Consider the following 72,089-nt stretch of genomic DNA (forward strand, 5'->3'; position numbering starts at 1 on the left):
TCTCATCATATAGACCACATTAGACCTGGTCCAGGTCAAAAACCACTATGCCTAGACTTCTCAAATCTGGCCTAGAATATCCTACCAAGTAGTGTTGTGTAGTTCGCGAGTGATTCGTTCGAAGGAACGAATTATTTAAGTGAACGTACTGACTAGAATCACTTCCTGACCTGATTCGTTCCTTTCTCAGTTCAGTAGTTGAGCTCAGCAGCGAGCGTGCAGGCCGACAGTGGAACTGCTGTGGTCTGTGAATCACTGAATGACCTGCGAATCTGGTGGCGGAGACTCTCGTTGCGAGAGAACGGTGCGTGTTCAGTGATGCGTTCACTGACAGTCGGGGCTGAGAGCTCCAGTTCACTCACTGTGCGTGTGGTTCACTGTACTGGGGACTGAGCTCCAGTTCAGTCTCTGTGCGCGTCGTTCACTGACAGTCGGGGCTGAGGGCTCCAGTTCACTCCGTGTCGTTCGCGAACGTACTGACAGGGTGATTCACGTCCGCGCTGCCACTCACTCACTCATTACCTGCGAACCTACTGCGCACACAGAGAACTGCTGCTGAGGACGTGATTCAGGTTTGCGCTGCCACTCGCTCACTCATGATTCACGAACCTACTGCACACACAGAGAACTGCCGCTGGGGAAGCTGTTACTCAGTCACTCACTGGTGATTCGCGAACCTGCACCAGAGAACTGCTGCTGCAGACGTGATTCAGGTTCACGTACTGTGCTGAATGTGGCGCTGTGTCACTCACTGCCTGGTGTACTGCATGCACAGAGCTGTGTAGCGTCATGTTAAGTGAATGTACTGTGCACAGAGGACTCGCGTTCACTGTGTAGTAATATAAAAATAAATATTAAAAAATATTAAAAAAAAAAAAAAAAAAAGGAAAGGGGACGTAGAGTGTACAGTAGATATTCGCAGGAGATTTTTTTTTTTTCACTGTCCCTTACAGAGAGGGGGGGGGGGGGGGGGGGGACGACTGTAACGCCTGACGGGGGGGGGGGGGGGGGGGGGGGGGGGGGAGTGATTCGGTGAACAAATTTTTTGAACGACTCATTTTAAGGAACTGATTCTAGTGATTCAGTACAGTCAAAAGAACTGCCGATCCCATCACTACAAAGGCTAAACATTCATTATAACACAGTTTCTGATCTGTGAAACTTTTATTCTATTTGTGAAAATGCTATAAAGGCACATTTCACCGTTTTCTCAGCATATAGACCACCTTAGACCTGGTCCTGGTCAAAAACCACTATGCCTAGACTTCTCAAATCTGGCCTAGAATATCCTACAAAGGCTAAACATTCATTATAACACAGTTTATGATCTGTGAAACCTTTATTCTATTTGTGAAAATGCTATAAAGGCAGATTTCACCATTTTTCATCATATAGACCAAATTAGACCAGGTCCAGGTCTAATGTGGTCTATATGATGAGAAAACGGTGAAATTTTCACAAATAGAATAAAGGTTTCACCGATCAGAAACTGTGTTATAATGAATCACCACTGAGTGTGTGTGTGTGTGTGTGCGTGCGCCAGCCACTGTTCACTGCTGAGTGTGTGTGTGTCTGTGTGTGTGTGTGCGTGCGCCAGCCGCTGTTCAGGATCATGGAAATTGTCCGTCTTCTGTTTAATATGTGAGCTAATAATCAATATATATCAAACTGGACCACTGACATCCTAAAATAAACAGTTGAAGTGATCATGATAGTTCCGCTGCTCATTAACAAGCAGTAGATCCCCTCTACTGGCTTTTAATGTTTCTCTTTCATTTCTCTACAAGTGAGAGAACCACAAAGTGCATCACTGCGTGACGATTTTGTCTCCCTCTCCGAAATTTGGAACACAAAATAAAAACGCATGCGAATAAAACGCAACGGACTCAGTGTGCAAGGAGCCTGCGCGTAATGTTTTTTGTCGGATGACGGATACGAAAAACGCATGCGAAAAAAACGGACTCAGTGTGCAAAGACCTTTAGTTATATGACGGGAAAACGGTGAAATCTGCCTTTATTGCATTTTCACAAATAAAATAAACCTTTCACAAATACAATAGCGGGTGTCAGGCAAAGTTAATGTCTTACCTAAAATGTCTAAAATGTTTTTACGTCAAGAAGTGTCACAAAAACCAGACAATCACTGTACAAACAGTCGCACTGCACGTTACGTTAATTTCCTCTTAATTTGCCGAATCGGAGGCTAACGTGTAACCCTAGCCATGTTGTAAACAGAAATAAAAGAAAAACACCGTCAACTCTTTATGAAAAAGGACGTGCTTGACTGTTCGGGAGCTATATGCTTAAGAAATACAACTTAAACCACCCCTTAGCATTGAAATTAAAGTAATTAACATGAAACAATAGCGTAGCTCGTAGCTTGTGCACCTACCAGGGAAATAGCATACGGTAGTCCGGTCTGCGGCTGCCCCCCGGGGTGCACGACCCTAATCGGCAGGGGTGATGCATTTAATTACCATAGGAAAAACAAGTTTTTGTGTTGTGTGGTGAGTTTTTATGGCAAGTGGAATCAAATTATCTTTTAACTCCGTTACACCTAGTTAGAAATTAAGTAGTAGGCTAAATTAAAATGATAAGCCATGGCAATATATTTAATTCCCATTGTAACAAAAATGTTATTAACAAACCAGTAGTTGATGTAGATTGAAACAAAAACAAATATGACTGGCTTTCCTCCGGCTGTCGGTAAGAACTGTGTGAACCCACCACCATCCAACTCAAACTAATCACCCTTCATTTCAGGCAGCTGGGCAGCTGCTGGGTGGTAAGCAAACAAAATTAAAAGGTAGTCTACTGCCCCCTTGTGGTCAAAGTAAAGTACTTGCACAAAACACAAACTAAAGAATGGCTCCCAGATTTCATGGCTGCAGATGGAGGCAATGGGTCTGTCATCATTGAGGCAAGAGATGTTCTTGGTCTTAGGAACCAGGATGATAATGGTCTCTTTGAATCACCTGGGTACTGAGCTTTGACAGAGGGAGATGTTGAAATGTGGGTGAAAACCCCGGCCAGTTCCACAGCACAGTGATGGAGAACAGAGGCCAGCGGCTCCTCCAGCCAGGATGTAGATAGACTCAGATCAGTGTGGGAGGTGGAGGAGGTTTAAAGCTCTGACCGGCTGTAGGCTACTGGATGAAGCACCACACCTTGCTAACAAACAACAAAGACACTGTTGTTGTTGTTGTTGTTGTTGTTGTTGTTGTTGTTGTTGTTGTTGTTGTTGTTGTTGTTGTTGTTGTTGTTGTTGTAAATAATGAGTGTGATTGTTGTTTGTGTTTCATTCATTTTCCTTTTGAAAGGGACAGTGCAAGGTAGGCTAATGCAGTGTTTCTCAACCTTGGGGTCGGGACCCCATGTGGGGTCGCCTGGAATTCAAATGGGGTCGCCATAATCTAGTCTAGTCTAGTAATTGAAAAAAAAAAATATATTTTTTAACTGATTATTATTCTTTTTTAAATAATGATTAAAAACACCACACACAATCTTAAACAACTGTATTCTATACTTTCACTTTCTCGAATATAAATCGAGTTCAAATAAATAGAAAATATCTGAGCGGGCGGTTGGATCGTGGGGTCACCAGATATTTGTGATGTCAAAATGGGGTCACGAGCCAAAAAAGGTTGGGAACCACCGGGCTAATGGACATCACCGTGGACGATGATGTAAACATGCCAGATTGTAGCCATGGGCTAATTTCCATCTGCTGTCCCTAGCTGATTTGGATTCATCATATTTTGTGTATTTCATTTATTTGCAAATATTTTCAATCAGGAACATTGAAAGAAAAAAGATGGAGTATTGTGATATTTTTGCTGAAAGATATACTGTATATGCCACTTTATTTATCTTTTAAGTATCCTACATTAGCCTATACCTTAGTTGTTAATCTGGGCACAATTCAGGTGAATTTCCTTGCCAAAAGATTGTGGCCATTTTGAATTTGAGAGCCTTTTTTTAATCAAAAGATAGCCCAATAGCCTACCAAAGAAGGGATTTATAACATTTAACAGTTTTTCTTTTTACTGACAATATAATCAAATGTTTGGAGTAGGCTATAGTGTGTTGCCCTGATGTTGGGGTAATATTAGATAATTAGAGATAATTTATTGTCTCGGGGACAATAAATTATGAATCTGATCCAGTTCTTGCTGTGCCTTGCTCAGACTCTGGATTTGACTTGGTCAGATCCATACCGTGGTCTGGATAGGCTACACATTTAGATGGGGATGATGAGTTATTTTGTTGTTGTTGATGTTGCTGTTAGTCTATAATTTAATCACAGTAGGTCTATTCATTTAACATAGGCTATTTCAATGATAGCCTAAGAATGAATAGGCCTATAGGCTGCTACATGAACTACCACAACTGCCCTTTTTCTGTTCACCTTCAAGGGTGTGTAAGGCCGATGTGGACAATAAACAACTAAACTCCTCTGGAAGTGGTTCTCTTCCTCTTTCTGTTGGCACGGGCCATTCGGCTGTCATCTTCATGCTGACATGTCAGACATGAATGAATGTCTTCAACTGAGCACTAATTGCTTCTGAATTTACAATTTTAAATGGAAAAAACCCACAAGATAATGTCCCTGCCTCTATATAGGCTATAAATGGAGTAAATGTGAAAGCTGTGCTGCATGCCTAGCCTATCAGCCACTGTTTTTTATTTGATTGTATTTTTATTTTAACGTTCTGATCTTATTGCTTGTGGGTTAGAGCTGGTGTTGGTGTGGGGAGGCTCTCTCACGAAACTCTGCATTAAAGATATGTAGCCTAGGCAAATCACACAGATATTATTTTATTTTATTTATTATCACGCAGACCTTAATATTAAATATATGTATCTCTGTAAAATCTATGCGTATGCTTGACTATGTGGATGTAGGTTACTATGTGTAGCGAGCACGCTTGTGTATGTTTGTGCAGGTAAGCACATATAGGCTATGTGCAAATACCCACTAATGTCAGTGAAGACAGATTGCTGCTTTTCCACTTATTTTTTATTGATTTAGATTTTTTTTTGTTTTGTTTGTATTTTGTTTCCTTGTTTGTCTGGGTTAAACAAAAAAAAGAAGAAAGAAAGAAACTGTATGAGTCACCCCATCATCGATATTGTTTCAGGATGGATATTTTTGTTGTTGTATCCTTTTTGTTAAAATTTATTGGAAATAAAAACATATATTAAAAAAAAAGAAAAAAAAAAGTTATTTTGATCCACACTCCAGTCCAATCGGTGGCGATACTGCACATAAAGCTTTGTTTACCAACTGCCATTCAGAAGAAGTGAAGACTGTGGTAGTGACTGACGGTGGTCGCCCAGACACACAGCTGACAGGACACACACACACATACACACTCTGTAGAGGGGACAGGGTGGTTCAGCAGCAGTTCTTCACTTCCACAGGTTAGTGTTGTGTGTCGCAGATGGAGCTACGCTGTCCCGTTAGTGGCTGTTAGCTGTTAGCTAACAGCTGGGTGGATACATAGCTGCCGTGGTGCAGCTAACAGGCTAACGAGCTAACATGCTAACAACATTGTACCAGTGTCGCTCCTTCAGCAGCTTTATCATGTTTATCAGTCTACATTTCAAACGAGTCAGTGTGACGTTAAACGACAGGCTTAAAGGAGACTCGGACAGTCCATTATTTGAAAAAAATATTGTTTTATATTATGTAACTAAGAGAGTCTTTGTTTGTTGTTGTCTGTAAACCCACCACACATGTATCAATATGACTGTGTCGTAAATCTTCCAGTGTCCCAGACAGTCGCAGCCCTGCATTCCAAAGAGGAAGACGAGTATTTCACCATGAGCTCAGACGATGGTGAGTCAACACACAAACACACACACACACACACACACACACACACACACACACACACACACACACACACATGCAGGTGCATTCTTCATGGCAAATGAAGCAAATGTGCAGGGCGTTGTTGTTTTAACTTTTTATCTACACAGTGTGAGAACTGGGACAATGAACTTTGGGCTCACTGACCCTGAGCTGAGCTGAGCTGTCACACTCTGATAATGGCTTTCAGAACAGGATAATGTTGGCTCAATCGACTCTTAATTTAAGATAAAAAAAAAAGCCCTCATCAATGAAACACAGATAACAAGATTCACCAAGGCAACAAATGAAAAAGCCTCAATCCTCCTGCTGCTGCCCAGTGGAGTTAGATATAAATCATGATGCAGAACATGTATGAGCACTATGCAGGTGCAACTAACAGTTGAAACAACTGGGTGTGGTATAATGTCATTACCAGCAGTAACAATGTTGTTGAACCTGCCCCAGGGCCTGCATTCACCATGAGATGTCAGAATCAGAATTACATATGGATCCCCACAGGCCAGGGAATTCTTTTGTTACAAAGCTCCTGAACAGAAAAGGCAAAGCAATTGTATTTTTATAGCCCCAACAGTTTGTCTTAAAGACGAGGGTTAGGGTGAAGTGGTAGGGCTAGATTTTTCAGGGGCACACTATAAACCGAGGGGTATGACATGTTTCCCAGAATGCATCTTGCAGCAACCGGCAGCTGTTTTATTTCTCACTGTAGCGCTGTTATTACGTCATTTTGTTAAAGGGACAATGAGGAGATTCTCCATTGGCAGAATGAAAAATTCTGCGACAATAAAAAAAGTCTCATATTAATGTGGATGAATCTACGTTAATGATAAAAAAGGGAAAAATCCGCACACCAACAAAAAGCTCCAGAGCAATAGATAATTTATTATCACCCAAAGGGAGTAACGTTTCGGGCTCGCAGACCCTTCCTCAGACTAACACAGGTGAAAGCAGTGAGCCTCTAATATAGTCTAGGTCACATGGTCAATCAAGTAATAGGTAGCACGTCTTGAGTGCACCATATTCCAGAAAACATAATAATACATTCAACAACAAATAAATATGAAAAAAATATATAAATGTGCACAAGCATGCTATGGCAAAAACATCATGACACTATCATCAAGTATAAAGCACCATCATACAGTCATGTGATCAGTACCAGAGGCATCTTAGTTTGTTCATATCAGGTGATACAGAAAAATAGAAAGTTAGAAAAAAGTTAGAAAACTAACTTATCTGATGTCCTTAGGTTTGTGGAGGCGTATGTGGGGCGATACTACCCTCATATGGTTTTTATTTTTCAGTGTTACATATGTATATGTGACTGTAATGGGATGTTTTAGTGGTACATGGTAACATTTTTCTCCAAGCTTATGGTTTTATAACATATGTACCATTACTTCGAGATCTCTGTTTCCTGTTACTTTGGTGACATCGGATGGATTTTTTCTAACTTTTTTCTAACTTTCTATTTTTCTGTATCACCTGATATGAACGAACTAAGATGCCTCTGGTACTGATCACATGACTGTATGATGGTGCTTTATACTTGATGATAGTGTCATGATGTTTTTGCCATAGCATGCTTGTGCACATTTATATATTTTTTTCATATTTATTTGTTGTTGAATGTATTATTATGTTTTCTGGAATATGGTGCACTCAAGACGTGCTACCTATTACTTGATTGATCATGTGACCTAGACTATATTAGAGGCTCACTGCTTTCACCTGTGTTAGTCTGAGGAAGGGTCTGCGAGCCCGAAACGTTACTCCCTTAGGGTGATAATAAATTATCTATTGCTCTGGAGCTTTTTGTTGGTGTGCGGATTTTTCCCTTTTTTATCATTGACCTTTTTTGTCCAGCACCCAGCGTCAGTTTTTTGGGATGTGCGTGCTTTGTTTATACTTCCGATGAATCTACGTTACCCACACTTGGCCCATTTTCGATAAATATATAGTTTTGTCTCTATCGTTATTTTGTTATTATTAGTGGTGGTGGAAATGCTGGGCGAGCCGACCAGCGTTTCTTTACTCGGTTTCGTGGCGAGTCATGAGAATAACACCGCCGAATCTCCGTTTATGGTCGTAACTACGACGGTATGTGATCGTCTTCCAACCTCTGACTTTAATTCTTGATGAATGAAAACATGAGTCTGTCTTGCGCTGGTCAAAGAATTTCACGGTGCGCGGAGGCTCATAAATGTAGTGTGAAAACGCTTCGCTTTTCCAAAACTCCTCATTATCCCTTTAAGTTTTAATATTTTTTTCATGCGAGAAAGAAACTGTTTAGATCCCCAATGTGCGGTCGGTTTATCCAAATGACGGCTGTTTAGACGTTTGCTCCGATGTTTTTCGGAGCAGTGAAGCTCCACGGTGGAGCCTCAACGGCTCGTCACAGAGACACCACCTGTCCGGAGAGCTTGTCAGCCGGCCGACGTCATCCCGGAAGAAAAGACGATCGCTAATTAACTTACCTGCAGGTTTTTAAAGGTTTACCGCCGGGTAGTTACATTCTTTTTAGGAGATAAATGCTGGTCTCATTGATGAAATGTAACAATTGTGGCAGTCGCATTAAAGCAGAAGTAAGCGATCCAGTGGTTTTGGCTAACTTCCTGTCAGCCGATGGAGTTAGCAGTCCCCGCCCTCGTCCCTACGTCACCACATTCACACGCATCCCTTGGCTGCACACACAGAGAGGACCGCCCCTTTATGCCGTTCTCTCTCCTCATTGGATAAAGGTTGTAGGATACAAGGAAAGTTTTCTCCTCGGCTTACAGCAGAGCAGAGTGACTGACAGACCCGTGTTTCAGACCAAACAGGGATGAAAAATAGAATTGGAATTGGGCATAAGTCTATAGCAGCGTAGCTATAATAAAATGGTTCAGAGCTACCTGAACCAGCCCTAACTAAAAGCCCTGTCATAAAGGAAGGTCTTAAGTCTAGACTTAAATGTAGCTAGATTGTCTGCCTCTCTGACCCATGGAGAGAGCTGGTTCCACAGTAAAGGAGCCCGGTAACTGAAGGCTCTACCTCCCAGTCTGTCTTTAGAGATACTGGGAGTCACTAACAGACCTGCGTTCTGGGAGCGTTCAAAAATAAATGGAAGTAGTAAGTCTTCTCAGCTGTCTCAATGACAGGATTTAATATTTTCTATTTAAAACTAAAGTAACACCTAAATGTTTTAATATAAATCTCCAAATCTGTGTTTACTGGATATGTTCAAGTATGTCTCTATTGTAACATGATGGGGATGTGCATCAATCACACCTGGAAATAAATTGACAAGTGCATTGAAACTACTTGATATTTGATATACTGATACCTGTTTTTCTGTCAAAGTAGTGTCTGATGAATTCCTGAACCCACGGTGGCCCTGGCCCTGGCCAACTCTGAGTTTCCACTAAAGCTGCTTTCTGAAACGGGCCCTGCACATGTGTTGTGTTTGTGTTTGATGGCTGCAGGTGACTTGGAGAACCAGGCTGAGCTGGAGGAGAAGACCAGGCTCATCAACCAGGTGCTGGAGCTTCAGCACACTCTAGAGGGTACACACACACACACACACACACACACACACACACACACACACACACACACATACACATACACATACACTCACACTCACTGTATAGCTTTGAGTTTGTCAGTAAAACTGTCCAATTCGTGAGGTGACCTGAGGAGCAGTAATCCAGGACCGTGGGGTTTGAATTGATGAGCTCAAATCTTTTGCAGTTCAGAGTCTTAAAGGACAATTCCAGGCGAATTCAACTCGGGGCTGTATGTTCCTATCATTTTAGGTCTAAAAGAAGGAATCTGAAGATTTTCAGTTTAATTGCTCCTGTTTTGCGGTAGTTGTGTCTGTCCCCGCATCGCCACGGCAGTGATGAATGGGAGCGGATGCAAGTTCTGCTGCTTAGGCTGTTTCCATCCCTCAAAGCCACAGACAGCGTCAGATGGCGACTCAAACATGCACCCACAAGTTTATTTACTTCAAGCAAGCCGACATGTTTGTAAAACTAGATCTAATTCAAAGTCTCCCGGAGTCTCGTGCGAGACCCAAGTTGCCGCTCGGTGTGTTCAGGTGCAGTTGGAAAGCTCCCGTTTGTGTCATACACACAGGAATATCAACTCTCGACTTGCTTCAAGTAAAAAAACCTCTCGGCGCATGTTTGAGTAGCTGTCTGACGCTGTCTGTGGAAAAAAATGTACACTTGAAGCAAGTCAAGAGTCAAGAGAGAGACACAACTACCGCAAAACGGGAGCAATTAAACTGAAAATCTTCAGATTCCTTCTTCTCCCATCCATGTACAGTAGCATGCAACAGTTTGGGTCCAAATGTCTGTTAATGTGAACAGTTCAGCAAGTGGAAGATGAAAAGACATAACGTTATAGATGACACATTCCCTTTACATTTTAAACAATACTTTTATTATTACTACACTCAAAATGACAGAAAAGGAAAAGGTCCCACAGCAAAGGTCTGGGCTTCCTGCATAGTTATTACCTAGTAACCCCCCCTTTGGAAACTATCACAGAGTGTAAATAGTAAATATCTTGTCTGATACCTTGGTCACAGTTATCTGAGAGCTCCTATTCTTTTGCAGGCTGCTGCTCTGTTTCCCCTTTTCACTCTGAAACTGTAGAAAACTAAAATAAAACACTGAGATTGATTAAAATATTGAAATTAAGTGTTTCATGTTTAACTTTCTGCCTTTTGGAGATCATTTAATCTTCCACTTGCTGAACTGTTCACATTAAAGGGATAGTTCACCCAAACACCCACTGTCTTCGTAACAAAAAGACACACCAAAAAACATCCAAATACCTCCATGCTGCTCGTATGTAATGTCCCTCTTGTATTGAAGCCCCTAAATGCGAAATTGGTCTCGGTGTAGCAGTGCATGTCCATATAACGGTTGCAAATGGATACCAACTGTCTTCGTAACAAAAAGACACACCAAAAAACATCCAAATACCTCCATGCTGCGAAATTGTCCTGAAAAAAATTAAATAAGTCTATATTTCAAGCTTGTTTGTAGCGGAAGCTTCTCGAAGCTCCTCCTCGTCCAAATTTGACGGACCAGGAAGAGGAGCTTCCGCTACAAAGAAGCTTGAAAAATAGACTTATTTAATTTTTTTCGGGACAATTTCGCATTTCGGGGCTTCGATACAAGACGGACATTACATACGAGCAGCATGGAGGTATTTGGATGTTTTTTGGTGTGTCTTTTTGTTACGAAGACAGTTGGTATCCATTTGCAACCGTTATATGGACATGCACTGCTACGCCGAGACCCCCTGTAACTCAGAGAAGCCACGGAGGACTCTGAAACTTCTCCCAGCCCTTAGTCCACATGAGGGGGAGTAGGTAATGAGTGAAATTTCAATTTTGGGTGAACTATCCCTTTAACAGAAATGTTGACCAACTTTTGCATGCCACTGTACATGGATTATACTGTCCAGCCTCAGTGCACTAACATAAAGAGAAATAAACTGTTATGCAACAAGTTGTGTGTGTTTAGACTGCAGCTCCGTATCAGCTACAGACTGAGGTCACATCCACACTGCTGTGTTTTCAATATGGAGCTCATCTTTCTCTCACCGTAACTAGAAAGATGAGTAACATCTACACAATGAGCTGTCAAACACTGAGAATAGGGAGAGAAAAACTTGCTTGACAGGGTTTGGTTGGCTGCTCCAGTGTTTTTCTCTTTGCTAAAATACCTGTTTATTTTGTGTATGTGGTTGTGTGCTCAGACCTGTCTGCCCGGGTGGACGCTGTCAAAGAGGAGAACCTCAAACTGAAGTCAGAGAACCAGGTTCTGGGTCAGTACATTGAGAACCTCATGTCTGCCTCCAGTGTGTTCCAAACCACCGACACCAAGAGCAAACGAAAGTAAGACGAAAGTGGACTCTGAACTCCTGCTGAAGCCTGAGACACGTCTGTGGCTCTGCCTGTGTGGATGTTTGTCCTGGTCTTCGTTTGACGTGTTGCAATCATCAGACATGTACAGGAAACAAAAGAAATCCCCACCTGAGGCCAGTTCCTCTCAGTCCAGGAACATCGGTCTTCAAGCTGAGACGGAGCGATCAGCACAGAGGCTCCACGGCTTCTTACTGTGTGAGCTGTGAATGTTGTAAAACTCTTATCTTTGCATTTGTATGCAAACATTTAGAAAGACCCACATGAAACCCAGTCCCAGGTAGCCTCGTAAACCAGCCTCTCCCGGAAATGCATTATTTCATTTCTGAGGGAGAGTCTGGCCTCGTTCCCCTTGTGAGCATCTTGGGTGGGCGGGAGCTGGGCGGGAGTAGTAGCGTTGACAGACAACCCCATTCAGCCAATCAGCAAGCTGGTATATCAAACTTTTGCCGAATCCAGTTGGAAGAACAGCGAAAACGTCGTCCTCGTCTTCCTTCAAGAAACTCAACAAGCGCCGACTCTTGCTCTTGTTTGATTGCTGTAATGGATGGTATTTCAGTAAGAACTTCCCTTGTTGCTGTTTTTAGGCTGCTACTGTTAGATAGCTCTGCTGTGGTAAGAGTCGCGCAGTGTAGTAGCCTCGCAGCGAAGAGCCTGGTGTCTATTTACTCCAAATTCCGTTTGCATTCTGGTTCCCGTCTGTAGCGGATACCGAAATCACCAAATTCACCAAAATACAAGTGTTCACCAACATAAACTTATAAAATAGACATTAACTTGTAATACAATAAGAGCAAAATGTAAAATTAATGGCTCGGGGACTTTCTTGTAAATTATATTCCTTACATTAAAGGGTTTCACCGCATTTTATTAGCTTGGTGCTTTTATTTTGACGGAAAGGCCTGTGTCTTTCGCCCTGGATCTGTTTCCTGCCAAAACAGCGAGTCAACGTAGCCAGGCTAGCGCCGCCTACTGGTTCCGGCAAATTTCATTTGCCTCAAACATGTAGTCAGGACACTAGCAATGCGTTTCGGTTTGCTCCGTCCGCCAGAGCGGACGGACCAATCAGCGAACAGACGGGTAAGTGAAGGCGATGACGTTGAACTCAAGCGCTCAAGATTAACCTATGAGCTTAACCGGTGTATAGCACACGTGACCACCAAGCAGCAGCGATTAGTTGAAGCAAATGTAAGCAACCGCCTCCCGGAAGCAAACGAATCCCTATGGCTCGTGTTCAGACGCTATATGAAATGTAATGAAGTAAGCGGCTGATGCATCAGGCTAGAGTCAACGGCCCCAGACTAGCAGTGTAGTGACGGGGCTTTGCACCAGTCGGTCCCTGATTGGCCAACGTGCTGTGTCAATCACAGATATCTGAGCGGCGACCATAGGGCGGCGACGCTGATTGGCTCGGCCTTCTGAGGGTTTCAGGCCAAACGTTTACAAGGGAAATGAGGCCAGACTCTCCCGCAGAAATGAAATGATGCATTTCCGGGAGAGGCTGGTTTACGAGGCTAAGTCCCAGGACCCTGAGGACCCCTACTTGAACTATAGTCTGAACTCACTTGTACCAGTTCCAAACATCTCCTTTCTCTTTGTGCTGTCGGTAAACCACATCATCACATTCCTGTTGTTTGGTGCTGCTAGTTAACAGAGGTTTCACTGATTACCATGGAAACAGTTGGTTGCACTAGCCCAGGGATAAGGTGTTTCTGCTTTGAGCTTTGTCATGTGACAGCAGCACACATTCAATACAATAATACAATGATCTTATGATTGTCATACTAAAGTTTAATGACTTTACTCTTCTACATTGTCTCCACGTAGCTGCCCAGATTTGTATAGTGCTGTTATTTAGGCTAAACGTTAACCAATATATGACCAGGGCTGTAGTCACATCACAACTTAAAGGTCCAGTCTGTAAAATAGGGGGAAAACCGTGACATCCAGCGTTCAGATTCTAGATTGCAGCGCTGACTCACTCCCATCGGCAAAGTGACGGTGGCCTCTGAGGACAAAACGACTTTTGGTTTACCACGACTGTGACGACTGGGAGTATTTCAGGAGCATGGAGCGATGAGGTGAAGATCTAAACTGTTTTACAATATGTCTGCTGTTTTCTACTCCTTCTTCGTCGGTGGTCTATTTAAGAACGCAAAACTCTTGAAACCTGCTCTCTGGCTGGATTTTCCGTTCAAACTGCCGTACAAACATGGCGGCGCAAGATGGCGATGCTCTTTAGAGCAGTGGTTCTAAACCTTTTTTTGCTCGTGACCCCATTTTGACATCACAAATTATCGCAGCTGTCAATCAAGATGAGCCGGCTCAAATCTTTTTATATGCTGCATTTTATTTGAATTCAACGTATATTCAAGAAAGTAAAAGTATAGAATACAGTTGTTTAAGATTGTAGTGTTTTTAATCATAATTTTAAAAGAATAATAATTGGTTACAAAAATATTTTTACCCGTAATTTTTTAGTATCAATTACTAGACATTTCAGGCGACCCCATTTGAATTCCAGGCGACCCCCCGTGGGGTCCCGACCCCAAGGTTGAAAAACACTGCTCTAAACAAGACCCTTGCTACATGTGTATATAAAAGAATAATTATAAGGCTATGAAAACCAAACAAATGTTATTTTAAAGCGATTATATACTTATACAAATATATTCATGGGTAGTAGATTCAGATTTTGCCAATAAACCTTGTCAGTTATTACACACTGGACCTTTAAGATGTGTCAGAACAGACCATGAATGGAGATCCCCCAGTCTGTACATGATGTTCTCCACATGTATCACACGTCACTGACTTTTTTTTTTGTTAAAAGATAGTTTTTTGCATATTGTTGAGCTTTAGTTAAACTAGTCAGTTGGGCGGTGGGGGGCTGCTGAGGGATCATGTCTGTTACTTCTTGTCCCCGCTGTGAAACAAAAAGGCTTTTAGTTTGTCGTTAGTCAGTGTTGCTGCGACTGTGGCCCATGAACTGTGTTTTTGTTGTGACCTCATTAGGAAGCTGCTCAGTCTTGCCATTTTTGCACAAACTCACTTTTTTGTTGTCGCCACTCTGTCGCTGGTCCCTGAACAGTTCAAGTGACCGACGTGTCAGAGCCGAGACCATGATGAGACTGTGGACTCGGTCTGGTGTCGGATCAGATCACTGTCACACTGAAGCAGCCACAGATGTGCGTTGTGTATTTGAAATGCTATGACCGCTAACTTGTTACATTTGTACATCATTAATATGTGATTGTGTTTTTGTTGCTCCTTTGACACTATCTGTTGAATAAAGTGATGATTGTTTTTAATGAGATGTTTCCTGAATCTTCCATTTTGTGAACGATTACTTTGCATTGTGTGTTTTCTCTTTTGGTCCAAGCTGCACATCCAGTACAGGCAGTGACAAATCAAAGATGGAAGCTACATGAATGAGGAGACAGAACATAGACAGTCATGTATCACATTGTTAGTTTTTACTTTTAGATCAAACTGTCAGAGTAAATGTAGAGTCTGTACTCACTGGGATCAGTGCTGTCCCTTTAAATTGAGGAGGATCTGATGTAGTACTGTATGTATACAGCTCAGGGAAAAACTGAGACCATTAAAATGATCAGTTTCTCTGGTTTTACTGTTATAAATATGTGTTTGAGTAAAATGGACCCTTTTGTTTTATTCTATAAAGTACTGACAACATTTCTCCTGAATTAGAAATAAAAAGCATTTATTTGCAGAAAATGACAACTGGTCAAAAAAGATGCAGTGTTTTCAGAGCTGGAAAAATGCAAAGAAAACAATCATTTTTAAATAACACAACACTAATGTTTTAACTTAGGAAGAGTTCAGAAATCAACATTGGTGGAATAACTGGGATTGTTTCACAGGATAGGGAACAGGGTTTCATACTTTCCCTCATTAAATATGACTTGGTTCAGGTGATGAAAAATGTGGAGAGCTGTATCTGAAATGTAGATGTCCATTTGTAGTGTGACTATAAAACAGGTTTGAGTTCTTCATTTAAAGCAGTACTAAAGAACTTTCAGTTTTGGTTGAGTTTGGCGGCACCTGTGGACGAAAGCGGTAGTGTTTTGCCTGAAGGAAGACTCCATTTCCCATGAACACTAGCGTGAAGCCCTGTAAATATCCTGCATTAAAATTAACAGAAGACATCAAAACTAAGTTTCTGTTTCCAGTGGATCATTTCAAAGTGAAAACACAAACATAATCCATTGCTAAAGTGCCGTTTTGCCTGCTCCCTCCTTGTTGTGACTCGCAAAAGTGAAAGTGAAAGTAAAGTGAGAGCCGGGTTCCTACCATGCTCCTCAAAGCTGCTTAGTGCCAGAGAAAGAGATACAGACCCCCTCAGACCATGACAGAGGTGTCATTCAACTTGTTGTAAGTCGATGTATCATCACAAAAGTTATGAAAGTATTTTATGAAGGTTGAAAAGTTACTTAGTGCTGGTTTAAACCGTTTGTATCACAGTTTCAGTCCACAGAGACATGCACACAGCCTGCCATCAGAGACATAAAGCAGCTTCAACAGCAGGTATGGGAGCGAATGCAACATGGTTAACCCACTACAGAGCTATCTGACCCCTTTTCCATTGCCAGTCGAGCTTGCTTTTCTGTTTGGACTGAGGACACACAACTGCAAGGAGAAATATCAACACATGCACTCACAGAGCACACACAGGGGCACACTGCAAAAAGCTCAAAATCTTACCAAGAATATTTGTCTTATTTCTAGTCAAAACAAATCTCATTATACTTAAAATAAGACTCATCACATTAAAAAGTAGCTTGTTTTTAGACACTTTTTAAAGCAGAAGTAAGTGATTGGCTAATGCTGCGTTCCAGGCAGACTTTTGAAAACGTAAATTACAGCTTCACGTCACGACTTACGACTTTGTAGCGTTCCAGGCAACCCACTCGTGTTTTTCCGACCTGTTTTACCGGTGAAAGTCACTATAACGGCCACTCATAACTTCCGACCCGTGAAGTCGTACCAGATCGAACTGGTACGACTTCACAGGTCGGAAAAACACGAGTTACGGGCTGCCTTGAACGCACCATAACTTCTTGTCAGCCGATGGAGTTAGCAACCCCCGCCCTCGTCATGGATCTATTGGTCCTCGTCCCTACGTCACCACATTCACGCGCATCCTGCACACACAGCCCTTCATGCTGTTCTCTCTCCTCATTGGACTTGTAGGATACGAGAAAAGTTTTCTCCTCGGCTCAGAGCAGAGCAGAGGGACTGACAGACCCGTGTTTCGGTCCAAACACTCTATGTAAGTGATTGCTGTCGGAAGATATAACTATTTAAGACTTATATTAACACAAAAATATCGATTACTTCTGCTTTAACTTAACAAGCATATTTTCACTTGAAATAAGTAGAAAAATCTGATAGTGGAGCAAGTTTTTCTTTCTTATTACAAGCACAAAAAACTTGCTTTCACTGGCAGATTTTTCTACTTATTTTAAGTAAAAATTTGTTTGAAAACAAGTGAAAATTACATAAAAACAAGTAAATTTTTATGTGACGAGTCTAATTTTAAATGGAAAAAGATTAGTTTTGACTAGAAATGAGACATTTTGACAAGAAAGACAAATATTCTTGGAATTTTGAGTTTTTGCAGTGCAGCGAGGAGTGAGATGTCAGCTACTGTACATTTGTCTTTCATATAAATGGAGATAAGACTTTAAAGGGATATTTCAACATTTTGGCAAATTCTCCTATCCTATTGGCATAATAGCAGTAGGTTCATCACCTTTAATTGTCGGTGCAAGCTGTTTTTAGATCGGTGGGGCAGAGACGCTAGCTGTGCGGTACTTTCCCATTGAAATATCCCTTTAAAAATGTATGAGGACCGTTCACCCTGGAGGATCTTTGTTCAGTGGCAGTCCAACAAGTGAGCTGTTTGAACTACGTGGTCCTCCCTCCTCACACAGCAGCAGGTTCACACACTGGAGGTGTTGCTTGTCCAGTGAGTCCAGTAGCGAGCGTCTCTGTCCAGCAGGGGGAGCTCTGTTCGGCTCGTTGCCTCTCCTCTGTGCTCGTCAAACTTTAATGAGAATCTGACAGACAGGAACAAGAATGAGTGTCAAGCAAACGTGACACACACCCACACACACACACACACAAAGGCTGCACGCGAGTTCAGTAGATGGTGACCTTTGGGCTTTCCTCCACAGAACAAGAAAGCATGTTCTTATCTAAAAGGCCAAACAGAGCTATTCAACACTGGTTTCCTCTTCCACCTGCTCAGCAGCCAGGTCTGACAACATGGATACACACCTGAGGAACTTCATACCTCTTAGTTTTTCTCAGTTGGTTTGGCTCATTTTTCGAAACAGAAATTACATCCTCAAACTTTGGCAAAACAGTGATACAGTTCAGCACAATGATTTTTTTTATCTCAAGCAATTTGCCTGGTAAAATAAAGGTTAAATAAAATAAAAATGCCACAGATCACTTGCAAAAGCACATCTCTCTCTCAGAACAGTTCACTATGTGTCAAAACTAAATTTCCGTCTCATAGAAATAGTCAGTTTCCCCAAAATGCATCGTCCCTTTGGCATCGTGTGCAAGGCAAAATGTTTAGATGTTTTGTCACTATGGCAGAGGACCATTGAAATGTCCATCTCTCAGTCTTAGCCCAGTCCTTCATTGACAATGGTTAATGTACTAGTTTTTTTTTAAATCTAGCTAACAGAATACAATTGTGTATAAAACTGAAAAAATAAAAAAAAATAAAAATAAAAAACAGGATTTTAGGGTAAGAGTAGCCTATAAGGTTTGACATCACACATTGCACTCCTACTGTCAAGGAAAGGTAGCCATTTTTATTCACACGTAAAGTAACTTCCATTCATCAGAGTAAGAAAAGGTATACAGCATAATATACTGTAATATAAACACAAGGAAAATGATATATAGCCTACAGTGCTGTAAATAAATATATCTATAAATATAAATAAATATATCTGTACTTAATCATTTGCAAAGGTGTACAAAGACATTTGCAATTTGATGAAATGAATGAGAACTACACTGCTAAAAAAAATAAAGGGAACACTTAAACAACACATTGTAACTCCAAGTATATCACACCCGTGTGAAATCAACCTGGGATGATAATTTTGATTTACATTGATCATTTTTATGTTATTTTGTTCTCAACACACTCTACTATATATTGAATAACGATTTTAAACCGCAATATTTCATTAATTGAGATCTAAGATGTGTTGTTTAAGTGTTCCCTTTATTTTTTTGAGCAGTGTACAATTCTGTTGTGAACAATTGCTGAGTGGTTTGGAGGTTTGTCCATGTTGTTTTGAGAATGTAACTTTTGTTTCGAAAAATGAGTCAAACCAATGGAGAAAACCTGTAAAATGTCATTACTGAGTTTAACATGGGTGTGTGCAGCAAACACCTTTCACAGTGCTGCTTTTCAATTGTGTTAAGTGCTTACACTGTTTTACTATTATTGACACTGGCGCCCACACACACACTGGTGAACACACACACACACACACACACACACTCTCAGGTCAGACCTCACTCAGCAGAGCCCAGACGTCAGAGTCAGAATGAACCACCAGGCGCAGAGCGGAGATGGGCTGCAGAGCTTCGTCAACCTCACCCTCAGCTACTCCGTTCTCAAAGGCCCCTGAAACACACACACACACACACACACACACACACACACACACACACACACACACACACACACACACACACATGAACACACACATGAACAGACAGAAAAGTCAAAGAAACAAGCAGCTACTCTTTGTTGAATGTGTGTGAGTAACAGATGAATGGGTTTACCGATGATGATGAAGTTGTTATCAGACTGTCTGTAGTGAGATGAGCTGTTTGCTGCTGACGCCTGCAGGAGACAACACGGACTATGACATCACTGCAGGTGTTCTCTTCTCAAGACAAAAAGCAGATCCATCATTGTGTATGTATGCTGTCCCTAACAATCTTTAAAGGGATAGTAGCATTTTTTTTAAAAAGTGGGGTTGTATGATCTACAAATAGCCCCTAAGTACTTTAATTGCAGTAGAAGACTCTCTGCACTCCTCCCGTTAGCAACGCCAGCCCATAGCCCTGCCCAGAGATTTACAACATACAGTGTTGTGAACAGACCCAAAGAAACGGCCTATTTTCGCGGCCTAAAAGAGGTTTTACCTGAAAGAAAATACACAGTTCCATTGTTCACTATAATATAATTTTTTCCAGCCCCTCAAAGTGCAGGAAAAAAGCAGTTTTTATTTGGACCTAACCAACTCACGTATCCCTCCGCCCAGGGTTAGCGCCCCCCCCCGATCAGCAATTAAAGTACTTAGGGGCTATTTGTAGATCATACAACCCCACTTTTAAAAAAAATGCTACTATCCCTTTAACTACCAGCAAGTGACAGCAAATTGTAGTTAAGCTATGTAGTTCATGTAGTTAGTCTCAGGTGTTAGAGTCATGAGCTGGGTGTGTTAGAATGGAATGCTCCACTGACCCCTGCTATCACTGACTCTTAATGGTGGTTCTGCAAGTTTTCCAGATATGACCCACCCTGTTATATTTAGTATTACACTACTGAGGACCTGTCACACACTCCAATGTGTAATGTTTCAAATTATTAAGACTTACAAATAACATCATCTAAATCACACAGCGTAACTCTATTTGCTTATGTCCCACTTCTTAGCAAATGAGTGTGTTACACAATAATGGCAAACAGAATCACATACTTTCAATGGAATAACACACACACACAGACACACACAGGCCAATACATCCACAGACCTACAGAGAGGCCCTCAGGTTCCTCAAGTCCCACCATGTCTCTCAGCCAATCAGCCGTGATGTTACAGAGAAGAAGAGAGGATGGAGTGGGTGGAAGCTGCCTCAGCAGGTTGCTCAGGGTGTGCTTTAATGCTTTCAATCAGGCTTTCAGGTTTTGACAGGCCTATTTTATATTTGTATATTATTATTTTAATCTATTTTTAGTGACTTAAAGGGATAGTTCGCCCAAAATTGAAATTGCACTCATTATCTCCTCCCCCTCATGTGGACTAAGGGCTGGGAGAAGTTTCAGAGTCCTCCGTGGCTTCTCTGAGTTACAGGGGGTCTCGGCGTAGCAGTGCATGTCCATATAACGGTTGCAAATGGATACCAACTGTCTTCGTAACAAAAAGACACACCAAAAAACATCCAAATACCTCCATGCTGCTCGTATGCGATTTGTGCCGGCGTCAGTGCGATTACTGACGCTGGCACAAATCGCATACAAGCAGTAATCAGTAATCGCACTGACGCCGGCGCAAATCTCGCGAGATTTGGACGGACCAGGAAGAGGAGCTTCCACTGCAAACAAGCTTGAAATATAGACTTATTTAATATTTTTCGGAAGAATTTCATATTTCGGGGCTTCAATACAAGACAGACATTACATACGAGCAGCATGGAGGTATTTGGATGTTTTTTGGTGTGTCTTTTTGTTACGAAGACAGTTGGTATCCATTTGCAACTGTTATATGGACATGCACTGCTACGCCGAGACCCCCTGTAACTCAGAGAAGCCACGGAGGACTCTGAAACTTCTCCCAGCCCTTAGTCCACATGAGGGGGAGTAGGTAATAAATTAGAAATGAATAAGAAATTTCAATTATGAGTGAACTATCCCTTTAAAGGTCAGCACAGCACACACACACGCACGCACGCACACACACAGAGGCAGATGACTCACATTGCTGGGCAGCACCTCCACTGTGGTGTTGAAGAAGTGATCTCTACTTGTCTGAATGTTTCCAGAGCGGAACAGGAACCTGCAGCAGAGGAGACAGACCAGCATCCAGTGCATTTAGTAACATACCATAATTACTGAACCACACTGTGGGTCTTGTTGACCTCTGGAAAAATCACTTCTATTTTTAAGCCTGTGAATATTCTCATTTGTCCAGGTCATAGTCATCTCAAGGAAATTTAAACCGAACGCAACTGGACTTGGTTATTTGTCTAGGAAGAAGTTTCACCTCTCATCCAAGAGGCTTCATCAGTTCATGTAGCATCTGACCAGGCTGGGACTGGTCCTATTGGAGACTGCTTTTATCTTTTGCAAAGCAGAGATTGAAATGTGGTCAGCGTGCTCTGAGGAGGATAACACAGCCAGTCCGTCAAGGGATCATCCCTATGTTCCCCGCTTTTCCCCAAAAGGACCCGGGGAACATGCAATTTTTGGTCCCATACCTGGAAGTGGAGTTGTGACTTTTTCTGATTTTTGCCTATTTTTGAGTCAGAAGTTGAGTTGTGACTTGTGAGAAGTGTAATTGTCCCATTGGTTGGGTTTAGGCAATGAAGAAGGAGTTGGTTAAGTTTAGTAAAAAGACCAGGTAGAGGCTAGACAGGCCAGATAGATAGAGAGAGTCCAGATAGGTAGAGAGAGTCAGCAACAGAGGGGAACATAGGACTCTTTTTTTGAAAAAAGGTCCTATGTTCCCCGGTAACAGTGGGGATGTATTGTGACCGGGGAACATAGGACCCATTTTCTGGAAAAGGGGAACATAAAAACGAGTGTTTTCTGTTGCAGCCACTGCACATTAGACAGGCCTGCTCACTGTCTCATTAAAACCCAGTAACCCACCTCTTTTCCTTGGCTTTTCACACCACATAGGTTGTTGATTTTATGTGCATAGATATTTTATGTGGGTGAACAGTCTATTTATTTATTTATTTATTATGTTTTATTGTGTTATTTTGTATCTTTAGTACTTTGGAAGCTTTGGAAACCTTTGTGTTTATTATTGGGCTTTATAAATAAAATGGATTGGATTGGATGCTAGCATATAAAACAAAAATGGTGAACATGGCAGCATTACAGCAAGGCTGCAGACTTGACATGTTTTTCTTTTTCATCCAGGTGAGATTTAAGACTCTTCACAAATGTACAGTTTATATTTTATAAGTATCTTATGTTTGTGTCTGGGTTTGATCTTTGGCGCCTGTAACTGTGAGATAATCACCCTGCTGTTGTTTAAATACCTGTTCTAGGATTTGCATACATTTCACAGATCACGACAATGTACATTTGTTTTTCTGATGGTATTTGCATTGTGTGTTTGCTGTGTGTGGGGTGCTGTTTCTATGCAAGCAAAGACTGCATGGTCCCTTTGTCTTTGGAGTTGATGGTGAACAAAGAGACGAGAACAAACAATTCAATCAATGCACGTTTAAATGCACCGGAGGCGGATTCAGGACACGTACTGTACTTACTATTCTTTTAAATGAGTTAAATTTCATTTAATTACAGAGCTGTGTGCTGAGCATCATTTGCTTAACCTCTCCTGTTCGCTCTCACTTCCTCTTTTGCTCTGAATATGTGACATGACCAGTCACCTACACTGCACTTGTGTGCGTGAGCCAGTGAGAACAGGAAGCACAGTGTGTATTATGCAGATTAGTTACACAAATATAGTCTGAATGAAGGCCAGTAAAGATAGGTGCAACATTAAAAGTGCATAATTTACCTCAAAGGCACAAGGTCAGTAACAGCTGTTCATTATCCTGTTGCATTCAGCTCTGGTGGTTATACCCAGGGGACAAAATCCCAGTTTTTTGGAAAACAGACAGGGAGCGTTGTAAAAGGTTTGACAGCAGAAATGATATCTAGGAACTTCAAGGATTAAAACCTGGGTGGACAACCCAGTCAACTAGCTGCTGGAAAGCTACAGGGGACAAAACCCCTTTCTTGGGTCATTTTGCTGGTGAAATTATGTAAATGCAAATATTTAGCAATGGCATAAATAGTCATACAACTATAAAATTTGGCAGAGAGTATCTTGACACATAGGGGGAGGCATGAAAAAAAGATTCTGGGGTTTGTTGCAACTCGATTTTAAGATATCACCCTCAACATCCCAAAAAAGACAAAGAAAAGTACTGTTCGCTTTATTCTCATGAAAATTATTATTTTTCAGCACTTTATGGAGAATATCTATGCTTAACATGTATATAGAAAATGTCCTTAATTCATAAGCTTCCATTTGAGTCCAAGATAGTCTTTCTATCTCCAAAGCCCCACTTGCTGTGGCCAACGGTCTTCTCTATCTGTCTGTTCACTTTGGGGAGACCAGAAATAGAATGTTTTCTGATCATGTCAGTTAACATGGAGTTTTTCACAATAGGTGTTGCATTGTTTGGAGACAGCCTGTAGCTTTCCAGTAGCTAGTAGAAAGGCTATCTTGGACTCAAATGGAAGCTTATGAATTAAGGACATTTTCTATATAGCCTACATGTTAAGCATAGATATTCTCCATAAAGTGCTGAAAAATAATAATTTTCATGAGAATAAAGCGAACAGTACTTTTCTTTGTCTTTTTTGGGATGTTGAGGGTGATATCTTAAAATCGAGTTGCAACAAACCCCAGAATCTTTTTTTCCTGCCTCCCCCTATGTGTCAAGATACTCTCTGCCAAATTTTATAGTTGTATGACTATTTATGCCATTGCTAAATATTTGCATTTACATAATTTCACCAGCAAAATGACCCAAGAAAGGGGTTTTGGCCCCTGTAGCTTTCCAGCAGCTAGTTGACCGGGTTGTCCACCCAGGTTTTAATCCTTCAAGTTCCTAGATATCATTTCTGCTGTCAAACCTTTTACAACGCTCCGTGTCTGTTTTTTTGCTTTGCCCCCTGGGTATTAGGACACAAGCAGTGTCCATGTATCTGTATCATCATCGTCTGTCCCATCTGTCCAGACCTCAACTACAACCTTGGCTTTCAATTTATAAAACAGGTCAAGCAGCGTCTCTAAAAGACAGACACATTTGGACTGACCCTGATATGTGGACTGGCTGGTGGAAGCTGATCAGGATGTGGTCACCCTGGACGGGGGTTAAGGCCCAGAAGAAGTCCTTTCCTCTGTACGCCCGGTCCAGACTGTGCTGCTGGTAGTGTTTCAAGCTGCTGCTCAGCTCTGCAGCAGGGTTCTGATGGGTCTGGAACAGAGGCTGCCTCTCAAAGCCCCGATCCTGCAGGGAACCACACATACACACACAAACACACTGGCATCAGGACATTTTCATATGAGTTGGTTTTGACACATATGACTGCCACAGACTTACAGCTTGACTTTTAATGGCAGTATTACCATAGTCTAATCACTGACACTATTATCCACTTCTATCTAAAGTGACCCGGTGACCTGGTTTCATCAGACCTGGGGCCTCATTTATCAAAGAGGGTGTAAAACTGCTACTAAATATTTGCGTACGGCGAAAAGACGAAAATGGCGTACACCCTAAATATTTACACCTTTTTCAGATCAATCAAACTGTGCGTACACACAACTCTCCGCAATAAATCACACAGGACTCAAGAATGTTGCACACGTGAACACACCTCTTACTCCGCCCCCGGAACGCCTATATAAACTATATATGGTCAGCACGTGCATATTTAATTAGCCATGTGCTCTCTGTGGCGCAGCAACTTTTGTGACAACAAAGTGACAACGGAGACAACGGGCGGAGGACGGGGGAAAGAAGCGGAACTTCTCCGCTTCTCCGAAAGCAGATACACGGGCAATAAATCAGTCAGAAAAATGATCTTGCATTTTAATAAGCTACAATAAAAACAAAAACCTCCCAAATCTCAACAAAAGGGAGCAGAAAGAAGAAGAATCTTATGTAATCTGCCCGTTTATCCCAGAAAATCTTTTTTTTTTTTTTTTTACCTAGATGTTAAAACAATGTAGGAAGCAGGACGATAGTTACCATTACTTTGCAGGCCTTCCCACTACACAGTTACAGCTCTACTGGACTCGGTTTAGGTCATTTTCTTCACAGTTCGTCCTCAGGGCCGAGTTGTCTCGCTCTTTATTCTCTCCTCTCTCAGCTCCAAACACACGTGCACCTCGTTAACTCAGGTGACAGAATAATAACAGTCTCAGTAGCTGCAGATCAGTTTGCGCTGCTGCCGATGTGTTTTTAAACTTGGAGGGTTTGATCCTTGTCGGACGTCACACATAGCCTAATCAAAAAAGCAAAATCCACAATCCGCTCTGTTTATTAATTAACATAAAGCCTAGTGTTATTATAGAGCGGGTTGGATTGCCAGCATCAACGGTCCACCACTACCACAATTACTTCAAAAAATCCTACTGTGCTCTTCTAAATGTACTCCGCTCCACTCTCCCTCTCACACTGCAGTTCTCTGACTCAGCAACGGTGTCGCCAATTCCTCCTGTTCCTCAAAAAAGGCGTACGCCAGGGTCAAAATGGGTGTAAATGTCCGCACTTTTCCCCGTCAGGTTTTGGCTTGATAGATCCCAAATTTGGCGGAGAAAAGTGCGTACGCACAAAACGAGGGGAAAATGGCGTAAAAAAAGGTGTATCCACAATGATAAATGAGGCCCCAGTTCGTTTTACATGGTAGCCTAAGTGCCCTAGCTCATTAAAGCTACAGTTGGTAAGCTGACGAAAGTGAAAGTAAACTCCGTGACTTGGTCCAAAATTTCAAGACAATACACAGGTCCCTTTATGAACCTCTGGAGTCAACTCATTCCAATTTTCATGCTGGTACCACCACAGCACCTTTATGTGCCGTCAAAACGGTGGAATTTATGCTAATCTATGCAAATTTGCTCATGTTAACAAAGAATTTCATAAAACTTGTAATACATTTTTTGTTTGTCTAAATGTAAGTAATCAACTCAGTAATTTTCATGGAGATATCTAAAGGTTAAATTTTTTTACCCTATTCACGTGAGAAAAATAAAATAGGCGTATGAATGGGATATATTTGGGTCTTTTTCTAAACTTTCTCCTAATGGGATTCTTCTGGGCTTTTTTTCCTCACTCAGGTCATGTTGAGGATACAAAATCAGTTGAGTTTGCTTCTGTTGCAATTTGTTCAGCGTTGACCCCCTTTTTGGCTTAAAATGACTGGACTACCAGCCTTTTAGCTACTTCTTTACAATGATGCTGCAATGATGAAGAGTCACCATCATGTTTTTGGTTTCCTCTATTTTCCCTGACATCTCAGTTAGTCCAGGTTCATCTCTAGAAGAATCCTGGTTGTTCCCGATTTCTTTATGTCAGAATGAGACTACTGCTCAGAGACACAATCCTGTCTCTGAGTTTACCACAGGCTGACTCCAGGCCAGGTGGAGAAACATCTCAGAAATGAACATGAACATAAGCTAAACTTCAAAAGTCATAGTAAAGTAGTAAAATTCCAGTTCACATTTTAATAATATTTAAGTTGAAGTCAACTGGGCTTCTTTTCAGTTTTTGAAAACATTTGCCTCTAAGCCGAAAGGCTTCATCACTTCTAAAAGGGGGGCGACCGCCATTCCGAAGGACCGCCATTCCGACGGTCTGCTAGTCCGAAAATTCCCGAAGGTCCGTCATTTCGAACTTCCCGAGGGGCCGCCGTTCCGAATGTGTTTTATTTTGAAAATTGACCGGATTCTCTCGTGGTTTGACTTCCTGCCCGGCTTGACACGACCTTTTTTACAGTCTATGGACACGACGCGCCGCGGGGACAGCGCCCGACCGGCCCCTCCCCCTCCCCCTCCGCCTCCAAAGTTTCACCCAGGTGCGAGTCTGATGCATTACATCCATGGTCTGATGCAGCCGCGGCACTCCTGCTGAAAATAAATGTCCTTGCTCTGTGCTTTGGTTAGGTTTAGGCAAGAAAGGAGTTGGTTAAGTTTAGTAAAAAGGTATAGAGGCCAATAAAATCGCAGTTAATATGTATCTCCCCCGGGAGTCGAACCCTGATCCACCGCGTCAAAAGCAGATGCTCTGACCACTACGCTACCACCACAATTAGGCTGGTGTACTCCGTGCCGTAAACCATTCAAGATTTTTTCAGGTTCGGAATGGCACCCTTTTCCCATAAATAATTAAGGGTCGGCATTCCGACAAATTAAAGTAAACGTTCGGAGTGGCGGCCCTTCGGAATGGCACCCTGGAACCCTTCTAAAACCTGATGTGGTGTGTCAGTGTTTACCAGATGTGAGTCCCAGGTACTTAACCTTTCATGGGAATGACACAGTATAAAGATAGATGTTTGTGTTAAAGCTCCATACGGTATAAAGGTAGATGTTTGTGTTAAAGCTCCATACGGTATAAAGGTAGATGTTTGTGTTAAAGCTCCATACGGTATAAAGGTAGATGTTTGTGTTAAAGCTCCATACGGTATAAAGGTAGATGTTTGTGTTAAAGCTCCATACGGTATAAAGGTAGATGTTTGTATTAAAGCTCCATATGGTATAAGGCAATGGCAAGGCAAGGCAAGGCAATTTTATTTGTATAGCCCGTTTTTTACAAACAGTTTGTCTCAAAGGGCTTTACATGGCATCATAACAACATCCTCTGTCCTTAGACCCTCACATTCACTGAGGAAAAACTCCATGGAAAACCCTTAAAGGTAGATGTTTGTGTTAAAGCTCCATACAGTATAAAGGTAGATGTTTGTATTAAAGCTCCATACATTATAAAGGTAGATGTTTGTATTAAAGGGGTAGTTCAGCTTTTTTGAAGTAGGGTTGTATGAGCTACAAATTGGCATTTAGTATAGGCTAATATCTGCAGTAGAAAAGTCTCTGTTCTCTCCCACTGAGAAACACCGGTGCATCGCGCTGCACCAAGACACAGGCAGGACACTGTTGTCAATAAGGGACAGTCTTGAGAAGTCCTGTCTCAAAATAATACACCAGTTCAAGAGTAGGATCTAAAGTGCATCAGCTGGTCGGAAAAAAGTTAGTTTGGAACAAACTAACTCACTCTGTATTCCTCCACACAGGCAGGCTCTGTGACATGCTGTATCACTCCGCCTATCAGCTGTTTGGATCGGCGGTGTGGAAGAGGCGGAGTGACGCAGATATATTGTATTAATACTGTGAAAGTATGAAGGCTTCGGCCCACAGAGAAATGCACATAGTTTGTATTCAGCTGTCAGGACTTCCTGCAATTTTGTGATGTCACAACAAAGCAGTCATTATTTTCAGCCATGCCACAAGCAGGCGCGTAGGCAGTGGGCCTGGACGGGCCAGAGCCGCCCACACCAATCACTGGCCCGCCCGTAACATTTAATTGATTAAATTAAATTAAATTAACTGCAGTTAATCGATCGTTTTCAATGGGAGTCGTTCTGTGAAATGTAAACAAACAAAGCCGACAGACATGTAGCGGATCTCTGTTTACAACGTTGGTGCAGCCAACAAGGGAGAGAGGAGGTGAAAAGAGACACGACCGCTAAATCACAGAGGCCGGTGATGAGTAACGAGTCAAAAAGCTGCAGACACTGATAACTGATCACCGCCTGAAGAGTTTGAAAGTCTAGCCTTTAACTTCATGAACGCAGCTCAAACCGACCCGGTGCTTCAGCATGGTGACGCTTTGATAAATACAGTACAGTGCAGCTGAGAACAGCGGAGTTTCCTCTGCTACAGCTGATCAGCTGACATGTGGTCAAGACGTAGCTACAGACCTGTCACAGTCTCACGGTTCAACTTCATCCTCAGAGCTGTCTGTCTTCAGACTGTCCTGACCTGTCCCTGAACATCACACAGGGACAACATGGAGCTGCTTGTGTGATTGGTTACTGAGTTTTATTAATGTTGTTTACATAGGTACAGTTAAATATAGTTTATCATCATAGTGGCAGGAAAGATCATTTCATCTGTAAATATTGTGTTGGTCAAGAACAAGTTACAAAAAAAAGGTTGTGCAATAAAATGGTTAAAGGGATAGTTCACCCAAAATTCAAATTTCACTCATTATCTACTCCCCCTCATGTGGACTAAGAGCTGTGAGAATTTTCAGAGTCCTCCGTTCCTTCTCTGAGTTACGGGGGGGTCCGCGCAGCAGTATTTGTCCATATAATGGTTGTCAATGGATACCAACTTTCTTTCTACCAGGACTTTCTAAGCACTTTGATGATTGTAAGCACTTTATCCCCTGACACGGTTGTACTTTTGTACTACTGTCGTACTACGGTACTGAATCTGTATTATTATTATTATTATTATCCTATTGTACTGTAAACTGAATGCTGCTATTTTATAACATGCTTTTGTTTTTATTTATTGTTACTGTATTTGTACCAGGGAACATCTACTATGTATGGGACAATGGATGGAAATTAGCCTGTGGCTACAATCCGGCTTGTTTACGATTTTATGTTTCGTTCATGAACATGCACTGTCCCACCTCAAATAAATTGAATTGAATTGAATTGAACCTCTGATTGGCTCACTGACCTGTTGTGACTGGAGTTGATGAAGGTATGAATGAGTGTTCAGTGGAAAAAGATGAGGTAGCCTCTCCCACTGAGGCTGCTTCTCATCAGGAGTTAGGTAACAGTGAACAGATAGTGTGGTCTGTGGTGAGATAGACAGTGGAGAAGTACTGACCCTCAGCTGCTGAACTTTACCACGTAGAGAGGAGTAGAGGCCCACGTGCTGGAAGAGGGAGGGCTTGTACCTCTGCTTCAGCAGAGCCTTCTGCGCGTCACAGTGTTTCTGCATCAGACAACACAGACCATTACACACTTTATCAGGCTGCTGCAGCAAATCATTTACCACTGTCTCAGCTCTGTCAGGAACCTTTACACAACAGAATAATGTCTGCTCTCACACGTCACATCTATGATTAGCTAAAATTTCTTAGTTTTGCATCTGTCATTATTTTTTTACTGTGGCTCACGCCCAGTTCCTTTTTTTTTTTTTTTTTTTCACTTTTTTCTTTTTCTTTTTTTTATTTTTTATTGTGAAGTTGGACATTACAGTGGACAAAAACAAAATGTGACACAGATAACAAGAACAAATTGTGAAACAAACAACAATATTTGTGTTATTATGTGTGTGCGCACATGTGATATCTATGCAGGTTGATAACAGTAATGATAATAATAATAGTAATACTTCAATTAGGTAAAAGGAAAAAAAAAAGATAAATAGTTAATAATAGACATGGGGGGGGGGGCAAAAAAAAACAAAAAGGAGAAAAGAAGAGGAACGTAACATATTAATATCAACAACAATGCTATACTAATGATAATGATGAAGAGTAATGACGATAACAATATGGAGAGAGGATGGAGGAGGGAGGATCTAAAAAGCAAATCTTATATGAAATGTATTTATTTATTTACTTTACTCTAGTTTATGGGATGCCCCGGGGCCCACGCCCAGTTCCTATGTTCTATCTTGAAAGTGCATCTCTCTAGCTGTGTTTTTTCTTCCCACCTTCTCAGATATCCAGGCTGCATCTTGTTGTTAGCTCTCACTCACCTGGTCTTTCTCTGGGTGGCAGACTTTAACCCACAGGATGTGGTCCAGCAGCCAGTCTACGGGTTTGTCTCTGTGGAACATCAGGAAGAACTCAGTGATCATCGGGAGGTCACGGGTCCGAAACAGCTTCCCTGATACACACACACACACACACAAAATATTGTCAGCATACAATTTAATGCAAAAGTGGTGGAAAATCTTTGTATGTTGTGTCAAACTATCTATTTGGAGGATGTTTGGATAGAAATTAAGTTTTAACTGCAGTAGTCCAGGTTAGAGAGATCAGATGTTGGGTCCTGAGGTACTGACGAGCTCCTGGTCTGACTGAATATCTGTATGACTTGTTTCAATGTTCTCAGTGTCAACAAGGACAAAACAATGAGTTGTGTATTAGGATTAGTTAAAGGGACAGTTCAACATTTTGGCAAATTGGCCCATTGCCATCATCTCTATAGTCATAGCAGTAGGTTTGCTACCTTTAATTGTCTGGTGGACAAGATGTGACCTGCACATTCACCACGCTATGAGATAATAACACAACGTTACCAGACAGAGTTGTTTTAGAGGGAAATTCATGCAAAACAGCTGATGTGCGTTGCCTTCATGGTCAGTTTTTCAGCAAGCAGTCTCTGTATTTACCTCCAAAACAACTCTGTCTGGTAACGTTCCGTTATTATCTCATAGCGTGGTGAATGTGAATGTATTTGATGAGTTTGATGAGGGAAACCAAGAAATCCCATGAGCCTCCGTAGCGTAGCTCTGAGCAGCTCGTCGCTCTGCTCCGCCGTTCTAAAAACAGCTTGCACCGACAAATAAAGGTAAGAAACCTACTGCTATGACTATAGAGATTACGGCAATGGGCCAAAAATGTTGGACTATCCGTTTAAAATAGATGTGCTCATTATTGTAACTTAGAAAATCAGATCATGTACGAGGACACAGGTCAGTCTGATGGTTCACTGACAGAAGGAGACTGGACCGGCTGGTCAAAGCAGGTCTCACGCACAAACCTATGAATCCGAGCTGGGAGAACTCCAGGTAGAGCCACGGCTTTGAAGCTTCCTGGGTGGCAAAGGTCTTCATGTCGTTGTAGTATCCTGCCTTTGCAACAATATCGTCCTCTAACTAGAAAACACAGCACAAAAACTCAATTCAATCAGTGACTGAACATCATTTAAAAGGATAGTATCATTTTTTTTTTAAAGTGGGGTTGTATGATCTACAAATAGCCCATAAGTACTTTAATTGCAGTAGAAGACTCTCTGCACTCCTCCCGTTAGCAACGCCAGCCCATAATAGCCCTGCCCAGAGATTTACAACATACAGTGTTGTGAACAGACCCAAAGAAATGGCCTATTTTCGTGGCCTAAAAGAGGTTTTACTCACGTATCCCTCCGCCCAAGGTTAGCGCCCGCCGATCAGCAGTTGGTTAGGTCCAAATAAAAACTGTGTTTTTCCTGCACTTTGAAGGGCTGGAAAAATGTATATTATAGCGAACAATGGAACTGTGTATTTTTCCAGGTAAAACCTCTTTTAGGCCGTGAAAATAGGCCATTTCTTTGAGTCTGTTCACAACACTGTATGTTGTAAATCTCTGGGCAGGGCTATGGGCTGGCGTTGCTAACGGGAGGAGTGCAGAGAGTCTTCTACTGCAATTAAAGTACTTGGGGGCTATTTGTAGATCATACAACCCCACTTTTTAAAAAAATGCTACTATCCCTTTAAAGTGCAACAGGGCTCTGGTCCCTGTCAGAGCACACTCACAGACTTCTCTGTCTCTAGGTTAAATGCCACACTCCACTGGTTTCTGTGGTGTTGTCTCCATCCTTGGTGACGTGGGGTTTAAGTTTCACTCTGCATTGCAAGTCGCCAGTATTCAGAGTGTGGACAGCAGTTAAACAACCTAACAGCCATGTTGTACAGAGGATTAAAGAGCTTTAACTCAGCAGGGCAAAATTGGTGATTGCTGTCCAGAGAGATGCCTAGTACCTGAGGCTGCTTCTGTATCAGATACTTCAGTAACAACTTCACATCACCAGTCGTTGCTAATGCAGCTCCAGCCCACAGTGAAAAGCAGACAGTGGTGATGCTTAAGGCAAAGAGAGAGGAGGAGACCCTGAGCCCATTGTTTGTTGTGTTTATACTCCTCCTAGGTTGCACACTGAGACTGTGTGTAATTTCATTCACTCCATTATTGTCAGACCCCAGACGCAGCACCCATTCATCGCCATCCCAGGAGACTTTAACTATGCAACACTGGACTCCAGACTGCCAGCGTCTATCTTGATCAGATTATAAGATGCCCTAGAAGAAAGAACGGGACATCAGACCTCCTTTATGTAAATGTTAAGGAAGCCGATACTGCCTTCACTCAGAAAATCTGACATCCCACGACCACACACTCCCTCGGGACATGGTCTCCTGATGGATGCCAGAGGAGGCCGTGAGAGACTGGGGCATCCTGCATGAGGTACAACAGGCAGTCACACACTGTATTCCTGATGAGCTGAACTTCTGTATGGATGTTGTGTTTCCCATCAAAAGTGTGCGCTGTATCCCTGACAACGAGCCCTGGATTACCAATAATGTCAAGAACATTCTTAAAGGAGACATGTTCTGCCCCTTTTCCACAAATTAAAATAATTCCCCGGCGTCTTAAGACATGTCTGTTACATGCTTCAGTCAAAATCCCCCAAGGATCAAACATCACAGCTCTTTTCATCCTCTCTAAACAGCCCTGTTCAGAACGGCTGCTTTCAGTGCCTGTCCCTTTAAATGCTAATGAACCACTGCTTGCCCCGCCCCTTCTAGGGTGGGATTATGCTAATTTGAAACCTAGACTACGAAACCTTACATCACTGGAAGACAAGTGAGGGAACAGCTCATAAAACCACATGGATTTCAACCTAGGGAGTCTGAACATTACAGATTTTTCAATTCTCACATTTTGGGGCTGGAAGGCAAGACAAACACCCAAATATGTGTTAAAGCAATACTAGTAAATATCCTGCATTAAAATGAACAGAAGACATCAAAACTAAGTTTCTGTTTCCAGTGGATCATTTCAAAGTGAAAACACAAACATAATCCATTGCTAAAGTGCTGTTTTGCCTGTTCCCTCCTTGTTGTGACTCGCAAAAGTGAAAGTGAAAGTAAAGAGCCGGGTTCCTACCATGCTCCTCAAAGCTGCTTAGGGCCAGAGAAAGAGATACAGACCCCCTCAGACCATGACAGAGGTGTCATTCAACTTGTTGTAAGTCGATGTATCATCACAAAAGTTATGAAAATATTTTATGAAGGTTGAAAAGTTACTTAGTGCTGGTTTAAAGAGCCTTCAAAAAGTGAAATTTCCATAATATGTCCCCTTTAAGAGGAAGAAGAAGGCATTCCAGAAGCTGATGAGCAAGGGCAACTCCAGGTGCAACTGAGAGAGGCAAAGGAGGAAGGCAGAGAGAAGGTGGAGCAGACAAACAGCTTGAGGGAGGTCTGCAGTGCCATGGCAACCGTCACAGGCTGCAGTAAGGACAACAACAGAGGAGGGGGATGCTGCCAGAACGAACCGGCTCTACCTGCTTTTGAACAGGTTTGATGATGCAAACCAGCACCATGTCCATCATCTCTCCCAACTCCACGACCCAGACCGCCTCTGGCCAGGATCTGCTACACACAGCAGCTCACTCTCATGCAGACAACTTGAGGTGGAGGTGGTCCGGACCAACAGACACACACCATGTATCATCACACAACACCACGCCACACAGCTGCTCCTTGACAACCCTCCACCAGCTGTGGTTGACACCTTTACATGATCATTTCTGCTTTGCCACTGTCAGTCAGTACGTTTACATGCAGAGCTTAATCGAGCTATGCTCAAAATTCGATTTTGGTGTCAAGTCGGACTTCTGTCCTTGTCTCAATATACATGCAACTGAAAAAACCGAATAACTGACGGGGTCCGCCCCCTCATGCGGCGTCACCTGTTGTTTCAGCGGGTTAATACGCCGCCTGTCCTGCTTGTCTTGTTCATCTTTTAAAATGAAATAGTCTTTTGTCTTTCATGTGGGCTAACTAGCTCACCACGTTTATTTACTTCTTCATACAAGTACCGAATCACCTCTACAGGAAGTGTATCTACATGTCATTTACAATCAACAGCCCCCTCTATTGGTCACCACTGGTAATGACACATTAATATCAACACATCCCCCTTTCTTTGAAGTTATTAACTTTGAGCATAAGAAAACATATGCCTTAACACACTTATGTAATACCATTACGATAAGTCAGAATTATTGTAACCACAATTACAACATTTTCGTTTCTATATCAACTTCTTGTAAACTGTTATCTCTAGCTTGTTCTTTTGTTGAACTGTTCACCATATTTTCAATAAACACCAAGCTCTTATAGACAAGCAAACACATTTCAAAACCATACAATCCTTCTTTCATTCTTTTTTTTTTTTTTTTAACACATTAGAACAGTATCAGCATCCAATACACTGATTTAAAGGTCAAGTTTAACTGGTCTTTTGATCTGACGTTCAGATCGTCTTAGTACAGGTAACTCTGTGGAAGCATCACTTGTGTTCACCTGCACATGTCCATCTGATTTCAACTCAGGCACTGTGTCAGCCCGTGACACAGCATTCTTCTCATCTGCATCACCACACAGTGTCCCTTGAAAAGTCTCTTTGGTTTTCAGAAGGTTACGACGGTTTCTTCTGAACACATGTCCATCCTCAGTTCTCACTTCATAGGAACGTGGTCCTATTTCTTGAAGAACTGTCGCTTTTCTGTTCCATGCATCCTGGTCTTGGATTCTCACCACATCATCCTTTGCAAGTGGTTTGAGAGCTTTTGTTGATTTGTCATAACACTGTTTTTGTTTCCATTTCAAGTTCTCCATTTTTGACTGAATCTCAGGTTTCTGTTTGCTCTCTGTGTAGCGAGGCAGTGTAGTGCGCAGCTTGCGATTCATCAAAAGTTCTGCTGGGGAGAGACCACAGTCAAGGGGAGCAGACCTGTAGCTCAGCAGAGCTAAATATGGATCTGACTTACTGTCTGTAGCCTTCTTTAAAAGCTGCTTAATGATATGCACTCCCTTTTCTGCTTTGCCATTTGCCTGTGCATGCTGAGGACTGGATGTGACATGACGGAAACCATATTGTCCTGCAAACTGCCGCCATTCATTGCAGTTATAACACGGACCATTGTCACTTACTACAGTCTCTGGTATTCCATGCCTAGCGAATATTGACTTTACATGAGTAATAACACTGTTAGCAGTTGCACTTGTGAGCAGAGCAATTTCTGGGAAATTGGAATAGTAGTCAATAACTAACACATAATCTTTCCCATTACAATGAAACAAATCTGTTCCTACTTTCTTCCAGGGTTCAGTAGGAAGATCAGGAATCATCATGGGTTCCTTTGCCTGCTTGCTCTGGTGCCTTTTGCATGTTTCACATTTTCCTATCATGTTTTCAATGTCCTTGTTTATACCATACCAGTATACAGAGTCTCTGGATCTCCTTTTACATTTTTCAATTCCCAAGTGACCCTCATGCAGTTTCTGTAGTACTTCAGGTCTCAGGCTGTGTGGAATGACAATCCGATTGTCTCTTAATAACAGTCCATTTGCCACACTTAGCTCAGATCTGATGTGATAGTACTTTGGACAGGATCCTCTGGGCCAGCCAGTTTGGAGGTGTTCTATCACAGCTTGCAACTCCTTGTCTTTGGCAGTCTCCTCACTTATTTGCTTTGATTTAGCATCTGACACAGGCAGAGACTCAACTATCATGTTGACATGATTTTCTACCTCTTTTTCAGTGGAACTCACAGGACTCATCTCAGGAGCTCGTGATAGTGCATCGGCTAACACTAGGTGCTTGCCAGGTGTGTATATCAACTCAAAGTCATACCGTTGCATTTTCATGATGAGGCGCTGAATCCTCGGCGTCATCTCATTCAGGCTTTTCTTGATGATCGACACAAGAGGACGGTGATCTGTCTCAACTGTAAAAGTGGGAAGTCCATAAACATAACAATGAAAGATTTCCAGTCCATAAGTCAGTCCAAGACACTCTTTTTCAATTTGAGCATATCTGCTTTCAGTCTTAGTCATGGATCTGGAAGCATATGCTACTGGCTTCCAGCCTTCTCCTTCTGCCTGTAGCAAGACAGCACCAAGCCCGTCCTTTGAAGCATCTGTGGAAATCTTCAGTCTCTTGGTTGAATCATAATAGGCCAACACAGGAACAGTTGTCAGTGTGGTCTTTAATGCATTCCACTCTCTCTCATTTCTCTCTGTCCACACAAATTCTGTGGAATCATGAAGGAGCTCTCTTAATGCTGACGTCCTCACTGACAAGTTTGGTATGAACTTTCCTATAAAGTTTATCATGCCCATTACTCTAAGAACACCTTTCTTATCAGTAGGGCGTGGCATGCCTAGGATAGCTTTTATCTTTCTTTCATCAGGCTCAATGCCCTGAGCAGACAGCTTGTCACCCAGAAATGTTATCTCTTGTACACCAAATTGACACTTTGCACGGTTTAGTCTCAGCCCATTTTCACGTACTCTTTGGAGCACTTTTGTCAGTCTTTCATTATGTTCTTGCAGGGTGGACCCCCAGATGACCACGTCATCGACATAACAACGGACCCCTTCTAGTCCCTCCAACATGTTGTCCATGGCACGATGAAAAATCTCAGAGGCTGAGATTATGCCGAATGGCATTCTGAGAAACCTGTATCTGCCATAAGGTGTGTTGAAAGTGCAGTACCTTGAACTTTCCGCATCCAACTTGATTTGCCAGAATCCCTGCGCTGCATCAAGTTTTGAGAAATATTTGGCTCCTGCCATTTCACTTGCAATCTCCTCACGCTTCGGTATCTGGTAGTGCTCACGCCTTATGCTCCTGTTTAAATCACCAGGATCCATGCATATTCTCAGTTCTTTGTTTTTATTCTTTTTATCCACGCACACCATCGAGTTTACCCACTCAGTAGGTTCCTCCACTTTTGTGACGACTTGCATCTGAGACATCCTGTCCAGTTCTTTTTTGAGACGCTCTCGAAGTGGAGCTGGAACTCTGCGTGGCGCATGAATCACTGGTTGTGCATTTTCTTTTAGTTGGATTTTATATGTGTATGGCAGGCAACCCAGTCCTTTGAAAACATCATCATAACGTTGCACTATAGAGTCAACTGTGCGTGAGTGTACACTTATTGCTTCTGAGCAATTAATGTGATACACTCTTCTCACCAGGTTCAATGTCTTTGATGCAACTCCGCCCAGCAGTGACTCACGGCCCTCAGGTACGACTGAAAACAGTACATTGTAAGTTTTATTCTTCACTGTTACTTTTAGTCTGCACTGACCTTTGCTTTCAATGTCTTTTCCATTGTAGTCCTTCAGTGGCACTCTTTTCTTGATTATTTTGGGCTTTTCTTTCATAGCACTGATTTCTGTCATGCTGATCAGGTTCGCCTGTGCACCTGTATCAATCCTTAGTGCTACTATAGCTCCATTTATTTGAAGTGACACAAGCCATGTGTCTCCTTTTTCTGAGCACTTATCATTTTCCTCTGTGTCCTCCTTCTCTGTTTGTGCATTATCACATGACACCATCCCGACAAAGAAAGTCTCACTCAGGTCAGTCTCTTCCACTAAACGCACTGATTTGGGCTTGCTTTTAGAAAGACACTGTTTTGCAAAATGATTTTTTCCATAACATTTTGAACACTTTTTGCCATACGCAGGACACTGCCGGGGCTCGTGCCTGCCACCACAGCGCTTGCAGGAGTAGCTTGCATCATCTGTGCTTTTCTTTTGTGGCGTGAATCTTTTCATTTTATTTTTAACCACAGCTACTTTTACACTGTCATGTCCCGCAGTGATACCTGTTTCACTGAATGTCCTTGCGTGCTGTTGTGCTAACTCACTTGCGTGGCACTGTCTCTCTGCCTCCTCGAGAGTCAGCTGAGCATCCCGTAGCAGCCGTTCCCTGGTCCGCTTATCATAGATCCCGTACACAATTTGATCACGGATCATGGAGTCTTTCAGATCCCCGAAATCACATGATTGCGCCTTTAGTTTTAAATCAGTCACAAAGCAATCAAAAGTCTCTTCAGGCTGTTGCATCCGTGACCGGAACACGTATCTCTCATATACTGTGTTTTTTCTTGGCGAGCAATGTGCCTGGAACTTCTCCATTACCATGTCGTATTTACCTCTGTCTTCAGGCGATGCAAACTCGAACGTATTGAAAACTTCAATGGCTTGAGGACCCGCTACTGTGAGCAGCAGCGCTATTTTCCTGGCGTCGGACTTTGAGTCCAGTCCAACGGCAGCCAAGTACAGCTCAAATTGCTGCTTGAAACACCGCCAGTTGCCGTCGACATTTCCGACCAGTTTCAGTCCCTCCGGTGGCCTCAAAGTCTCCATCTCGAGTCCCAGAAGTTACGACCTGCCTTTCACTCCTGGTACCATGTCTTGTTCATCTTTTAAAATGAAATAGTCTTTTGTCTTTCATGTGGGCTAACTAGCTCACCACGTTTATTTACTTCTTCATACAAGTACCGAATCACCTCTACAGGAAGTGTATCTACATGTCATTTACAATCAACAGCCCCCTCTATTGGTCACCACTGGTAATGACACATTAATATCAACACACTGCTGACTTTTCTGTCACCTCGTAAAAAACTGAATATAAACAACTTAGTAGCTTAATAATAAATTCTCAACTGCAGTTCCCGACCAGACGCGTCAGTCTGGGCCGGATGCGCGCTGAGAATATGATACGGACTCTCTCTCTCTCTCTCTCTCTCTCTCTCTCTCCCTCCCTCTCTTTCTTTTAAAAAAAAACACTCTTGCTGGTTGCGCTGTGTGAAATGCATTGACTCGGCGCTGATGTTGGGTTTTTTTCTTTACTTTGCCGGGTTCGGGCGGCTTCTCTGCTCCACTTGGTGCCGTCTCTACTGTTGTGGAGCATGCGCACATGCATTGTCCAGTTATACTCCGACTAAGGTGTTTACATGACGGAGAAAATCTAATTCCAATCGCATTATCTGGATGTCTTAATCGGAGTTCTCAACTCCGATTTCAGTCGGACTAAGGTGTTTACATGCACTTCAGTTGTCCAGTTATAGTCGGATTAAGGCAATAATTCGTTTTTTTCAAGTGTCATGTAAACGTACTGATTGTCAGCTGATAGTAAATATGATGGGGACTGGCTGCATTGATCTGTAAAGGTCACAGGATTTCCTCTGTATTTGCACTTTTTCAACTTGTTAAATGTGGGACGGATCTATTGAATCACATAATTACTATACCTCTGTGCTGCTATAGGAGATACTGACCACAGCCACTGACCACAGACACTGACTGTCATGACTGCAACACCCTACCATGACTTTAGGAGCTAATATCAACTGTAGTCTGGCCTTTGACCCCTACCTGCACGTAATAGCTTCCTTTGTCCTGAGCATACAGCATGAGGAAGCTGAAGTCCAGATTCTGCTTAGTTCGCCACCTGAGGACACACACACACACACACACACACACACACACACACACACACACACACACACACACACACACACACACACACACACACACACACACACACACACACACGCACACACATCAACACAAAAGTATCTTTCAATAAAGAGTGGTGCTAAATCATAATTCCATCTTTGCAAATCTAGTTATTGCAGAGGGAAAGATAAAAGATGAAAGATAAAGATCTAAAGATCTGTAAATGTTTTTATGTAGCGACCGCAGCATGAAGGAGTGCTGCCATTCCTAAAGAAACAATACAAGACAAGTTATGTTCATTCAGGCAATGCAGAAGTCTTCAAAGCTCCAACCTGCCATGAAAATAACTAAGATACATTTTCTCCCTTCTTATGGCGTCCCTTTCATCTGTTTTTCTCCCTTTCTCTCACTATTCTTATTTTAAACTTAAGTTCTGTGATTAATGTAGTGTATTATCCACCTGAGCTTTTTTGTTCTAATATCTTGAATTATCTTGTGTTTTTCATGGTGTTTTCTTAACCTAAAAGTTAAGGGATAGGTCAAGGGTCATTCACCATTTGGATAGGAACTTCATTTGTGATGAGTAACAGTTAAATTCAAATAGAATAAACATAAATAAATGGAGATCATACAAGAGAGAAAGTCACACACACATACATTTACTGCAAGATGTTTAGATTAGGTGTCTAGTAGTAGTGTGGAATGTACCCTGAGAAATGTGTTTCTTGTCATCTACCCATCTCTGTGGGTCATAGTTTCTGGGGATACTTGACACTGTATCTATGTTTAAGTTAGCCTGGTCAAGAGAAAGAGAAATGTCAGAAGGTATAGGTTAGATTCTGTTTTTAGATCCTGTCTTTGTCTGACCATCTTTGTCAAGACTACAGTATATCCTTATATTGGGAGAAGGTGGAGTTTCAGAATTAGAAAGCGTATATAAGGTTTGGGGTTTAGGCCAAGAGAGAGAGATCTCATATTAGCACCAGAGATGCTCTAGGATTCGGCATTTTTGAACACTGCTCTTCTTCTTGTTAATAAACTCTTTTTGAATGCAAGTGAAGACGTGTTGGCGGTGATCCCTTCTTTTCATCAACACATCAATATACCACATTAACTTCAATAATGTTGAATAAATGAAATCACTTTTCAATGGGCACTTTTTTTCCATGGCTGCAGCTGCAGCTCTAGAACGTCTCGTTATCTGTGTCTCTGACAGATTTGGACCCAGTCATTCATCACACATCTGCTCAGGTACAACATATTCATCCACCACAGCTTGTGAACTATAGCTCTGTATGTAGACTGCAGCTTCAGTGGCCACAAACAGTTGCACACTATAGCTGCAACCAAGACTGATACTGATTTCCTTTCATGGTCCCATCCACATAAATGGAACCAGAGCTATAAATGTCAAGGTTAACGCAAACATCTCTACCATTTTAAAAAAAGAAAGGGGGAACAGAATTGTGAACATACTTGACTCTGTCCTTGGTATCTCCCAAAGTCTCTGCCAGGTTGCTGAAGTCGGGGTAGTAATACGCTGAAGGAGAGATGACTTCCACTAACCCCATCTGCACCTCGCTGGGGAAGCTGAGAAAAACAACAGTTTAGTGCAGACATCCACACATCAAACAGTCATGTCTTTATGTGGTTGCTGTCCAACTGTACTTCCACTATAGAAAAAATAAAAACATACGTATATGCTGACAAACTAGTTTGTCTAGTCCAGTTTGGAGAACAACAAAATATGAAACAGATTGATTTCATGTGATCAGTTCATTGTGTAGCTTAAAGCTGTTCTCCTGCATGTCAGTGCACACTGTGTTTACCTTACATGACGCAATGACACCTGACTTTAGAGATCCACACATGAACATTTGTGATGTAGATGAACTCTTTGCACTGCACTGCACACTGAAGATGACCTGAGAGCCTATACAGACAGATGCAACCATGACAACTGTCATCTCAAAGACTAATTACAACCAGCATGTTGTGAAAGTTCATTATGTCTACTAATTTAAAGGACAATTCCTAGCAAATTCAACTCGGAGGTGTATTTTCCTAACATTTTAGGTCTAAAAGAAGGAATCTGAAGATTTTCAGTTTAATTGCTCCTGTTTTGTGGTAGTTGTGTCTGTCCCCGCATCGCCACGGCAGCAATGAATGGGAGCGGATGCAAGTTCTGCTGCTTAGGCTGTTTACATCCCTCAAAGCCACAGACAGCGTCAGATGGCGACTCAAACATGCACCCAGAAGTTTATTTACTTCAAGCAAGCCGACATGTTTGTAAAACTAGATCTAATTCAAAGTCTCCCAGAGTCTAGCGCGAGACCCAAGTTGACGCTCGGTGTGTTCAGGTGCAGTGGGAAAGCTACCGTTTGTGTCATAAACAGTAGCTCCCACTGCACCTGAACACGCCCGTTTATCACCAATAAACACAGTAGATGAGGAGGGTAAAAAGTTACTGAGCTCAGGCTGTGTGACGGGGGTGCGGGGGTGGGGGTCCGCGGCGTGGAGCGGTGCGGGCATAGACGGCATAGACATGTGTCTATGTGTGCGGGTCTCTGACTGCAGCGGGGACTACCATGGATCCGCTCCGTGACACTGAGACTGACCGCCGGTGAGCGCTGTGGGACGGGACCGGGGCTCAGACAGCACCGCTAATGGTGACAGCGGTGATACGAGAGAGACTGCCGTGCCGTGTAAAAAAAAAAAAAAAGTGCCACGTCACGACTTCCTGTATCTGGCCCTTCAAAATAAAAGCCCCATAACCTTTCCTATACAGTTCAGTCATTGATGTTGGCTTAATTTTGACAAGACACGGCTCCAAATCTTTTTTTTTTTTCCTGCGACCAATCGACCAATGATTTTTTGGTCGACCAATGCTTGGTCGACTATTTGGGGGCAGCCCTATAATCAGCCACTGATATCAGGAACTGTCATCCGTCAGTCAAACGTCTGAGACACACACACACACCGAGCTCGGTCTCGCCACAAACATTGAATATCCCGCCCGCTCTGTAACGACCAATCAACTCGTAGGAGGAGGAGCGACAAACAGGACAAACGGCCATTTCTGAACACCTTTAAAAAGAGTAATCAGAGTGTTTTCCACTCTGAGGCTTTGACAGTGATATTGGAGATTAAATGACTTTGATTACAGTTGCTATCAACATGCTATCTGTCTCTCTACAGGTCTTTCTCCCTCTGGGCCTGTGAGCCTGGACTTGATTTGTCTGGACTTGACTTGACTTGAGACTGGAGATATGGGACTCATTCAGTGAACAATCTCTCTCTCTCTCAGCGTAGCACAGATCTGTCAAGCTGAATCTCATTCCCTTCCATGGGCCAGATCTACTAAACTAAGGTTTGCGTGTATAAAAACAGATGCAAACTTGATAACATCTGCAAAAAATGTGCAAGCTGACTTTCAGACAAGCAACACAACACGTGTGTTTCCATCGAGAAGAGAAAAACACTGTGAGGAGACAAGTGTGATATTGCTTAATTATTCTTCCCTTTAACTGATTGTAACTACTTCTATATTATTCTACTTTTACTCTTCAGATATTGTTTTATCTACATTAGTAATGGTTCAAAAATGTTTTCAAACTGTCAGTTTTAAATAAATCTGAGTAGACTTTAGCCTTTCAATTTCTTCATACTGATCTTCAACAATTTCCAACCATTTCATACTCTTCATATATTGTTTCATCTTGCTTCAGCAATTTCTTCACTTAAAGGGATAGTTCACCCAAAATTGAAATTTCACTCATTATCTATTCACCCTCATGTGGACTAAGGGCTGGGAGAAGTTTCAGAGTCCTCCGTGGCTTCTCTGAGTTACAGGGGGTCTCGGCGTAGCAGTGCATGTCCATATAACGGTTGCAAATGGATACCAACTGTCTTCGTAACAAAAAGACACACCAAAAAACATCCAAATACCTCCATGCTGCTCGTATCTAATGTCCGTCTTGTATCGAAGCCCCGAAATGCGAAATTGTCCCGAAAAAAAAATTAAATAAGTCTATATTTCAAGCTTGTTTGTAGCGGAAGCTCCTCTTCCCGGTTCGTCAAATTTGGACGAACCAGGAAAAGGAGCTAATGAGTAGATAATGAGTGCAATTTCAATTTTGGGTGAACTATCCCTTTAATTCAGCATTGTTTCAACAATTTATTCAGCTCATTCAGCTTCCAGCTTTCAGCATTCACCCGTATTTCCTTCAGGAAATGCATTCTCTAGTTTCATTTTGTGTCTGTGGCAAGGTCCTTCCAGACTCTTTCAGTACTGCAGTTTGCATGTTGTCTTTTAGGCAGTCATCACCGTGTTTACGCACTATTTATTACTATTTTATTTACAAGTAAAGTACATACAAGTCAAGTTTAAAAGAAAGCTTTCATTGTGCGTTATTTAATATCAAATCAATGTTTCTACTTGTCTACGTGATGAAACAGGGATGATAATAGTACTTGGGATGCTTTGAAATCCTTAGATCTATCTATGCAGTGTTCTGTGACTGACTGGCCTGTAGCAGAGCAGAGCTGCCAGCTGAGACTTGAGGTCAAAGACTGTCCATCTATTGGTCACAGAGGACAGGAAACCACACAAAACAAACAAGGATTTGATCAGAATTGGAACTCACTTTGTCCTGATGGTCTCTGCCACACTGTTCACATAGACCAGATCCGTCTGGTAGGAAAGGGAGGGAGGGAAAGACTGTCAGTGATAAAGATTAGGTTCTACTGTGGTTAGTTAATGTATAAACACTGATGGAAGACGTATAAACCTTATCACCTGTGTGTGTGTGTGTGTGTGTGTGTGTGTGTGTGTGTGTGTGTGTGTGTGTGTGTGTGTGTGTGTGTGTGTGTGTGTGTGTGTGTGTGTGTGTGTGTGTGTGTGTGTGAGAAACAGAGACAAGCAGCAACTACAGCTCCTATTCTTCCTGGTTTCTCTCTTTGATCTGATTTAAAAGTCTGCGTGTGAATTCTCTGTAAATGACGACATCAACCTGACAGGTGGAAGGAATTGTTGAGTGAAATCGAAACCTGGTCCGACAAACTGGTTTTTTGCAAAACAAGTTTGTAATACTGTTAACAAGGAATGCAAATAGTTCCATTTTAGCTGTGAGTAAGATGAGAGCAATGTCACTGTCATTATCTGTGCAGTGGATCTGCAGCTGAAGCCGGCGGGGGTGGGGCTGTTGTCGTGTGTTACCTCGGCCACGAAGATGATGATGAGCAGATCTTGTTGCTGAGAGGGCTGAAGGCCGTAGAGCAGAGAGCTGAGCGTGCTGACCAGGTAGCTCTGCTTGTCACGCTTCACTGTGGGAATACCCAGCACCATGGACACTGAGGGAACACACACACACACACACACACACACAATCATACACACACACATCCAGGCAATGTTAACTGCTTCTCACACTTTCTGTGAGCTCAGTGTGTGGTGCATTGTCGTGCACCTACAGTTTTGTAACATTTAAAGGGACAACGAGGAGTTTCTATTTGGTTATAAAAAAGTCTCACGTTAATGTGGATGAATCTACGTTACCCACACTTGTTAATGGGCCCATTTTCTATAAATATATCGTTTTGTCTCTATTGTTATTTTGTTATTTTAATTAATGGTGGAAATGCTGGGCGAGCCGACCAGCATTTCCTTACTTTCGGTTTCGCGGACATTCATGAGAATAACGCCGCCGAATCGCCGTTTATGGTCGGGACTACGACGGTAACTGAACCTCTTTGAACCTCTGACTTTAATTCTTGATGAATGAAAACATGAGTCTAAGAAGAATTCTACGGTGCGCGTGGAGGCTCATAAATGTAGTGTGAAAACACTTTGCTTTTCCAAAACTCCTCGTTGTCCCTTTAAGAATCAACTTGGTTCTGACAGAAAATCTCTTATCCTTCTAACATAGAGTCTGCATTGCAAAGCTTTCAACCAGAGATCAACCCATTAAAGGAGAAGTAACACTTTTTTACAACCTGGAACTTATTTTTGGCATAAAATATGGTGGTTTACTTTGGTGTCACTAGGAGTCCTTTGGACGATATTTGGATCCATTCAGAGCTGTGTATATCCATAGAGTGGGAGTGATCGAGGCACCGAGATGCAGCCTCTAAATAACATTATCTGCTATGAAACTGGTTCATTTCACCAACATGTTGTTATATTCACTAGTGCTGCTGTTCCCCTTTGAGTCCAGTTGCCTGTTATCATCATCCGGGGTCTGTAGATTGACCTACTGATCATTTTTATAAATATAATACCTGTCTAAACAGTATTGTTCTGTACATAATTGCTAATAAAGCAATTTTCTCATTTTCTTCTCTCTTTTAATAATTTGCTGATTGATATATATATATATATATATATATATATATATATATATATATATATATATATATATATATATATATATATATATATATATATATATATATACAGGTAATAAAATACAGAAAATTAGAATATCGTGAAAAAGTTCATTCACTTCCCCATGATTGCGAACTGTACTGAACCAGACAGAGAGCTTTTAAAGGCTCAGGAACCCTTTGCAGGTGTTTTGGATTAATTGGCTGACAATTTGAGCTACAACATTGAACTTTTTCACGATATTCAAATTTTTTGAGATTCTGATTTTGGGGTTTTCATAAGCTGTAAGCCATAATAATCAAAATTCTAACAAATAAAAGCTTGAAATATCTTGCAATGCCTGTTATGAGTCTAAATAATATATTCATTTCACCTTTTAAGTTGAATTACTTAAATGAATGAACGTTTTCACGATATTCTAATTTTCTGAGTATTACCTGTATATATATATATATATATATATATTTTTTTTTTTTGTGTTGTAGTTTTTTGTGTTTTTTATTATCATAATATATTATTTAGTTATTTACTTACTTATTTTTCATTCCATTACTCACTTGATACTTGTTTTATGTCATTATTACTGGTATTTCGATGACATCCGGGTGGCCATCTCTGAGCACCCGGAGAGAAACTCACTGGCTGCTGATGATCTATAAGGCTCTCCTTGGTATGGTTCCTTCCTACCTCTGTTCACTCCTCCGTCGAACAGAAAATCGATATGCCTTAAGGTCCAGTGATATTTATTGTTTGAACATTTCTAGAGTGCGGACTGAATTAGGGAAAAAAGCGTTTAGTTATGCCGCTCCATTAACATGGAACAACCTCCAGGCTGAACTGAAATTGTCTGAACTTGTATCTCTTGGTGTATTTCGTCACTTCCTAAAGGTCCGACAACAAAAATCATTTGAGCGGTGCCTTTGCTGACCAACCTTGTCACCATGACCCCCTTGCTCCTTGCACTTTTGTTTTAACCTCTATTGTACTATGGCCCTATTTATTATAATGTAATATTGTAATGTATTTTGTATTTTATAATGTTGACGACGTGTGCTGCTGCCCTCTTGGCCAGGTCACCCTTGAAAATGAGATCTTGACGACTTTGAACGTGATGGACGTCCTCACCGTTTTAAAGACAGAGTCTACAGATGAGAAGCTCACAGCTGGCCAGAGAACAACAAACTGCTGCACGTCCGTGAATAGATGGTAACTGGTGGTGTTCTTGTGGAATAGAACTAGTGAATCATAACAACATGTTGGTGAAATGAACGAGTTTCACGGCAGATAATGCGTTTTTTAGAGGTGCCCCAATCACTCCCACTCTATGGATATACACAGCTCTCGAATGGATCTAAATCTCATCTGAAGGACTCCTAATGACACCAAAGTTATATGGGTGAGTAAACCATCGTATTCTATGCCAGAAATTAGGTCTAGGTTTTAAAAAAACGCCACTTCTCCTTTAACTGGACATTTCATAAACTATCATCAGTGCAGAAGTTCAGCTCAGATAGTGGCTGATGGCTGCAAAGTCGACTACATCAGGTTATTGTAATCTACACACAGAGATAACATGTCTGTCACTTCCACAACTTCATGCACAAATTAGCATGGTCAGGATGTTTGGTTATTGGTTAAGTAGCACCGGCTGAGCTGAACTTCTGCATTAATGATAGGCTATAATACATCAGTGTCTTCCAGCTTGAAGACTATAACTTTTTATTGGACTGTTATTAGTTCTCTTAGTTGTTCAATCAATCATTCACTTCAAATCAAGTGAGCTATGGGCCTTTTCCTGCTCCAAACTAGCCTTGTTCTTAAAATCCACTATCTGCTGGCGTTGTAAGAAACAAAAAGGTACTTTTTTTCATATGTTTTGGTCATGTGACTCACTTTACTTTTTTGGGAATTCTGTCATTCAGTTATTATCTCAGTGTTTACGTGTGTCCATTCCATTGTCATCTCGTTTGTGTCTTTTGGGAACTAATACATCTGATAAATGGAATAAACATCAGTGCAGGTACATACAGTAGACGTTGCCATGTTGGCAGCCAGGAAGTGGTTAACCTTGAAGTGGAAGGAGTCTGAACCCCCATCAACAGTCCATTGGTGGAAAGAACTTTCAAGCTTTCGTACTTTGGAGTCAGTATACTGTATATTACAGGAGTAAAAACAGATCCTCAGATTTTTTTAAAAAAATTTGTCAATCTCATATTGATTTTGATTTTGGGGGTTTCTTGGGCCAATATAGGGCATAGTGGAGATGGTATGATCTGTGTTATTGTTTTGTTGTATTGTGTGTGGGTAATCCCCACCTTTTTGATTTGTTTTATTTTTTATTTTATTTTAGTTACAGTATGTTTCGCTGTTTGTTTTGTTTTGTTGTCATCGTCTAGTGTGTTTGGAGGGTATATGATTGGTTGTTGTTGTTTCTTTGTTGTTGTTTGTTTGTTTGTTTGTTTTGTGAGGGAACCAGGCCCATTTGGGATTGAATGACTGTGATATGAAGTGTTGTATTTTTTTTTAAAAAGGAAAATATTTTTCTTTTCTTTTCCTCTCATTGTTAAAGGGACAACGAGGAGTTTCTATTTGGTTATAAAAAAGTCTCATATTAATGTGGATGAATCTACGTTACCACTTGTTAATGGGCCCATTTTCTATAAATCTATGGTTTTGTCTCTATCGTTATTTTGTTATTATTAGTGGTGGTGGAAATGCTGGGCGAGCCGACCAACGTTTCTTTACTTTCGGTTTCGTGGCGACGCCGCCGAATCACCGTTTATGGTCGGAACTACGACGGTATGTGATCGTCTTCCAACCTCTGACTTTAATTCTTGATGAATGAAAACATGAGTCTGTCTTGCGCCGGTCAAAGAATTTCACGGAGGCTCATAAATGTAGTGTGAAAACGCTTCGCTTTTCCAAAACTCCTTGTTGTCCCTTTAAGCTGACTTGTTTGGTTTGATTTATCTGATTTTCTCTTTGTGGGGGAACATGAGATTTGGTGATCTGAGTTCCTGCTGTGTGTACCCTGTGGTTAAAAATGAAAAAAATAAAAATAAAAATAAAAATCCACTATCAGTCCACCTCTCCACTCAACAGTTCTAAGTGTGTGTGTTTTTCTGGTGTGTTGATGTGTGAGTGCTCCTTACCTCCCCTCCGGCCCTGTCCCAGCACCACGTTGGGCTCCAGGCTGCCTGGCTGTTGGTTGAGGTGGGGCAGGTACAGGTAAATGTTGGACTGGAACACCTGATTGGCTGAATCACCTGGCATCTGCACGGCTGTGTGTGTCCCTGGGAGGTGGGAAGGAAGTGGAGGTGTTCAGTCAGTACAAAGGCTAAACTATTAACTGAGCCGAGACTTTGTGAGCTACTCGTAACTCTTTTTATGGTGCTCATTTAAGTTATGCTTTTCAGAGGTTCTCCTTCCCCTTAGTGTGTTACGGCTTTGGGAAAAAATGTAATTCACTTTTGCAGTCCAACACTATATATGTTTCTTGACAAATCTTTACATAGTTTGTCACGTTATTTCGAAGAAAGGTGGTGTTTTTAGGATAAGTCCTGCCCAGTGTTGCAAAAAGTATAGCAAAAAATCTATCCATTTAATGTTTTAATAAAATAATACTTTTTATAAGTAAACTTAAATGCACTGTAGGTGACAAAATATTTAGGATTTACTGTATATCATTCATTTGTAGTTACACCATTTGACATTTTAAGGGGATTCAGTCTTACTTTTGGTTCAAAAAAAAAAAAAAAAGAAGGTTCAAATGACATAAAACCAACATGAATACAAAATGTACACTTTAAGAAATCTGATGCTTGCTTTTGTGTGTGTGTGTGTGTGTGTGTGTGTATATATATATATATATAGTATATATGAAGAGTTCATTTGCAAAAGCAGATAACTCCGTTTTTAAAAAATTCTAGAATCTTCATTTTTTATTTTTTATTTACATAAGGTGATATCAGTCAAACCAAAGTTGAGTGACTTTGAGATGTAACAAAACAGACGTATCTCAAAAAAAATAAAGTTTTATTGAAAACAACACTATGCAAAGAATAATTACAAAGCCTCAGCTCATTTTTTTCAAAATGGCACTTATCTGCTTTTGCAAATTAACTCGGGTCACTGAGAAAATTCTATTGAGTAATTATTATTATTATTTTTTACTGTATTACAATATAGTATACCTTAGTATATATGTATATATATACACACACAAACACTATCAATATAATATAGTTATAATAATATATAGTTTTAAAGAAAAGCGTGATCTGCTCCACTATCACAACCACAAGATGAAGATATTTAAACAGAGGTGTAAGAGGATGGGAGATGCAGTAAACATGGGCTCTCTGGGCCCCGGGGCCCGGGGGTCTGGGCTTTACCTGGTTGATGTGGCGGCTCCTCCTTCCCTGGGGAGGGAACGGTGCTGGTGGTGGTTGTGTCAGTGGTGGAGTGGGTGAGGTCAGCATCTCTTGACGTGTTCCTCAGCTGCTCTATGATGACGCTGAGGTCTTTGCTGATGTTCCTCTCCCACTCCTCAGCCAACAGCAGACGGAGCTCCAGGTCCTGCACCGGTGAGTTCACTGACCAAATACACAGAGCAGATAAGAGGGCCTGTTGAAACTATGAAGAACAGTCTCTATGTGTTTGCACACATCACTGTCTTAATGTTAAGAGCAGAGGGAACCTGGGGAGTTTACATGTTCTCCCTGTGTCTACATGGGTTCCCCAGCTTCCTACCACAGTCCAAACACATGCACACTGCTTTAATAGTGACTCTAGCTTGCCTTGTAGGTGTGAATGTGAGCTTGAGTTATTTGTCTCTATAAGTGACCAGTTCCATCCACCACTCTGCATGGGTAAGACAGACTATCCACCCTGTGTACTGGCTTACACTGCAGCCAGTCTCTTCATGTTAAAGGTCCCATATTATGAAAAATAATAACTCCCTGAGCCTACCAACTCCTAGAATGAGGAAAGCAGACGGGTCCTGCATGGACTCTGCAGCCCAGCGACTGGTAAAACGGAGCTAAAACAGGCTGTTCAACCTCAGCTCCTGTGGTGATGTCACGACGGGAGTGAGGCCGGACCCTCAGCGCCATAAAACACCTACCACGTCTATTTCTATGGCTGCAGTGCACAGCAAGAAACTCCTGAGCTAAATTGATGAAATACCGACCAATCTTTAGTCATAAAGTGGTAATAATCTTTGCCGTGTACAGTAACCGTGTTACTTAAAGGTGCAGGCGCAGAAACAGCTTGTTCTCAGTAGAGCTCATTTGAGCGACTTTTAGACAGCTGACATTCAGGACCACGGATCAGTTTGGGGCAATACATTTACAATACAGTTTAGTTGGACGTCTGACAGCTGAGTGAAATTGAGTAAAACGAGTATAATATGGCATCTTTAACTGTATCCATGACTGTTAATGAACGTATTCTTATCAGCCTCAACACCACTCCTTTACTTTCTGTCATGGCCTTAGAGCCTGGATCAAATTGTTGTTTTGACTCACATCAAACTTTCACTGATTTTACCTTCCCACTGACACTGACAACAACTTTGTTCAATTTGATCCTATTCACAGCACTGAGTCTGACAGTGAAGCTATGAGAAAGGAGTATGACAGTATTTGAATAAGGAGAGAGAGAGATAATGATTAATTAATTAATTAATAATAATAATAATAATAATAATAATAATAATAATAATAATAATAATAATAATAATAATAATAATAATAATGGCTTAGATTTAGCTCTTTCCATGGTACCCAAAGTGCTTTACTGAAACCAGTATTCATCCATATCACACTCATACAGTGGTAAGCTACACCCGTAGCAGCAGCCACAGCTGCCCTGGGGCAGACTGACCCACACAGGAGAAACTTGTTCAGTATTAAAAAAGGGAGTGTCAGTCAGTCGGCCTCTGTGATACCATGATTTTAATCATGTCAAACTCATCTTGGTGAAACTCAGAAGCAAGTGGCAGAGCAGACAAAACTTCAACTCCATCAGGGATATAAGACTGTGGTGTAGGTCAGCATGTTGGCCCTATCCTGGCATCCTAATTCACAGCGTGACGTCACACCTCAATAAAACACATTCTTTTTAAAAGCTGGAATTCCCCAGATATTCCTCAGAACGAGTTACTCTTACAACCTGACACACAGCCGGTGTTGAGCTGGGGCTTGGCCCAGTTGTTCAGCCTAATGTTAGAATTAGTTTTCATTTTGTATTGGGTCAGATAATGAAACAGAGAACCATACAAATAGCCCATACTGCTGTTGTTTAACGTACAGACTCGACAGCCTTCAATGTGATATGTAGGCTACTCCCATTTAACACTAAAGTTTGTTTGTGGATCAGATACTGATCCAATCCAACTTTGCTTTGAACAACTGGGATCAAATTAAAGATGGACTATGATCCTGGAGGGAAAAACAAGGGGTTTCAAGTTCAGTTCATTCCAGTCTATGATTTCAACTAGCCTAGTCAGTCAAGCCTTAACGCGCAGCTTCCTCTTGGCTCTAGATTTACTTCTCTCTTGTCTTTACTCACCTCCATCACGTGTAACCGATGTGATCCAGGTGACCGACAGAAAACACAGAGCAGCCAGCAGACATTTCAATCTGAAGGAGTACAACCTCATCTCATTTCTCCCGGACAGACAGCGACTCTGCGCCGGTCTCCGGTGGACAGGACAGGACAGGACAGGACAGGACAGCAGGTGGATGTGAGCGGCGCAGGTGAGCTGCAGGTAGTCAGTGTGACTGACGGCTTCATTCTGCTACAGGATCACAGCTGTGTCTCCACCTAGCGGCAGCTGGAGGAAGTGACCGGGAGGTGAGGCTGCTCCTGGTCCGGCTGCAGACCCGGAGACCGCAGATTCAGACCCGCACGTTCAGACCCCTTGAGGAGATTTTTCAGAAGATTTTGGACTAAATAAATAAATATAACACCAAGATCTAATTGTTTGTGAAGCTTGGATTACTTTTAAACTTAAAAAAATTAATATATTTTGGACTAAATAAATAATTAACCTCCAATGAAATTACATGCATTTAAATGTATTGCATGGGGTTATAATGACAAAACAGTCAGCTCGGTGTCTGCAGCCAACACTGACCCCTGCTGGTGGACCGGGGGACCGTGTGTCCTTCAGAGTCTCACCGAGGAACATGTCACAGTTTGATTGTAAAACGTCATAGGAACATTCCTCAGAGAACATGAAGAACATGTGTTGAAAATGAATATAGGCTACATTCAGAAATGTTCAACTAATAATCTGTCACAACATAGCCTTATAGGCTAATTCTCATGGGATACCACCAAAATTTATTTTCTTTTATTGTTAATTTGAGTGTTTTCTCTTTTGTTAGGCTATATATTGCCATATATTTGTAACTTTACTGTACTGTAGCCTACTGTTACTGTTGTAAAGACTGAGAGCTGGAGAGACTGAAATGTTTGTTGTTACTACAACTTTCAATAAAGTTGAAAAAATAAAATAAAATAAAAATAAAGAACATGTGTTCAATGAACGTGACAACGTGTTTATATTATAACGCCATTACCGTTACTGACAATAAAAATGCATTATCCAAGTGTTTTTGTGGTTTTCTGGTACTTTGGCACAGGAACACTGGTCGCGAGTGCGGTGATTTAGCTACTCCAAATATTTGTATCTGTTTAAAAAAAGAAAGAAAAAAAGCAGTAGCGCAATAGTCATTTAACAGGGATAAATCACAACAGAGTATGAACCGGGAACAGGATGAGCTATCTAGTTCCTAATCATGATATGAGGGGATGTAGCTCAGTGGTAGAGCGCATGCTTTGCATGTATGAGGCCCCGGGTTCAATCCCCGGCATCTCCACTGTTTTACGCCGCGCCATGCAGTGGGAAGGTGTTTGAGTTCATTGGTCGACTCCGTTCTTGTTATCCGTCTACTAACTGAGTCCAGTGTTTGTAAGTAACTGGGCCTCAAAGGTTCTGAGTGTTAGAGTCTCTCAAAATTAATGGATATGAAAGTTCTTCACAAGGCACCAAAGCCTGCAGCAGAGCTCCTCATTTGTAGAAGGAGATGCTGTGTTCAATTTAAAAAGGATCACTACACAGAACCTAACTTAAAGGGATAGTTCACCCTAGAATGATATTTCGCTCATTATCTACTCACCCTCATGTTGACTAAGGGCTGGAAGAATTATCAGAGTCCACCGTCCCTTCTCTGAGTTACAGGGGGTCTCGGCGTAGCAGTGCATTTCAATGCAACGGTTGCAAAGGGACACCAGAGCTCTTCGTAAAAAAACACACACAAAAAAACATCCAAATACCTCCATGCTGCTCGTATGTAATGTCCGTCTTGTGCTGAAGCCCCAAATTGCGTAATTGTCCCGAAAAAAATTAAATAAGTCTATATTTTAAGCTTGTTTGTAGCGGAAGCTTCTCGAAGCTCCTCTTCCTGGTCCGTCCAAATCTCGCGTGATTTGCGGCGTCAGTGCGGTTACTGCGAATCACGCGATATTGGACGGACCAGGAAGAGGAGCTTCGAGAAGCTTCCGCTACAAACAAGCTTAAAATATAGACTTATTTAATTTTTTTCGGGACAATTACGCAATTTGGGGCTTCAGCACAAGACGGACATTACATACGAGCATCATGGAGGTATTTGGATGTTTTTTTGTGTGTGTTTTTTTACGAAGAGCTCTGGTGTCCCTTTGCAACCGTTGCATTGAAATGCACTGCTACGCCGAGACCCCCTGTAACTCAGAGAAGGGACGGTGGACTCTGATAATTCTTCCAGCCCTTAGTCAACATGAGGGTGAGTAGATAATGAGCGAAATATCATTCTAGGGTGAACTATCCCTTTAATATTTAAAGGAGCCTCACAGCAAAAAAAGAAAGAAAAAAAGAAAACGTCAGTGACACCAGGGGACTGTATATGTAATTAGCCAATGGTGAGGTGGAAGATTGTGGAATTGTAAGAATGGTTATTGACTGGAGTCACAACCATCACATTTAGGCTAGCCTTCTTTAGTAGGCTTTGGGTTAGGGTAACATTTAAGAACAATAACAATGAAGTAGGCTACCGTGTCTACTGTAACTGTCTTTGTTATGCAACTGTTGGATTTTGTTTTTGGCCTGATATTTGGTGCTTTAATTCTTCTCATTTTCTTCATTTTTTCCTCATTTATTTTATTTGTATTGACTTTTATTTTCTAAACAAAAGAGGCCTGTTTTTTAAACCTAAGAATGACTGTCCCACTTTACCAAACAAACTGTCCCACATTACCAGAACATGTTGCCCAAACGAAAGAGGGTGTCATGTTATGTTTGAAGGTGTGTATTCCCATTAAATTCAAACATAAAATGTCAATAAGGCCTAAAATGATTTAATGAAACATCATTGGAGCAAGTTAATAGTTTTTATATAGGCTAAGTCTACTGGAGCATCTACCAAAAACTGTCCCACATTACCTGAATTCACCCTAGTCACATCAGCCAGACAGCCACACAGTGTGTTCCCAGTATAATAGTAGAATAGCATTTCCCGTTGCTTGGATCCCAGGGCCCTCTTGTCAGTAAAATATAGTGGGCCCCAATCAAATTCAAGTGGAAAAAATCTGATAGTTTATGCTTTGATAAATACGTCACTTCTGTTGATGAACGAGTTGCTTATAAGTTGCTACATAGCCAATATTATCATTAGCAGCTGTTTACATAACAGCATCAAACTTCATTTACTCACCAACAGCTGTCTCCAGAGGTGGAAACAGACACCAGTGTTAACTCATGTCGCTATCACTTATTTAAAGTGTGTATCATGTCTTGTAGGGTCTAAGGACAGAGGATGTTGTTATGATGCCATGTAAAGCCCTTTGAGACAAACTGTTGGTAAAAACGGGCTATACAAATAAAATTGCCTTGCCTTGTAAACACAACAAGGTCTGAAGTTCTTTTCACATGTCAATCACCAAGACCAGCAGAGACATTTTATTTATCCCTATTCTCTCTTACTGTAATAAAAAAAGACATAGTTACCTCAGCTCTGACATCCACATCAGTCATCACAGTTTACAGCAGTCTGTTAGTGGACCTGGAGCCTTGGCCTCTCCTCTCCTCCACTCAGTGCTCCTCTGGTGGTCCACCACCACGTCAACACCATCCTACCACAGGTCGGCTTCATCACAACCACCTCATTGTCAGTGATGCTCTCGTACAAGACACTGGCCTGTTGTTCCATCATCACATATTCAGAGACACTACTTCCCAAAATAGAAGTATTGGAATCACCGTATATCTGTCATGTATTTCAGCATGAAGTTGAATATTGGAACAAAATATTGTGTGTTAAAGGGATAGTTCACCCAAAATTCAAATTTCACTCATTATCTACTCACCCACATGTCGACTAAGAGCTGTGAGAATTTTCAGAGTCCTCTGTCCCTTCTCTGAGTTACGGGGGGGTCCGCGCAGCAGTAGGCTATTTGTCCATATAATGGTTGTCAATGGATACCAACTTTCTTCATCCAAAAAGACACACCAAAAAACATCCAAATACCTCCATACTGCTCGTCTGTAATGTCCCTCTTGTATTGAAGCCCCGACATGAGAAATTGTTCCGCCGGACACAGGAAGAGCAGTGAACCGAGACACTGGGAGCTTCCACTACAAACAAGCTTAAAATATAGACTTATTTAATTTTTTTCGTAACAATTTCTCATGTTAGGGCTTCAATACAAGACGGACATTACAGACGAGAAGTATGGAGGTATTTGGATGTTTTTTGGTGTGTCTTTTTGGACGAAGAAAGTTGGTATCCATTCACAACCATTATATGGACAAATACTGCTGCGCGGACCCCCCCGTAACTCAGAGAAGGAACGGAGGACTTTCTCACAGCTCTTAGTTGACATGAGGGTGAGTAGATAATGAGTGAAATTTGAATTTTGGGTGAACTATCCCTTTAAGAGTTTCAACGTATCAAAGAATCTGAGCAGAACCTTGTATCAGCAGATGTGTGCAGGACTTCCTCTCACAAAAATGAACGAAGAATGAGAGACAGGCAGCCCAGAAAGAGCATTTAGTTGCTATGGGCAACAACAGGAACTCTACAAAGTCGCAGACACACAGCTCAGCTCACATATTTACCACCAGAACCACCCACCCAGTACCCACCAGCCATTAACCCCGAGTAACCTTTGACCTCTCCCAGCAGCTGCGTTCACAAGGAAGTTGCCTGTTGTCATGGTGAAAGAGGAAATATTTGATATCCTTTTATCCCACAAAAACTTACCCCTAATGTTTCTCTTGAATAAAGGAATGTAAAGAAGAACAAACCTCTAAAATGAGCTTGGTTGTTTTTTGTGCTGTTGTGTGTTGATTGTGTGACAGATCTCCTCTCAAGCTGAGGCAGACTGACACAGAGGGGCTCCGTGGCCCCAGACTCTGGCCCTTTAATACGACCATGGGACCACATGTGGCAATGTAATCATACAAACAACAGCCAGGACCTTATGTCACATGGAAGTTCAGCATAGTAACAGTTTTTCAGTATGAAATGTATCCATCTCATACTGACTCATGTGTCTAACAGTGATGGGGATAATGGCGTAATGAAAGAACAGCGTTACTAATGGTGCTACTTCACGGAGCCTATACCTGTGCGGAGGAATACTGAGTGAGTTGGTTAGTTCCAGATAAACGGCAGGTTAGGGCTATGTTTAGTTCAGTTCAGTTCAGTTTTAGACAATTTTATTTATCCCGTAAGGAGCAGTTCAAGTGTAGTTTTCCCAGTGCACATTTGTTCACAAATCAGACAGTCAACACAAACACAAACTGTCACAAAGACATTAAGAGCATGGGACAGAGGGAATCAAGAACTAGCTATATACAAAACGTAGAGATGAAGCAAGATGAGATAAAAACAAAAAGGTAAAAGTAGAAAATATAGAAGCAATACATAAAAATAAAAAAACTCATTAAATAAAAGTCATTCAAAATGTAAAATGTGTGTGGTCTGTGTTCAGTAACTTGAAGGATTTAGAATAAAACTAGTTTTCCTCAGGGGAACATTGTAACGTCTGCCTGAAGACAGAATATGACCTGGTTGTCTGATCATTCTTTTTCTTTTTCAGCCACCTGTTCCTCCCAGATTGTGCCCAAGTCCCTCAGACTTTAATAATGCTGTTTAAGCTGTTTTGTCTTCACTGACAACCCAACCCCAGCAGCTAAAGGAAAAGGTTAAAAGGCTTTCAATAAAAGAATCGTAAAAACATACATAAAATTGTATTGCAGACATTAAAAGAATGAAGTTTCTGCATTAGATGAGTTCTTTGTTGACCCTGTTTGGCGATCAGCTCTGTGTTTACGGTGTCAAGAATTTCAACTTTTTTGTTATGAATGATGCTTTCTTTTGGCATACCATTGTTCTGCCTAAAATCAATGATTAACTCCTTGGTTTTCAGGGGGTTACGGGGGCGAGTCCAAGTAATTTGACATATTTGAATTCAATAGTTACTTTTCCTGGTAAGTTACTTTTATAATGTAGTAATTCAGTTACCAACTGACCTTTTTGGAGAAAGTAAATAGTCTCTTCAGTAATTACTTTTTTAAAAGTAACGTGCCCAACACTGGTGTCTAAACACTGCAATACCAACATCATTTCAAACATAGGAGGAATTAAAGGGATAGTTAAACATTTTTGGCAAATTCTCCTATCATCGCAATCCCTATAGTCATAGCAGTACCTTTAATTATCGGTGTATGTTGTTTTGAGATCAGCGGGGCAGAGACGTGAGCTGCTCAGTGAACACAATGGAGGTGAATGGTACAGATCCCCTGTCCCTCATCTATCTATCTATCTATCTATCTATCTATCTATCTATCTATCTATCTATCTATCTATCTATCTATCTATCTATCTATCTATCTATCTATCTATCTATCTATCTATCTATCTATCTATCTATCTATCTATCTATCTATCTATCTATCTATCTATCTATGGAACATAAAAAACAGCGACAGAATCCTGCAGCCAGATTTTCACTGGTCTATTATAGTAAGTGACTCAAATATTGACAACTAATTTCACTAGTAAAGTAGAACAACCCCTAAGCCAGCAGGTCAGAGGAGTCACGGTGGACATCATCAGTCAGGATCTGCTGGTCCTGCTCCAGACACATCAGAAGACTCAGGTTTCAGCCCTGGAGAGACAAAGAGCAGATTAGATAGAAGTTAATGATCCCAGTGGGACGCTGCAGCAGCTGCAGAGAAATGATCACAAATAGCATTAGTATTGACATGAATCAGCGTGTTGCATTATGGAAAACAAATGGAAAACTAGATCAAGAGGCACAGCTCAGCCTATAAACTCTCCACAAGTAGATTCCACCTGACGCTCTCTGCTGTTTCAGATTGAATCTACAGGGATGAATGTGTTTCTCTGCAGCTACAGCAGCAGCTCAGTGTGCTGACATATTGACCCCAACTGTCAGTTCACTGACTCTCAAAGAAGACACACAGAGAGTGGGACAAATCTGTTTGTCTTCATTTGAGTTTTTTTTTTATTTTTTTTTACTAATCCCCCTGTTAAGAGGATTGTGGGTAAAATGTTAATGCCATGATGAGAGAAGATACACATGTTGCACACATGCAAACATGTGCACACACACACGCACACGATCTAAGCCCATCTTTGTTTAATCTTCCTCGGGTCAAAGTCAGGATTTCACTGATCAGAAAAAGCAGCGAGTGTTTTAGAACAGAGACGTTTCCTAAAATATAAACTTTTATCTTCAAATACATTTCACACAGCAAAATCTTCTTAACTGAAAGACGAGATTATTTCTGCAAACATGGAAGCTGACGTTTGTCAAGGCATTGTGGCAGTGGGTGGGGTGGAGAGGGGGGGCTGGGGGCCGGGGGCTTTGAGTGAGGAAGCAGAGAAAGGATCCATCTGTTCCTCTGGTGCCAATGACAAGAGGGAGAGGGAGAGAGCGGACGTTACTGAAGCAGGGAAGGTAAGATATCACTTAGAGATAAATATTGAACTGTCTGTTTAATGCTGATTGCAGCTCATCTAATGTGTGTGTGTGTGTGTGTGTGTGTGTGTTTTAGTGAAGGTATGAGATGTTAAAGAGCAGATGGCAGAGTGTCAGGTCCATTAGAGTCCGGCTGAGGATGCGGTGGCTGGTCCTGGTGCAGGTCTTCAGTCACAAGGTAGAAGAAGTAGAATGTGTGCAGGGCTCCAGTCAGGCTTTTATTCAGAACTACAGTCATGAGTTTAAGTTTCCACAACCGGATATCAGAGACAATGTCACAGTAAGTTAAAGGGATTGTTCACCCAAAATTCAAATTTCACTCATTATGTACTCACCCTCATGTCGACTAAGAGCTGTGAGAATGTTCAGAGTCCTCCGTGCCTTCTCTGAGTTACGGGGGGGTCCGCACAGCAGTATTTGTCCATATAATGGTTGTCAATGGATACCAACTTTCTTCATCCAAAAAGACACACCAAAAAACATCCAAATACCTCCATACTGCTCGTCTGTAATGTCCGTCTTGTATTGAAGCCCCGACATGAGAAATTGTTAAGAAAAAAATTAAATACGTCTATATTTTAAGCTTGTTTGTAGCGGAAGCTCCCAGTGTCTCAGTTCACTGCTCTTCATGTGTCAGTGCAAATCTCGCGTGATTTGCACTGACCGGTGGAACTATTTCTCATGTCGGGGCTTCAATACAAGAGGGACATTACAGACGAGCACTATGGAGGTATTTGGATGTTTTTTGGTGTGTCTTTTTGGACGAAGAAAGTTGGTATCCATTGACAACCATTATATGGACAAATACTGCTGCGCGGACCCCCCCGTAACTCAGAGAAGGCACGGAGGACTCTTCCAGCCCTTAGTTGACATGAAGGTGAGTAGATAATGAGTGAAATTTGAATTTTGGGTGAACTATCCCTTTAAGTTAAGTGAAGATTCCTTTATTGGTCCCACAGTGGGGAAATTTACATTTGTGCAGCAGCAAATAGCAACAGTCTCAGTAATGATTCTGACAAAGAGGTTTTTGTTGTTCTGGCTGCTTCTCTGTGTTTCTGTTCATTTCATGAGCTGCAGTGTTTTGAGTTGTCAGGGTCACAGTAGTTAGGTAGACGTCCAGAAACACGACACCCGAGACATGCTATTGGTCTGTCAGCTGGATGATTGAATAGGCTACTGACTGTCAGTGTGTTGGCCGTGTCAACTTCTCTACATGATGATGTCTGTTGTGTTACAGTAATACTGTTGTGGACACGGTGAGCATGTGTTGTGCCATCTGCTCATATGTATCTCTGCTTCAGTCCAGGCCACATAGCTGTATATACAGTATGTGTATAGACTCTGCCAAGAAGTGCTCTGTGACCATGTCATGATAGTGATTTTCCACCACTGCAGCCTTTAAAGGGATAGTTCACCCAAAATTGAAATTCCACTCATTATCTACGTACTCACCCTCATGTGGACTAAGGGCTGGGAGAAGTTTCAGAGTCCTCCGTGGCTTCTCTGAGTTACAGGGGGTCTCAGCGTAGCAGTGCATGTCCATATAACGGTTGCAAATGGATACCAACCGTCTTCGTAACAAAAAGACACACCAAAAAACATCCAAATACCTCCATGCTGCTCGTATGTAATGTCCGTCTTGTATTGAGGCTCTGAAATGCGAAATTGTCCCTAAAAGAATTAAATAAGTCTATATTTCAAGCTTGTTTGTAGAGGAAGCTCCTCTTCCCGGTTCGTCAAATTTGGACGAACCAGGGTCTGTCCTCTTCCCAGTTCCCAGTTTGACGAACCGGTAAGAGGAGCTTCGAGAAGCTTCTGCTACAAAACAAGCTTGAAATATAGACTTATTTAATTTTTTTCGGGACAATTTCGCATTTCGGGGCTTCAATACAAGAGGGACATTACATACGAGCAGCATGGAGGTATTTGGATGTTTTTTGGTGTGTCTTTTTGTTACGAAGACAGTTGGTATCCATTTGCAACCGTTATATGGACATGCACTGCTACGCCGAGACCCCCTGTAACTCAGAGAAGCCACGGAGGACTCTGAAACTTCTCCCAGCCCTTAGTCCACATGAGGGAGAGTAGATACTGAGTGAAATTTCAATTTTGGGTGAACTATCCCTTTAACTGCTGCTGTTTAAAATCCAGATTATTAGGAGAACTGTGTTGGAGATAAAGCTCTTTATTATTTAATCTTCATTCTGACCCACTTTAGCTTCCCCTGCAGTTGTTGCGTGGGGTCCACATCAAATCATCAAACTAATAGCATCTAAACATTCAACAATAAGCATTGATGACTACTAGTGGCCTGCAGGTCTCCTCCATCCTTGAGGCTGCTCATCACTAACTGTGAGGCCATTAAGTCTTACAGTATACTGCATATCAAAGTTTTTTTTCTTTCATCAAAATTCACAAAGAATTTCAAAAAATAAAAAATCCACAGTGATACTCCAGGGTGTCTGTGAGACAAAACAAAGGGAACTACCGGTATACATTTTCATTTCACAAAGGTTAGCAGTCTTTTGGCCTCTGCTGGTGAAATCTCATTACTCTAACACGGTTCCTCAGCACATCTCCTCCACCCTCCTTCCCATCCTCTCTGCCCTCCATGCTTTAACTGGAACGGTATACAACCTCTAACTTAATTAAAAGAAGCATCCTCTTCCTGACACACTCTGCCATATCCCCCCGCCCCCCTCTTATATGGTAATGTCCTTCCATCTTCTGATTGCATCCATAGACTGTCTCCCCGCTGGGAATTCCATGTTGGATGTTTTCCGTCAACTCTCACTGACAGCTTTAATGCATCCATGATTCTGTGACACTGGATGTCACGGTGTCTTGTGGTGATTGTGCAGAGAGAGAATGAGCTGCTGTCTAGGTTGAAAACATTTATTAGATTTATTAGTACCACTCTCTATTCTCTTATAGGTCTGTGAGGACTCTGAATATGAATGAAGGGTGTGTTAGTAAGCAGTGCAAGTTATATTCAGATCTTTTACTTTATGTAATTCCATTGTTGAAAACACTTCAGTAAGTCCTGCATTGAAAATTCCAACGAGAGCACAACATTATTAAATTGAAATGATTCATGAGGGGGTTGAGTGTCAGGATATTATGAATACCGATAGATCTGATTACATGTAGCTGCTAAATATTCAGGCTCCTCAGTGAACCTTTGAGATAGGGCTGTCAAAGTTAAAGGGATAGTTCAACATTTTGGCAAATTGGCCCATTGCCATAATCGCTATAGTCATAGCAGTAGGTTTGTTACCTTTAATGGTCGGTGCAAGCTATTTTTAGAACGGCGGAGCGGAGCCGTGAGCTGCTCAGAGCTACGCTACGGAGGCTCATGGGATTTCCTGGTTTCCCTCATCAAACTCATCAAATACAAAATACAAAAACTCCAAAATGCTTTCGTGGACAAGTTGTGACCTGCACATTCACCACGCTATGAGATAATAACAGAACGTTACGAAACAGAGCCGTTTTCGAGGTAAATACAGAGTCTGCTTGCTGAAAAACTGTCCCTGAACGCAACGTGCATCAGCGGTTTTGCATCTATTTACCTCTAAAGCAGCTCCGTCTCGTAATGTTCCGTTATTATCTCATAGTGTGGTGAACGTGCAGGTCACAACTTGTCCACCAGAGCGTTGTGGAGTTGTTGGATTGTGTATTTGATGAGTTTGATGAGGGAAACCAAGGAATCCCATTAGCCTCCGTAGCGTAGCTCTGAGCAGCTCACGCCTCTGCTCCGCCATTCTAAAAATAGCTTACACCGACAATTAAAGGTAACAAACCTACTGCTATGACTATAGGGATTATGACAATGGGCCAATTTGCCAAAATGTTGAACTATCCCTTTAACCTGACAATAGCATGGTTACACAAATTCCCTGTAATGTTTACCATGCCATTTTGAACTGCCAGCGTTACTGCAAAATCTCTGACCATATAGGCCCTTTGCACATTTTCAGCATTTTTGACACAGAAGAATAGAGTGTATGTGAACAACAGAGAAGAGAGCTGAGCCTCAGTGAAACTGTCTCCATCCAGTTTACTAATTCAGCCATGTTGGAGGAAGTCAGCTGCTGGAGAGCGAGCTGAAGATTGTGAGAAATAGATGTTAGCCCAGTGTAGCCTTAGTTTTTCTGCTACATGCATGAGGAGGCTGAGGGTTCAGCTCTGTCCACCAGGACTGAATGGAGCTGCAAGCCAAACTGTCCAACACTATGTTATTATATGAGCTTTGTATCCATGCCAAATGAAGTGAATCTTTTGAGGGTTCTCTAGACACTATATGATTGTTTTGAATATTAATGATAATTAATTCAATTAAAGACACTTTTGTATAAAGCATGTTAATCCACATAATGAAAAGATTTAAAAAGAAACATTTGATTAATTTAAAATGATAAATAATAAGTAACTATGGACAGTCATGCAAATAATCACAGTTGATCTTAGGTGATTTACAGCCCTGATTGTAAAACATTTAATGTGATTAAATCTTTGTACATACTGAATTAACTTGAGGGAAAGTTAAAGGGATAGTTCAGCCAACTTTCTTCGTCCAAAAAGACACACTAAAAAACATCCAAATACCTCCATACTGCTCGTCTGTAATGTCTCTCTTGTATTGAAGCCCCGACATGAGAAATTGTTCCGCCGGTCAGTGCAAATCACGCGAGATTTGCACTGACGCAGGACGAGCAGTGAACCGAGACACTGGGAGCTTCCGCTACAAACAAGCTTAAAATATAGACTTATTTAATTTTTTTCGTAACAATTTCTCATGTCGGGGCTTCAATACAAGAGGGACATTACAGACAAGCACTATGGAGGTATTTGGATGTTTTTTGGTGTGTCTTTTTGGACGAAGAAAGTTGGTATCCATTCACAACCATTATATGGACAAATACTGCTGCACGGACCCCCCCGTAACTCAGAGAAGGAACGGAGGATGTGAGAACTTCTCACAGCTCTTAGTTGACATGAGGGTGAGTAGATAATGAAATTTGAATTTTGGGTGAACTATCCCTTTAATGGAAGAGGTTTTTTTTTTTTTCTTTTTGCAAAAACCAATGAATTTGAAGCCCATTTTTTCCTGAGCCTTCTACCACACCTTCTAATCTTCTACAGCTGATGAAAGCTGCTCAGTTGTTATGGAGATGGTTCAGTTTTGATCATGTAAAATCACAAGACTGGAGGGTCTGGGCCTCTCTGACAGGACTGGGAATGTGACTTGGTTTATTTTGACGTCACAAAGTTCTACAAGTCCAGACAGCTCATTTTAAGGCTCAGTCTCTGAGTGCAGCATGTGTGCCTTTCTCTGTGGACAAAGGATTTCATACTTTCACACTTAATCATACAGTATTTACTGTAGTATACCACCTTACTGTATAATCAATCATATTATGCACATCCACCTTTATATGCTACTGTATAATACCGTATTTGTACTTCATTTAATGTTACATTCTGTATGGCTGATCTTCTCAGGTTAGTCATGCAGTGCCATTAATGTTATTATTATTATTATTGAATTGAATTGCACACAGAGATGATACACTATCTCAGACTCCAGTGGATCTACCTCTACTGATGGACTAAGAACATGCAGCCAAGATGAAGATGTGGATTCTTTTCTTCTACCTGAGTTGCTCTTCTACTGTTGCTGTGACTCCGACACTCTCATCTGCACGAGTGACACCCACTGAGGATGAGAGCACCCAACTGGTGGTAAGTTTTTTTTTATTATTATAATAAAAGATAAAAAACAGAAACAACAACAGCAAAAAAAACATGAATGGAAGTTCATGAAAAGGCTACATTCATTTTTGCATCTTCTCTGTCCCATGGTATGAAGTCACTGAAGTATTAAACTAGTTTCTTCTAATTATGGGAAAGGTGACAACCCTGTTCTTATTCTAGCAACTCACCATTAAACCTGGTTCCAAGGGGTCTGTATGGTCGGAGTTTGTGTTTCAGTCAAAGACCCCATGACATGTGAATACTGACAGATGGGAATTAAACCTGCGATCCTGTGGTCAAAGGATGACCTGCTCTGATGCTGAGGTGCTGCTGTGCTTCAGCCTGTTGTGGCTGCATCAGTGAATCTGTGATCTGCATTTGAACTGTCAGTTTTCAAATATTCACATGAAGGTCCTCCTACTGTAATTCCTCACAGTATAACAATGTGATCGCAGAGTCCAGAGAAAAAAGAAAAGAAATGATACAGTAGAAGTTTTCGCTTATATGGAAAAATGTAGTCTAAAAATTTAGATCACCAAATCAGAGGGCAAGTGATTTTTCATCTCACTTTATGAAAGCACCTTGTCAACCTCTGCTGCTTCAAGCTACTGCACAAACAGGAAATGAAAACTATATTTTAAGTTCATGTCCAGTTTGGATCATTTCTAATTTCAACCGAGAAAACACACACATATACAGTACATTTAATTAAGATGCTGGTGTATGTGTATGAACACCAGTGAACATGTGAATGTCACTATAGTAAGTGCTCCTGGCAACTAGAGAACCATGTTATGTTATGTTTATTTATTTGATATGGACATCACAAATACATTGAGACTGTTCCAGTGGACAGACCAGATGCTTTGCTTGGGTGTGTTTAGCACATGTGTTAATTTTCAACACCAGTCCATAGGCGGCAATTCAAAAAGCACAGAACATATTATCAACAGTATGAGATAAAACCAAGTGCATGACACTACATCATGACAGTAGCATACTAAAAAATACAGAGCACAAGATCAACGAGAGGAGATTGAGCAAACAGAAATCATGATCGTAACAGTAAAAATAGTCTAACAATGAAAAAGTCCATATTTATACATGTGGGCATTGTTGTTTTGCTTTTAACCATGCTTTTAGTCCTCTATTAAACGAGTTTGTGTCAGTCTCCAGTTTCAGGTGAGTGAGTAAAGTGTTCCATAGGTTAACCCCTTTTATTGAGATGGGATGCTCGGCGTCTTTTTATCAGTGCAGAAAACAGGGATGATACACAGTTATGAAGACATTTAAAAACCAGTCTGATATTACAGTAAATTATAAAGTTTTCAAATGCAAGAAGGTTGTGTTTTCTCAGGATGCCACAATGGTGCCATCTCATTGGTTTTTGATCCATCATTTGTATTGCTTGCTTATATATTGCTATTATGGGTTTCAAAGTGACTTGAGAGGCTTGTGACCATGACGTGATGCAATATGACAAGTGAGAGAGAATCATAGCATGCATGTAGAGTTGTGCAGTTTTACATGACAGGTCTCTTAGAATAAAACAAAAACAATTGAGATTTGGTTTAACCTTCTTGCGGATGTGATGTACTTGTTTGTCAAATTTAAAATTTTTGTCTAGTATAATCCCCAGGTATTTAACCTCATCTTCACCTCAAACAGGTCGTTCACAGGCCTATTGCGAATAGAAATACACATAGAAACAGTTTTCTTGACATTCAGGGTTAAGTGAGTGATATAAATGTATTCCATTTACCTTAAGACATAGCAATATGCATTATGATAACCTCTTAAAATCACCAACTGCTGCCAACCTGATGTTTCATGCTCAGCAGCAGAGAAGGTTTTGCAGGACTGAAATGAATGCGTCCAGTAGAGATGATCATCTGCCCTTTCTTATAGGAATGGTTGATGAAGTATGGCTACCTCCCCCCCTCAGACCCCTCCACTGGGCAGCTGCAGGCCTGGACAGCCGTCACTACTGCTGTCAAGTCCATGCAGCGGTTTGCAGGCCTGAAAGACACTGGAGTCATAGGTGAGGATGACAGACAGTTGTATACTCTGTTCCCTCTGAGGCCTCTCCGTGGTGAATCAGTGTGTGACTCCCTTTGTGCTGTGGCTGCTTCAGATGAGGAGACCATGGCTTTGATGAACGGCCCCCGCTGTTCTCTGCCTGACCAGGAGGAACCGTCCCAAACACTGGCCAGCCCAGAGGAGAGGAACATGAAGAAGAAGAGGAGGAGGAGGAGGAGGGCTATCTCCATGTGGGCGCACAGGATCATAAACTGGAGGTGGGACACAACAACCTCTTCATTACCTTGACCAGATGATGATCTGCTAAACTCACCATCACTAGGATATTTAACCTTCGTCTTGTGTTAGCTTTTTACTGCCATCTATGGTGTTTCGGGTCAGTTTTGACCCGTGTTTTAAATCAGCTGTAAAATACACTAAATACATTTTTTTTTCATCCAATTTTTTTTCTTCTCTTGGTTACATCGTTAGGCTTCCTTATCCATGAAAATATTGGTTTTAATATTTTTGGGTGTGGGCCCCTGGGCCTTTTTTGTCAGTATGACCCTTGGCTTCAATGTAACCTTCCTCTTGTCAGCTTTCTGCTGCCATCTATGGTGTAAAACAATTATTTATCATCCCATTTGTTTCTCATCTCTTGGTTACATTGTTAGGCTTCCTTATCCATGAAAAGGTTTGTTTTGCACTTATGATTTCAGTTTTAACTGTAATTATTGTTCTTATTGTTATAACCGGGTCAAAATTGACCTGAACACCACAAATGTAACAATTTTCACCAGAGCATTTTAGACCTTTGTGAAAAAACTTTTTTTTGTGTGTTTTATTTTGTTTAAGTAGAGGTTCCTGACAAAGTCTTGATTCTATAAACAAGTTTATGTGGTACTTCTATGCATTTAAAACTTGAAAACGGGTCACTGGTGACCCGAACACCAGAGGAAGGTTTAAAAAAAAAAATGTTTACAGATGCAGATTTTCTCATTTCAGGTTGCATTCATATCCCTCCTCTTCCCATCTGTCACGAGAAACAATCCGGTCCCTGGTCTTTTATGCTTTAAGAGTGTGGGCGGAGCCGACCCCCCTGGAGTTCCATGAGGTCAGTGTATCCTGATACAGATGGGATGATGGTGGATGAGCCTCCACGTAGCCATGCCAACGGTGCTGTATATTTGCCCTGAAAGTGACGACTAAGTCTGTAACCCTCTGTCCTCAGGTGAGGAGTGCAGAAGCAGCTGACCTGCAGATAGACTTCCTCCATGGTTACCACGGTGATGGCTTTCCCTTTGATGGGGTAGGAGGTGCAGTTGGCCATGCATTCTTCCCATCAGATCCGGCTCGGGCGGGAGGAGTTCATCTGGACGCAGAGGAGGCGTGGGCCTTCAGACAGCCAGGTAGAGCTACTTTAGTCATCCTCTGATAATATGACAACTTCAGGCTCCCGTAGTTTCCTGAAAAACCTGGAGGTATTCAAATTTCCAATCTTGGAGATCACATGGAAAATAATAAAAGAGAACTGTGTCCTGGCCAATCATTTTGACTTTGGAATCTGTTGCTGTGAGAGACAGGGGTGGGTCTTCCATGGTGTCATGGGGCACCCGCCCCCCCCTAAAATCTGATTGGCCACTCTATGTGCCCCCCCAATGGTCACTCAGTACGTTTACATGACGCTTGAAAAAAAACAAATTATTGCCTTAATACGACTATAACTGGACAACTGAGTGCATGTAAGCACCTTACAGATGCAAATGATCTTAAAGCTATAATCTGGTACAGTGCATCAAATGGCAACATTTATGTTTGAACTGTAGACTGTCCCTTTTAAATAAATTAAATTGAAATTAGTCCGACTAATGTCAGAGTTCTCCGACTCCGATTAAGACACCCAGATAATGCGATTGGAATTCGACTTTCTCCAGCATGTATACGCCGTAATCAGAGTTTAACTGAACAACGGTGGTGCGCATGCTCCACACCCCCCGCGCTGGCGTAAGACCCCAGAACAAAAACATCCAAGAAAGCTGGTTGCAGAAACTACTGTTATAGCGTTACGCCCTTCTTGTCTGCCTCTCGAAATCATCATGACCACGATGGATAGCGTGCACCTTATCTGCACAATAAGTAACGCGCAGATTACGTACAAGATGAACAAAGCTGTACGATTAACCATCTCGCTGTTGTTTGAAAATGCCGGTCTGCCGCCTGGCTAACAGGTCAACCGGAAAAGGTTCCATATTAACCCGCTGAAACGTTGCATACTGCCACCTGGTGTTGAGGAGGAGGACACGTTCCCGTCAGTTATTCCATTTTCTCAGTTGCATGTAAACTGAGACAAGTACAGAAGTCCTATTGGACACCAAAATCGAATTTTGAGCATAGCTCAATTAAGCTGTGCAAGTAAACGTACTGACTGACTTGTGGTAAAGTCAATCACTGTGTAAAGCTCTTTACCACTGCTATGCCTATCTTCACTGTACAGAAACAGCAAACATCCCAGTGTTCTGTCTAGTAAATAAAGAAAACGGTGTAAGATTGTTATTGTTCACAATTTCACCATTTGAGTAAAGCCTATATCCAGTTATTCTGCATACACTGACTGACTGTTACACAAAACACTGGGATGTTTATTGTACAGAGTTGAGCTCTAACTAGTGGCTAAGAGTATAAGATATTGATGTTAACTGTGAGAATATTGTGTTGCTTATTCTGCTAAGACTTCTCATTTACAAGATAGAGCTGATTATTGACGGACTATAATTTTAATATTGACAAGTGGAAAATGGAAAGGTCATAGGCAAAGCAAGATAAAGACATACTGTAAACTGTGTGTAACTGTACAATATAAATATTCAAGACAGCGATCAGTGGCAGCCTTCATTTCTCTTACTTTTGGGTAACAAAAGTAACAAGATTCAGTGTTTACCCCCAGAAAATACTCTGGACCGGCCCCTGGTGAGAAAGCCTTCAGATGTTCAAGCTCTGCTCAGGGAGCAGATAAGATAAAGTTTTCCCTGTCCATCAGCTCCATCTTGTGTTTTGTAATCAACATTACTGCTTCTAGCTGCTTGTGGGAATTAAAGGGATAGTTCACCCAAAATTCAAATTTCACTCATTATCTATTCACCCTCATGTCGACTAAGAGCTGTGAGAATTTTCAGAGTCCTCTGTGCCTTCTCTGAGTTACGGGGG

The 72,089-nt window shown here is 41.6% G+C and overlaps 3 protein-coding genes across 4 annotated transcripts in view; 2 read left to right on the forward strand and 1 right to left on the reverse strand.

Annotated features, from left to right (window-relative positions):
- Positions 1 to 5,339: 5,339 nt before the first annotated feature.
- Positions 5,340 to 12,737, forward strand: LOC310992365 (short coiled-coil protein B-like). 2 transcript variants are annotated; one of them, XM_083980391.1, is made up of 4 exons: positions 5,340 to 5,424; positions 5,774 to 5,842; positions 9,340 to 9,420; positions 11,633 to 12,737. In XM_083980391.1, the coding sequence occupies exons 2-4, from the start codon at positions 5,827 to 5,829 to the stop codon at positions 11,773 to 11,775; spliced, it is 240 nt and encodes a 79-aa protein (XP_083836517.1). In that variant the 5' UTR covers positions 5,340 to 5,424; positions 5,774 to 5,826; the 3' UTR covers positions 11,776 to 12,737. The 2 variants fall into 2 exon arrangements, with proteins under 2 accessions (XP_083836517.1, XP_083836516.1); XM_083980390.1 differs by having other exon boundaries at positions 5,363 to 5,428.
- A 6,623-nt stretch (positions 12,738 to 19,360) lies between these two features.
- LOC310992302 (alpha-1,3-mannosyl-glycoprotein 4-beta-N-acetylglucosaminyltransferase A-like) lies at positions 19,361 to 54,246 on the reverse strand (the record flags this gene model as incomplete). The annotated part of the gene is made up of 15 exons (XM_083980316.1): positions 19,361 to 19,479; positions 19,641 to 19,701; positions 21,562 to 21,640; positions 24,649 to 24,842; positions 30,236 to 30,343; positions 31,115 to 31,245; positions 32,125 to 32,239; positions 40,583 to 40,658; positions 42,143 to 42,256; positions 45,313 to 45,359; positions 45,885 to 46,018; positions 50,204 to 50,344; positions 51,446 to 51,646; positions 53,625 to 53,850; positions 54,193 to 54,246. The coding sequence occupies 15 exons, from the start codon at positions 54,244 to 54,246 to the stop codon at positions 19,361 to 19,363; spliced, it is 1,800 nt and encodes a 599-aa protein (XP_083836442.1).
- Positions 54,247 to 66,670: 12,424 nt separating this feature from the next.
- mmp17b (matrix metallopeptidase 17b) overlaps positions 66,671 to 72,089 on the forward strand; it is a gene marked incomplete at its 3' end in the record, with an annotated part of 17,354 nt that continues 11,935 nt past the window's right edge. The window contains exons 1-5 of the mRNA XM_083981152.1: positions 66,671 to 66,854; positions 68,775 to 68,907; positions 69,001 to 69,163; positions 69,891 to 69,999; positions 70,117 to 70,294. Of these exons, the coding sequence (XP_083837278.1) occupies positions 66,741 to 66,854; positions 68,775 to 68,907; positions 69,001 to 69,163; positions 69,891 to 69,999; positions 70,117 to 70,294 (697 nt within the window). The 5' untranslated portion in view covers positions 66,671 to 66,740. The remainder of the gene's footprint in view (positions 66,855 to 68,774; positions 68,908 to 69,000; positions 69,164 to 69,890; positions 70,000 to 70,116; positions 70,295 to 72,089) is intronic.

This window comes from Trachurus trachurus, assembly GCF_905171665.1.
Source record: "Trachurus trachurus genome assembly, chromosome: 10".
Lineage (NCBI taxonomy): Eukaryota > Metazoa > Chordata > Actinopteri > Carangiformes > Carangidae > Trachurus > Trachurus trachurus.

Excerpts from the sequence above, each read along its gene's own strand:
- LOC310992365 (XM_083980390.1), top strand. Across the intron at positions 5,843-9,339 it reads CACCATGAGCTCAGACGATG|GTGACTTGGAGAACCAGGCT; the intron begins GTGAGTCAACAC and ends TGATGGCTGCAG. Across the intron at positions 9,421-11,632 it reads GCTTCAGCACACTCTAGAGG|ACCTGTCTGCCCGGGTGGAC; the intron begins GTACACACACAC and ends TTGTGTGCTCAG.